Raw genomic sequence first — 72,089 nt, 5'->3', positions numbered from 1 at the left:
GGATCTCAATTCCCAAAAGACAGGGTTAGAGGTAAAGTGAAGCCAGTTTTTGGTAATTTTTAAGTTTCTTTTACTCCCTTTCTCTGAACTTTCCCCCCTTTTTGATGTGTGACTTTCCTAGCATCTTATCTTAGCTCCAAGTTATAATTTTCTTCAAATCTAAGACCTAGTAACCTGCCTGGATTAGAACTTTTTATCATCAAAGAATTAACATGTGGTGTGGATCCAGCCCTGCTGTGTCCAGACACGGTCTATTCTTTTTTAAGGCAGAGAAGAGGGTTCTTCTTTTTTAAAATTTTTTTTAATTTCTTTTCAGCGTAACAGAATTCATTGTTTATGCACCGCACCCAGTGCTCCATGCAGTATGTGCCCTCCATAATACCCACCACCTGGCTCCCCCAACCTCCCAACCCCTGCCCCTTCAAAACTGAAGAGGGTTTTTCTGATAACAAACCTTGGCCATCACACACATTGGCTCAAAAAAACACATTTGCCATTACAATTAGGCATTACTTTATACAAGGTAAGAGCTATCACATGCTCCTTTATTTATCTGTTTTTTTTTCAGTGTAACATTATTCATTATTATTTTTTGTTTTGTTCTTTTTAAATTTTATTTTATTATTATTTTTAAAATTAAATTTATTTATTTTCAGCATAACGGTATTCATTATTCATTATTTTTGCACCACACCCAGTGCTCCATGCAATTGTGCCCTCTCCAATACCCACCATCTGGTTCCCCCAACCTCCCACCCCCGCTCCTTCAAAACCCTCAGATTGTTTTTCAGAGTCCATAATCTCTCATGGTGCACCTCCCCTTCCAATTTCCCTCAACTCCCTTCTCCTATCCATCTCCCCTTGTCTTCCATGCTATTTGTTATGCTCCACAAATAATATCACATGCTCCTTTGTCATAAAATGGTTGATAGTTATAACAGATGTGTTTAGATATTTTTGTGTTCTATAACATGAGCTTGCATCTCACAGGGATTGTTTGATTTACTTTTATAAACATTTTATTCCCAAGGAAGTACATTTATGTCTTCCAATCTTAATTGTAAACATGGTGCTTGTTGCTAGCTCATGATCTGTCCACACTGAATATGTGACTATGTGGTGGGCCTTGAGTGTCATTCTGTCAGGTTGTTTCTAGTTCTCAAGCTCTGTCAGGTTGTTTCTAGTTCTCAAGCTCTGTGGCATTGGTTTCAGCCATAAAATAATTTGACCCTGGGGATGTCTGGTGATCTCTGAATGGATGCTGCTGAACACCTACTATCCAAAGGAAAGCACCCCAAAATATTATCCTACCACAAATGTCAACCATAACACATGAGAAATTCATCTAGACCGGCATCTCTCCAACTTCAATGTGCCTGTGAATTCACACAGGTCCCAATGTAAATGCAGAATCTGATCACAGGTCCTGGGTGGCCCAGAGATTCTACCTTTGTAGCACACTCTTGGATGGTGTTGATATGCAGGTCATGGTGTGTGGACAAGTCTTTGATTAGCAAAGCTGTGACCCTATGTTAGAGTTAGGTGTAGGGAGATTTAAGAGTTCTGTACCAAATATTGTCATAGCATGAAATTTTGAGGAAACCAGGTATTCACTCCTTCTTCAGGAGTGAATTTGTAAACTCTGTTTATTGCTTTCATAAATGACCAAAATAATGCACTTTTAAAAAAAATTTATTTTTTATTTATTTTCAGCATAACAGTATTCATTATTTTTGCACCACAGTGACTGAAAATAATGCACTTTTGAAAAAGACTTTGTAGTAGGCAGAATAAGACCTCCCAAATGTGTTCACATCTTCACCCCTAGTAACTTTATTTATTTATTCTTACATTTTATTTAAATTCAAGCCATTTAACATACAGTACATTATTAGCTTGAGGGGTAGTATTTAGTGATTTATTAGTTGTGTATAACACCCAGTGCTTATTACATGATATGTCCTCCTTAATGCCCATCACCCTGTTGCCCCATTTCCCCACCCACATCCCCTCTAGCAACCCTCAGTTCTCTATAGTCGAGTCTCTTATGTTTTGCCTTTCTTTCTGTTTTTATCTTATTTTATTTTTCTCTTCCTTCCCCTATGTTGATCAGTTTTGTTTCTTAGATTTTACATATAAATGAAATAATATGGTATTTGTTTTTTTCTGACTGACTTATTTCACTTACCGTAATACACTGTAGTCCCAAGCACATTGTCTCAAATGGCAAGATTTCATCCTTCTGATGGCTGAGTAATGCTCCATTGTATATATGTACCACATCTTCTTCATCCATTCATCAGTTAATGGACATTTGGGCTCTTCTATGTCTTGACTATTGTGGAAATTGCTGCAATAAATATTGAGGTTCATGTGCCCCTTCAAATCACTGTATTTGTATCCTTTGGATAAATCCTTAGTAGTGTGATTGCTGAGTTGTAGAATAGATGCATAAGCAACAATGAAATTGAATCAGTAATCAAAAGTCTCCCAACAAACAAGAGTCTAGGGCTGGATAGTTTCCAGGTAATTCTACCAAACATTTATTATTTATTTATTTGACAGACAGAGATCACAAGTAGGCAGAGAGGCAGGTGGGAGGGCGGGGAGAAGCAGGCTCCCCACTGAGCAGAGAGCCTGATGCAGGACTTGATCCCAGGACCCTGGGATCTTGATCTCAGCCGAAGGCAGCGGCTTAACTGACTGAGCCACCCAGGCGCCCCAAATACCAAACATTTAAAGAATTAATACCTACCTTCTGAAACTATTCCAAAAAGCAAAAATAGAAGAAAAACTTCTGAACTCATTTTATAAGGTCAGCATTACCATGATACTAAAATCAGACAAAGACCACAGTAAAAATGAGAATTGCATACCAATATCCCTGAGATGGATGTAAAAATTCTCAAGATACTAACCTTACACCAGTTAGAATGGCCAAAATTAACAAGACAGGAAACAACGTGTGTTTGGAGGGGATGTGGAGAAAGGGGAACCCTCTTCCACTGTTGGTGGGAATGCAAGTTGGTGCAGCTTCTTTGGAGAACAGTGTGGAGATTCCTTAAGAAATTAAAAATAGAGCTACCCTATGACCCTGCAATTGCACTACTGGGTATTTACCCTAAGGATACAGATGTAGTGAAAAGAAGAGCCATCTGTACCCCAATGTTTATAGCAACAATGGCCACAGTCGCCAAACTGTGGAAAGAACCAAGATGCCCTTCAACAGACGAATGGATAAGGAAGATGTGGTCCATATACACGATGGAGTATTATGCCTCCATCAGAAAGGATGAATACCCAACTTTTGTAGCAATATGGATGGGACTGGAAGAGATTATGCTGAATGAAATAAGTCAAGCAGAGAGAGTCAACTATCATATGGTTTCACTTATTTGCGGAGCATAACAAATAACATGGAGGACATGGGGAGATATAGAGGAGAAGGGAGTTGAGGGAAATTGGAGGGAGAGATGAACCGTAAGAGACTATGGACTCTGAAAAACAGCCTGAGTATTTTGAAAGGGCAGTGGGTGGGAGGTTGGGGGAGACAGGTGGTGGGTATTATGGGTGGCACGCATTGCAGGGACCACTGGGTGTGGTGGAAAAACAATGAATTCTGTTATGTTGAAAAGAAATAAAAAAAATACTGTAAAAAAAAGACAAAAAAAAGATACTAACTATTCAGATGCATCAGTACATTAAAATAGTTATTCACCATGACAAAGTGGAATTTATTTCTATGTTGCAAGGATAGTTGAAAATCTGCAAATCAATCAAAATGATTGATTAATAAAAGGAATGAAACATATGATCCCCTTAATTGATGCAGAAAAAGCATTTGATAACATATAATATCAATTCTTGATAAAAACTCACAAGACAGTAGGAATAGAAGGAACATACCTCAACATCAAAAAGGCCATGTAGGCATGAGTTGTGATGAGCCTTGGGTGTTATACATAACTAATGATTCATTGAACATTACATCAAAAGGTAATGATGTACTATACAGTAGTTAACTGAACATAATAACTCCTCCAAACCCAAAAAGGTCATGCAGGATACACCCACAGCTGATATCATCTGCAATGGGGAAAAATTGAATTTTTCCCCTAAGGTCAGGAACATGACAGGGATGTCCACTGTCATCACTGTTGTTCAAGATAGTACTGGAATTCCTAGCCTCAGCAATGAGACAACAAAAAGAATTAAAAGGCATTAAGATCAGCAAGGAATAAGTCAAAATACCACTCTCACAAATGGCCAATAGATACATGAATAAATGTTCAATATCCCTCATAATCAGGGAAATACAAATCAAAACCACAATCAGATACCACCTCACACTTGTCAGAGTGGCTAAAAGTAACAGCCCATGAAAAAAGAGGTGCTGGTAAGGTGTTGGTGAGGATGTGGGGAAAGGGAAACTCTCTAGGTTCGATGGTAGGAGTGCAAGTTGCTGCAGCACTCTGGAAAACAATATGGAGATTCCTCAAAAAGTTCAAAATAGAACTATCCCCTGTACACTTAAGGTGTTATTTTTAAATTTTTTAAATAAACATAAAATGTATTTTTAGCGCCAGGGGTACAGGTCTGTGAATCGTCAGGTTTACACACTTCACAGCACTCACCATATCACATACCCTCCCCAATGTTAAGGTGTTATTTTTTATAACAAAGAAGGATTAAGGTAGCAGATTGAGCAGGGTTGTTAATCAGTTTCCATTAAGATGAAAAGATTAGCTGTGGTTGTCCAGGTGGGACTAAGGTAATCACAGTGGTCCTCCAAATGTTGATGAAGGAGACAAAAGAGTTGGTGTCGGAGAGATTTTGAAAATGCTGCCATGCTGGTTCTGAAAGTGGGGGAAGAGCCATGAGCTAACAATGCAGGCAGCCAAAAATTGAGACTAGAATTGGAAAGAAAACAGATTCTCCCATGAGCATCTAGAAGGAACTCAACCCTACAGACATGTACTATTAGCCCGATAAAACTCCTCTCAAGCTTCTGCTTCCAGAACTATAAGAGCACGTATGTGTTTGTTTTAAGCAACTAGTGTGGGGATATTTTACAGCAACTGGAAGAAACTCATGGATATAGTCAATAAAATTATTTGAGAATATATTTAATCTTTCCAATTCATTCATAGTTTCCCTTGGATGAGGACAATTTACATTTAAAGGATCCACATTAATTAGAAAAAAAATTAACTCTGTTTGGAGACATTCTGCCCTATCAGCTGGTATGTGAATTCCTCATGGCATAAATGTGCTTGTGGTCTGATTCTGAGGCCTTTGAGGTGGTGACATAGGGAAGGAACTCAGGATAAAAATTAAGGTCACTCATTCACTCGTTGCAGTTTATGATTTTGTGTCTTTATATCTGCATCCTTTTATTTCATGTTGATTCAACTATTCATTCCCTTCAGTGTTGTCCTCTCCAACTCTCCCTCAAGTTCCCTTCCAACATAAAAGATGAAATAATAAATTGTCTGTGGTGTACACTTGTGGGGAGTGGGCTTATTTGAAAGAAAATTATGTACACACACACACACACAAGTTACAACCACTATACTGAAATGTTTCCTTAGGATTAAAAAATGAATTTTAATACCATTCATTATTTTCCTACAAGGTTCATTTAATGTTGTATTTAGTATTCCACATCACCTTGAGAAATAAGGAAAGAGGTTCAGGGAGTTTAAAATTTTAACAATTACTTAATAATTACTTAACTTAGGTAGGCAGTCAAAGCTTACCTAACAGTCTTACTATATGCAAATGGAAACGTGCAAATATGCAGTTTATTGTATGTCATTATACTCCAATAATTGAATTAAGTGGAAAATATCTATGGCTCACAGATAAGGGTAGGATCTAGAGCAGAGGTAGCAGATTCTCCATTGAAGGTTTGGGAGAGAGCTCTTCTAATAGAGAAGGAAAACAAGTGTTTTCTTTAAATATAGGAACAGTGGGATGAAATTCAAACAATTCACATAAGTTCCTTCAATTTCTAAATAGAGAATACCTTACATATAGAAATGAACTAATAAGGCCATAAATTGGCTGAGACAGAAGAGCATTACTGCCACATACAACATCATCGATGGACCTTAGAAACACAATTCAGGGATTCCTTCCTGATGACAGACACATGAGGAATCCAGCAGAGATCAGAAATGCTTCCCAGAATATAATGCCATTTGATTGTAAAGGTATTATTGATGAGGAGAAGAAAGACAAGAGAAATGTAGGTAAAAGTCAACCTCCTTACAATCTGCAGCCGCTGATGAATTCCTCAGACATTTACAGAGTGACACCACACCAGGAACTCATGGTTGACTTAATGTTGTTTCATTAGAGACTAACAGCAATCTTATATTGACAGTAGCCAGACCTCTAAGGTCTTATAAACCTCACGTTCAGCATACAGAAATTCTTTAGAAACTTACATTATCTCTACCCCCTGCCTCCTTCCACAAACTCAAACTATAGAATCAGTCACTTTTCACAATCCCAGTGCAGCTTTTCCTGCCCCCAGTTCTGTCCCCATGCTACAAATAAAACATCTCTTTGCAGCAAAACTGTCTCAAGTATTCTTTCTTGACCATTGCCTTTGGCCAACCCACATCCATATATGATATCCCATTTGACAAAGGCAGCCTGTTATACAGCAAGAGATGACTGACACAACGATCTAAGCAAAGAGACATGAGGCGAGTTAGAACACATGCTGCTTTTATTTGTGGCACCTAATCTGGCAGATGAGGGGACCAGTCATGATATTTCTGTTATTCAAGTTTATTTATGATGACTTTATGACCAGGTGACTATATGTGGGCTTCCTTCTAGGTCACTGGGAGAGTTTGAAGGACATGTACATTTCTGCAGAAGAACTGGTGACTCTGAAGCACCCGACCGGCAGGCCATCCAGTTCTCCCATTGAGTGATTACTCTGATCATGCAGGTGGAAGAGATTTCTGACCCGGAAGAGGTAAAAAATGGGTGATGTTCATACTGTTCATTTGCCATCCCTTAGCATTTGTGACAAAATTAGGAAAAGGAGGTTATTTTTTGTAGCAATAGAGAGAGTCATATTAGCAGGTAACATTGGATGTTTTCAAGTAGAAATAGGAAGATAATGGATGATAAAACATAAAAGACTTTAACCAACCCTTCACCTCAGTGAATAAACCTCCTCAGTTGTGGACATCAGTCTTCCATGCTTCAATAAATAGAAGCACAGCACGAACTGTGATGTTAAAAAAATGAAAGAAATATTTTGTGTTGTAACAAAATGAGTGTTTTGAAATTTTGCTTCATCATACTTATGGTCATCCTTATAAGTTTTAAAAACTTATAAAGTCAATCTATTTATTCAAATTTGTCTTTCCATGTAGACTGCACTAGGAGAGATATTCTTGCTAAACAGTGTTTGCCAATGTCTGTCGTAGGAATTCTAGATACTGATTTGAATCACAGTAAATATAAAATAAGATGAAAATTGAGAGGGAGGGGCGCCTGGGTGGCTCAGAGGGTTAAGCCTTTGCCTTTGGCTAGGGTCATGATCTCAGGGTCATGTCGGGATCGAGCCCCGCATCGGGGTCTCTGCTCAGCAAGGAGCCTGCTTCCCGCCCCCTCTCTGTCTGCCTCTCTGCCTAATTGTAATTTGCCTGTCAAATAAATAAATAAATAGAATCTTTAAAAAAAAAAGAAAATTGAGAGTGAGGCAAACCATAGAGATGCTGAACTCTAGGAAACAAACTGAGGGTTGCTGGAGGGCTGGTGGGTGGGGGGATGGAGTAACTGGGTGATGGGCATTAAGGAGGTCACATGATGGGATGAGCAAGGAGTTATATGCAACTACAAATCAGTAAATTCTACCACTGAAACAGAGGGGGTGGGGGGGAGAGAGAGAGAGAGAGAGAGAGAACCCAGGAGCATGTTTGTAAAGTGCTTGAAATTAAGTTTTTTATTTCTGAGACATGCAATCAAGGACAACCATGTTGAGTAAATATTTTGTCAATTGTGGGACACTATTACCGGATAAGCCCTCAGAGTGCCCCCAGCTGTGAAGTACCTCTTCATAAAGCCCTGGGTAGCCTTGACACTGACACATGAGGGACTCTGCTTTTCCCCTCCAGCACCCAAATTCTAATCACATGGGATTCCCCAATAAAGCATGAACTCACAAACCCCTAAATACTCTAGCGATGGACCCTAATAAAGACAAATCTTTCAGTGATGTTCCCTCTTTCTCCCTCTCAATGTCTCTCTCCACCTCTAAGACTTTCCAGAGTGGCTTTTGGGCATCCTATGTGCCCCCCAGGACTGTGAGGAATGAAACTTGGGTTTTTAGAGTTCTTTGATGGGTGTTGTTGAGGTGTGTCTTGCAATCACAATGAGAACCCAAGGGCAGGTGTAGCCACAGCAGAAGCTCGGGTCAGAGAAGCATCTGCGGGAATGTCCACAAGGGCATGGGTGCAGGGGAATGCCTGGGCTTTCCTAACCTAAGCTACACTGTCAGTAACATGAGACATAAAAGGAACAGTGTTAGAGACTCCACATTATCAGGAAGGTGATAAAGGTAGTGATGTGAAGAGTGACAGACTCTAGGTGAAATCTGGGGTTTGGTATTCTCCTCTATAATAAAGTTATATGAAAGTCTTACTGGCTAAAGTAGTATTATCCATATGGAGAATATAATTTATGACTATTCTTTTGGTAAATTTAGGGAAAATTTACTTGGCATTGTATAAGTCATTTGAAATGAAATTAGTTTGAAGAAATCCAACTTGCCCCTTGTAAGAAACTTCCAGACATTTGTGATCCATGATTTGGGAAACCATTAGGAATATATGAAGATGGATAAAGGGGAATCTGTCTATATATCAGATAGAGTAGAAGTTAATAAAGTGAGTTACTTAAATGTGTGGAAAAGTTGAATTCAAACAAATGGAAATTGTAGGAATTAAATGGAAGGAGCAGATTCTACTTCCACAGTCTGATCAAAGAACGTCAGTTCCTGACTCTGAGGCTGCGAACCTTGCAATCATGGGCACTTTTTCAACCCCAGGGGCATTGGCCCTTAAATCACTGGAACCCCAACAATTCTTTTCAGAGCACTCTTTATGTCTCTGTTCCTCAGGCTGTAGATGAAGGGGTTGAGCATGGGTGTGACCACCGTGTACATCACCGAGGCTACTGCACTTGAGTGGGAGCTCTGGGGAGAAGCAGAGCTAAGGTACACTCCTAAGCCTGTACAATAAAATAAGGAGACAACTGAAAGGTGAGATGCACAGGTGGAAAATGCTTTATACTTGCCTTGAATTGATGATATATGACATATGGAGGAAACGATCTTAGAATAAGAGTAAAGGATCCCAGGCAGAGGAGCAACACCCAGCAGCACAGTTGCAAAATACATCACCATGTCATTAAGAAACTTGTCAGGACAAGCTTGCCCAACAACCTTACTGAGTTCACAGAAAAAATGGGGGATTTCCATGCCTGTACAGAAGGACAACCGCAATGTCATTAAGCTCTGTAACAAGGAATTCTGAGCACTGATGATCCAGGACACCAGAACCAGCAGTCCACAGAGCCGGGGGTTCATGATGACGGTGTAGTGCAAAGGGTGACAGATGGCCACGAAACGGTCATAGGCCATCACAGTAAGGAGAAAATCATCCCACCCTGCGAAGAGTAGGACAAAGTATATCTGTGTGATGCAGCCTGCATATGTTATGACTTTGCTGTTATTCTGAATGTTCTGCAGCATCTTGGGGACAGTGGTGGAGATGAAGCAGATGTCTACAAAAGATAGATTCACAAGGAAGAAGTACATGGGGGTGTGGAGATGAGAGTCTGTGGTGACAGCCAGGATGATGAGCAGGTTTCCACAAACAGTGATCAGGTACATAGAGAGGAAAAGCCCAAAGATGAGGGGCTGCAGGTCTGGTTCCTCTGATAATCCCAGGAGAAGAAAGTCTGAAATTCCGGTATCATTGCTTGGTTCCATGTGGTGGTGGTGACTACAAGGAAAGAAAAGAAAATGAAATAATAATTTTTAAGCAAATGAGCTTCATTTATGTATTTATTATTCTTCATTTTTTATTTTTAAAGATTTTATTTAAGTCTAGTTAGTTAACTGACAGTGTAATATTCATTTTACAGTACAGTATGGTGACTTAACACTCCACACAACAAATGGTGATCATCACATGTCCCCCCCTTAATCCCCATCACTTATTTCTTCCATCCCCCCCACCACATCCCTTCTGGTAAACATCAGTGTGTTCTATGAAGTTAAGAGTCTGTTTCTTGGTTTGTCTCTCTCTCTCTCTCTTTTTTTTTTTCCATTTTGCTCATTTGTTTTGTTTCTTAAATTCCACATATGAGTGAAATCATATGGTATCTGTCTTTCTCTGACTGACTTATTTCACTTACCATAATACTCTCTAGCTCCATCATGTCATTGCAAATAGCAAGATTTTATTGTGAGGGGGCAAGGTGGTGGAGGGGTAAGGGACTCCATTTCAACTGTCCCCTGAATTTAGCTGGATATCTACAAAACTATTCTGGACACCCACAAAATCAGCCCGAGATGTAAGAAGATATATATCTGGATCTCTACAAGCAGAAAAACTCCACTGGTTACAAGCTATGAAGGATGGGGTAGTGATTCTGTGGGTAGATATTGGAAGATAAAGAGAAGGAGGAGGGAGCCGCCATAAGCTGGCTTCTGGAAAGTGGTATTACACCAGAGCGCAAAAGCATCCTGTGCCAGGGATAGTGATAGCTTACAGAGCAGTATCAGCCCACCAGGAAGGACCTGAAAACAGTGCTCAAACAAGATCCAGAAGCTGAGGGGGCATGTGGGCAGATGGTTTTAGAAGCACAAAGGGCAGAGACAAGCAGGGGCTTGAGTTGACTGCTTAGAGGGTTGCTAGGGATGTGAACTGCCCATGGGAAGCTGAGGTTTTCATCAGTGCCACAGAAATGGAGGGTGTGTATTCTGGAGGGTTCAGAAAAGAACAGAAAAGAACTGTAATTCTGTAATTTCTATGCCCTGGGGCAGAGGTCTGCTTGCAGACATTTTCCTTTGCTCTGACCTTCAGAAATGCCTGGAAAGCTGCCAGAAAACAAAAGCCCAAAAATCCAGTTTCCATGGAGCCCAGCCCACTGATAGGGGGCAGGACAAATCCACCCAAGTAGGGTGGCCTAAAAAAGTGTGGCCAGTTCCTCCCCGAGAAAACAAGCTGGAAGAACAAGAGGATGACAACTCTTGGCTCTCTATAAAACTGTAAAATCTGCAAACCAGGGGAAAATAGTATATTGAGCTCTAGATGCTGCTTCAGGGCTTGTGTATTTTTCAGATACAACTTTCTTTTTCATTTTTCTCATGTTTCTTCTCTGTTTTTTCTTTTTACCTCTTTCTCAACTAGATGTTGAGAAATCTAATGTAATAGATTTCATAGTAGCTTTTTTTTTTTTTTAAAGATTTTTTTTTGTTTTGTTTATTTGTCAGAGAGAGAGAGAGCGTGAACACAGGCAGACAGAATGGCAGGCAGAGGCAGAGGAGGAAGCAGACTCCCTGCCGAGCAAGGAGCCCGATGTGGGACTCGATCCCAGGACGCTGGGATCACGACCCGAGCCGAAGGCAGCTGCTCAACCAACTGAGCCACCCAGGCGTCCCTCATAGTAGCTTTTTAACTTGTACTTCTTCACACCTTTAAAAAAATATAGATATAAGATACAATGTAGTCCTTTTTTTGTGTTCAATATTACCTTTTATATGTACCAGTTATATTTTTCCTGTAACTCCGGGAAATAGTGTCCTCTAAAAAAGAGAACAAAATACATCCAGGAAGAACTGAAACACCTTACTTTGCCCACTTTGAGATATTATAGCCCCCACTCCCCACATTCCCCCCTTAATAAATTTTTTTAATCTTTAAGTTTAAAAAAATTTTAAATTTTATAAATTTTACTCTTGGGTTTTATTTTGGCTTTGTTTTCCTGGTGGTGACTTCAGACCCTCTGGATTTTCCCAGGGTGCATCATGCCTGGATTATGGTTGATATTTTGGACTCTGTATATCTCCTCAACCACCTTCAACAGAATGACTAGGAGGAGGAACTTCCATCAAAGAAAAGAACCAGAGACAATGGCCTCTCCTACAGATCTAATGGATATGGATATGAGCAAGATAGTTATACTCAAACAGTGAATCATGGAGCACTACATCAAAAACTAATGATGTATTGTATGGTACTAACATAACATAATTAAAAAATTATGTTAAAAAAGATATCAGAGAAACACTTCAGGGTAGAAATTATGAAGTCAATAGCTAGGCTTCAGAAAACCATTAGCGGCAATATGGAGTCTCTAAGGACAGAAATGAGACTGAATCTTGTCAAACTTAAAAATACTATGAATGAGATACAGACTAAACTGGATACTCTAACAGCTAGGGTAAATGAGGCAGAAGCATGAATTAATGATTTAGAAGATAAGCTGATACAAAGAAAGGAACAAGAGGAGGCCAGGAGGCCTGGGACAAAACAAAAATCCATGAGAACAGATGTAGAGAGATTAATGATGCCATGAAACGCTCCTATATCAGAATTATTGGGATCCCTACAAGGGTGGAGAGTAAGAGAGAGAGAGAGAGAGAGAGAGAGAGTTCGTTCTAGAATATATGCTGTAATCACACCTGAGAACTTCCTTAATCTGGGGAAGGGAAAAAACATTCTGTCCAAGAAACAGAGAGAACCCCTCCCAAAATCAATAATAAAAATAGATTGACATCCCACCATATAATAATGAAGTTTGCAAATCTTAAAGCCAAGGAAGACATTCTGAGAGCAGCTAGGCGGAAGAGATTTTTTTCCCCCATTTTTTAAAAATTTCTTTTCAGCGTAACAGTATTCATTGTTTTTGCACCACACCCAGTGCTCCATGCAATACATGCCCTCCCCAATACCCATCACCTGTTTCCCACAACCTCCCACCCCCGCCCCTTCAAAACCCTCAGGTTGTTTTTCAGGGTTCATAGTCTCTGATGGTTCACCTCCACTTCCAATTTCCCTCAGCTCCCTTCTCCTCTCCCTTTCTAGGGGGAAGAGATTTATTATGTATGGATGGAGGAGCATCAGAGTAACTTCAGACCTGTCCACAAAAACCTGGCAAGCCAGAAAGGGCTGGCAAGACATATTCAGGGTACTGAATGAGAGGACCATGCAGCCAAGAATACTTTATCCAGCAAAGGTGTCATTGAGAATAGAGAGACAAAGAGCTTCCAGGACTGGCAGAGACTGAAAAGAATATGTGACCACAAAGCTCAGCAAGAAAAATTAAGGAGGATTATATAAAAGGAGAAAGACCCCAAGAGTGATATAGAACAAAGATTTACAGAGACAATCTATAGAAACAGGAACTCTATAGACAATATTATGGCACTAGATACGTATCTTTCAGTAGCCACTCTCAGTGTGAATGGCTTAAATGTTCCCATGAAATGGCACACGGTTGCAGACTGGATACAAATATATGACCCATGCACGTGCTGTCTACAGGATACTCACTTTGAACCTAAAGACACCTCCTGATTGAAAGTGAGGGGATGATGAACCATTTTTCATGCTAACAGACATCAAAAGAAGGTGGGGTAGCAATTATTATATCAGACAAAATAGATTCTAATCTAAAGACTGTAGTAAGAGATGTAGAGGGACATTATATCATACTTAAAGGGTCTATCCAACAAGAAGATCTAGCAATTATAAATATCTATGCCCCCAACATGGGATCAGCCAACTACATTAACCAATTGTAATTGTAACCAAAATAATAAACCATATGGATAGTAATACATTAAGAGAAGGACATCTTAACACTCCACTCTTTTTTTAAATTTATTTTTTATTTTCAGCATAACAGTATTCATTATTTTTGCACCACACCCAGTGCTCCATGCAATCCGTGCCCTCTATTCTCAGCAATGGGCAGATCATCTAAGTAGAAGATCAACAAGGAGACAAGAACTTTGAATAACACATTGGACCAGATGGCCTTTGTAGACATATACACAGAATTATCTACCCTAAAACAACAGCATTTCCACTCTTTATGAGTGTACACAGAACCTTCTCCAGAACAGACTACATACTGGGTCACAATTCAGGTCTTAGTCAACACAAAAAGATTGAGATTATTCCTGCATTTTATCTGACCACAATTCTTTGAAACTGGAACTCAATCAGAAGAAAATACTGGAAGGAATTCAAACACTTGGAAGTTAAAGAGCCTCCCACTAAAGATTGATTGAGTCAACCAGGAAATTAAAGAAGAAAAACAATTCATGGAAAGTAATGAGAAGGAAAAAGCATCAATCCAAAACCTATGGGATACTGCAAAGGCGGTCCTAAGAGAGAAATACATAGTCTTCCAAGCCTCTCCCAAAAAAGTAGAAAAATCCCAAATGCACAAGCTAACCTTACCCCTAAAAGACCTGGAGAAAGAATAGCAAATAAACTCTAAACCAAGCAGGAGAAGAGAAATAATAAAATTAGAGAAGAGATCAATGAAATAGAAACCAGAAAAGCAGTAAAACAGATCAGTGAAACTAGAAGCTGGTTCTTTGAAAGAATTAATAAGATTGATGAACTATTGGCCAGAGTTATCCATAAGAAAAGAGAAAGGACCCAAAATAATAAAATCATGAATGAAAGGAGATAGATCATGACAACCCCAAGGAAAAAGAAAAAATTTTTTAGAAGTTATTACCAGCCTCTTTGTTTTATTGACTTTCCTTTGCTGTGCAGAACCTTTTGATCTTGATGAAGTCCCAAAAGTTCATTTTTGCTTTTGTTTCCTTTTCCTTTGGAGACATATCTTGAAAGAAGTTGCTGAGGCAACCCACAGAATGGGAGATGATATTTGCAAATGACAGTACAGACAAAGGGCTGATATCCAAAATCTATAAAGAACTCCTCAAACTCAACACACACAAAACAGATAATCACATCAAAAAATGGGTAGAAGACATGAACAACTTCTCCAAAGAAGACATACAAATGGCTAACAGACACATGAAAAAATGTTCATCATTACTAGCCATCAGGGAGATTCAAATTAAAACCACATTGAGATATCACCTTACACCAGTTAGAATGGCCAAAATTAACAAGACAGGAAACAACATGTGTTGGAGGGGATGTGGAGAAAGGGGAACCCTCTTCCCTTGTTGGTGGGAATGCAAGTTGGTGCAGCCTCTTTGGAGAACAGTGTGGAGATTCCTCAAGAAATTAAAAATAGAACTTCCCTATGACCCTGCAATTGCACTACTGGGTATTTACCCCAAAGATACAGATGGAGTGAAAAGAAGGGCCATCTGTACCCCAATGTTTATAGCAGCAATGGCCATGGTCGCCAAACTGTGGAAAGAACCAAGATGCCCTTCAATGGATGAAAGGATAAGGAAAATGTGGTCCATATACACTATGGAGTATTATGCCTCCATCAGAAAGGATGAATACCCAACTTTTGTAGCAACATGGACGGGACTGGAGGAGATTATGCTGAGTGAAATAGGTCAAGCAGAGAGAGTCAATTATCATATGGTTTCACTTATTTGTGGAGCATAACAAATAGCATGGTGGACATGGGAGTTAGGAGAAAGGAGTTGGGGTAAATTGGAAGGGGAGGTGAACCATGAGAGACCATGGACTCTGAAAAACAATCTGAGGGTTTTGAAGGGGTGGGGAGTGGGACGTTGGGGGAACCAGGTGGTGGGTATCGGAGAGGGCATGGATTGCATGGAGCACTGGGTGTAGTGCAAAAACAATGAATACTGTTACACTGAGAAAAAATAAATAAATTAAGAAAAAAGAATATTGAAGAACTAGCAAAGCAGGAAATGAAAACTTGGCTTTGGGCAAGTAATGTAGAGGGCAATCACCTAATAGTATTGCTTATTCTGAAATAGTTCACTAAGCATCACTGTGCAAAGCATAACACATGACACAATATGCAACTCAAGGATTTTTGCTGTAGTGAGAGTAGTTCTCAAACTCTGGTATACATGCAAGTCACCTGGGAGCTTATTAAAGTTCATATTCTTAGACCTCACCTCCAAAAATTCTAATTCAGTCGATTTGGAATGGAGTCTAGGAGTCAGAGAATCCGTGTTTTAAAAAAGTTTCCCCCAGGGCCCCTGGGTGGCTCAGTGGGTTGGGGCCTCTGTCTTCAGCTCAGGTCATGATCTCAGGGTCCTGGGATCGGGCCCCATATCAGGCTCTCTGCTCAGGGGGAGTCTGCTTTCTCCTCTCTCTCTGCCTGCCTCTCTGCCTGCTTGTGGTCTCTTCCTGTCAAATAAATAAATAAAAATCCTGAAAAAAATTTCCCCCAACCCCTGATCCTGACACAGGTGCTTCCTAGACCCAATTGGATAAATACTGCTGTAGGTTACCTCCCTTTGCTCTGGCTGCCCACGTGACGATTTTGATAAGGACTGGTTCTCTGTTGAGAACTGTGAAATTCCCAGAGAAAGAGGCATTTTGTGAATCACTCCTGCTGAAATCATATTTGCTTCTGCTTCTCCACCTTCTTGGCCTGTACCTTCTCTCCTCAACTTCTGAAGGAGTCTGATAGAGTGGCATCTGCTGTTGGGATCATCTTTTTTTTCAGCAGAGCTATCCGTATAGAAAACCATAGACCACATTTTATATGCAATTAACACCATTTAAGTCAAAGCAATTGTATGCAGTGAAAGATACACTGGTAAATTATCCTAAATTACAACAGTTTCTATCCACATTAATTTACTTTGTATATGCAAAGTGCAGTTGAAAGAGCAGAATGATGTCTGACAAGACATGAAAAATGGCACTTGCTGGAAGTAATTTAAATTGAGCATTATTATCATTTACATGATAATATATCATTGCATTATTCTGTTTAGATTCAATAAGAAGGAAATTCCTGAACGCTTTAAGCTGATGCTAATCACTTTTGGTTTGGTAACTTCTTACAGTTAAGTCGTATATTTTTCCCCCTGTATCACTCATTGGCAACTAAATATTTATATGATCTTTAAGTCTTTCAGAATTTCTCTCTTGTTTCCCCTCCTGTTCATCAGATTTAGCATCTATAAATTTGTCATGATAGAAAACTTTGGAAAGTGTTGATCATAGGCTCAAGGGGGGAAATGCAGCTAATAGAAACAGATCTCAAAAACAAAGTAAGGCTGATAACTAAGGTAAATTTATTTGCCATATTGACATCCTCTAATATCAACATAGATCTTAGAATGAATATTTGTCTTCGAAGGACACTTAAGGATCATCTGGTTCAATCTCCCCTTTTCAGATCAGAGAATTAAAGCCAATGAGGGAAGTGGCTTCCCCAGGTCCCAAAGATTGAAGCATTTCCTTTCTTCTTCCCCCTCTTCTTCCTTCTCACTGGTGTTCACTTGTCTTTGGACCAGCATGGATACTAAGGTTAGCCATTTAAATCACATTATGTCTAGAGCCCCAGGAGACCCAATCCATCTGACCTGCTTTGTCAGTCCTTAAAGCTGGGGAACCCACTTGTTTGCATTTACTGAATCATACTTGACTCATTCACTAGGATTTGCACCAACCTATTGCTTGATCTAGTAATTCTACTTCAGTAGTATTGTCCAAATTAAACCCATGCTTTCCTAATTCTTACAGCCAACAATCAAGTTCAGGTGCTCATCGGTTCTACCAGGAATTATTTTATTTATTTATTTATTTATTTATTTACTTAAGAGAGAGAGATAGAGAAAGAGAGGGAGTGCACAGGCAGGGAGAGGAGCAGAGAGAACAGCGGACTACTCACTGAGCAGGGAGCTCCTTGCAGGACCTGAACTCTGAGATCATGAGCCAAGCTGAGGGCAGTCACTTGACTGACTGAGCCACCCAGGTGTCCCTCTCCCCTGAATTATTGTCACAAGCCTCTTAACTCTTCCCCACTGCAATTTCTCTGCTCTGACCTCATCTCCACTCCAACCCCAGCTCCATTCCATACAGCTGGAAGGCTAACATTCCTAAAACCAGGTCATTTTATGGCATCTTCCGTTGAAACTTATCAATGGCTCCCTAGAACGAACAACATAAAGTCCCAACTCTTTGGTCTGGTATTCAAGGCTGTTAGAGTTGGTCTTTGCTTAATTATGCAATCTCTTCTACTTCCTTGCTGTTACCATATTCCCCAAACTAGACCACTAGACGTTTTCTAAATGTACTAATGTTTTCTCTTTTTCTCATACCTCACTATTAATAATACCCTCACTATTAATCTAAGGACCAGGTTAAGTGTTCCCCTGACACAGAACACACTAGAAAGTCTCTTTCATAACATTTGATTACAATATGCTTTTAGAATGAAATATTTGATTCTTACATCCTATCTACTCAAACTTCAAGCTTCTTGACAATGTGATACATCTGCTTTATCTCTGTTTCAAGCAAAAATCATGGTTTACCATGCAGCCACTGGAGCAGATCTGAGCAATGAAAATATGTGAACCACATATGTGATTTTTATTTCTCCAGGAGCTTTATTTACAAAGTAAAAAAAAGTAAAATTAATTTTAATCATATATTTTAATTCATATCAAAATATTAGCATTTCAACATGTGGCAATATAGACATATTATTGAGATATTTTATAACCTTCTTGAAATCAGGTGTGTGTTTTAAGTTTATAGGACCTCTTAATTTGGACTAGCTACATTTCAAGTGCTCTATAGCCCCATATGGTTAGTAACTATTACATTGAAGAGTGAAATTCAGTTGTCTTGTTGCCAGGGTTCAAATCCCAGCTCTGTAGCTTATAACTGTGTGATCTGAGCTAATTGCTTAACTTCTCTGTGCCTCAATGTAAGTATCTGTAAAATGGGAACAATAAAATTACCTACCAAAAAAAATGGGTAGAAGACATGAACAACTTCTCCAAAGAAGACATATAAATGGCTAACAGACACATGAAAAAATGTTCATCATCACTAGCCATCAGGGAGATTCAAATAAAAGCCACATTAAGATACCACCTTACACCATTTAGAATGGCCAAAATTGACAAGACAGGAAACAACATGTATTGGAGAGGATGAGGAGAAAGGGGAATCTTCTTCCACTGTTGGTGGGAATGCAAGTTGGTGCAGCCACTTTGGAGAACAGTGTGGAGATTCCTCAAGAAATTAAAAATCGAGCTTCCCTATGACCCTGCAATTGCACTCCTGGGTATTTACCCCAAAGATACAGATGGAGTGAAAAGAAGGGCCATCTCTACCCCAATGTTTATAGCAGCAATGGCCATGGTTGCCAAACCATGGAAAGAACCAAGATGCCCTTCAACAGATGAATGGATAAGGAAGATGTGGTCCATATACACGATGGAGTATTATGCCTCCATCAGAAAGGATGAATACCCAACTTTTGTAGCAACATGGACGGGACTGGAGGAGATTATGCTGAGTAAAATAAGTCAAGCAGAGAGAGTCAATTATCATATGGTTTCACTTATTTGTGGAGCATAACAAATAGCATGGAGGACATGGGGAGTTAGGAGAAGGGAGTTGGGGGAAATTGGAAGGGGAGGTGAACCATGAGAGACTATGGACTCTGAAAAACAATCTGAGGGTTTTGAAGGGGTGGGGAGTGGGACGTTGGGGGATCCAGGTGGTGGGTATTGGAGAGGGCATGGATTGCATGGAGCACTGGGTGTAGTGCAAAAACAATGAACACTGTTATGCTGAAAAAAAAATAAATTTAAAAAAATAGACCTTCCCTATGACCCTGCAATTGCACTACTGGGTATTTACCCCAGAGATACAGATGTAGTGTAAAGAAGGGCCATCTATACCCCAATGTTCATAGCAGCAATGGCCACAGTCGCCAAACTGTGGGAAGAACCAAGATGTCCTTCAATGAATGAATGGATAAAGAAAATATGGTCCATATATACTATGGAGTATTATGCCTCCATCAGAAAGGATGAATACCCAACTTTTGTATCAACATGGACGGGACTGGAAGAGATTATGCTGAGAGAAATAAGTCAAGCAGAGAAAGTCAATTATAATATGGTTTCACTTATTTGTGGAGCATAAGAATAACACAGAGGACATGGGAGATGGAGAGGAGAAGGGAGTTGGGGATAATTAGAGGGGGAGATGAACCATGAGAGACTGTGCACTCTGAGGAAATAACTGAGGGTTTTGGATGGGCAAAGGGTGGAAGGTTGGGTGAGCCCGGTCGTGGATATTGTAGAGGGCACATATTGCATGGTGCACTGGGTGTGGTGCATAAACAATGAATTCTGCAACAGTGAAAAAAATAAAAATAAAAAAAATTACTAGCAGCAACTATATACCAACATATTAAGCAACCTGGAAGAAATGGATGACTTCCTGGAAACCTGTAAACTTCCAAGACCAAAACAGGAATAAATAGACAATCTGAATAGACCAATAGCTAGTAATAAAATTGAAGGGGTGATCAAAAACCTCTCCCAAGGGACGCCTGGGTGGCTCAGTTGGTTAAGCGGCTGCCTTCGGCTCAGGTCATGATCCCAGCGTCCTGGGATCGAGTCCCACATCGGGCTCCTTGCTCGGCAGGGAGCCTGCTTCTCCCTCTGCCTCTAGCCTGCCACTCTGTCTGCCTGTGCTTGCGCTCTGTATGTCTCTCTCTCTCTCTCTCTAACAAATAAATAAAAATATTAAAAAAAAAAAAACCTCCCCCAAAACAGGAATCCAGGGCCAGGTGGCTTCCCAGGAGAATTCCACCAAACATGTAAAGAAGAAATCACACCTATTCTACTGAAGGTGTTCCAAAAAAATAGAAATAGAAGGAAAACTTCCAAACTTCCTGTGGATGTGAAAACATGGGCTCCATTTTCATATGATTACCCTGTGTTCTCTTTAAGTAAACACAACAGCGAGGTTCCAAAAACAGAGAGAGGAAAGAAATGGACACAAGAGGGAAAAGAAATCTAATAAGCTCAGGGATTCCCTGAAAGACTGATGAGCAGGAAGCTTCCCTGGTTCTGGCAGCATTCCAGCCCCAGTCCACATCCTCTTGTTGCCCAGACTAATTAACAAAGCAAGCAAAAATAATGTATCTAAACAAGAAAAGAGTGATATTTTTATGATGTCAAGACATATTACTAATTGACTATCCCTCTAGAAAAAAGTTCAAAGGGAATAAACTTGCAAATTGCAAGAGAAAATACACAGTTTATGAAAATAGAAGGGGATTTTAAAAGATGAAATAATAGAAGACTTTTTTTGAATGCTTTAAATGCAAAATTTTTGGAATCAGACAACCAGGTTTTGAATAGCTGATCAACCATATATATGTTTGAACTTAAGAGAAACAATGAATCTATTCCAAATGTGAATATCCTCTCTCAAATAGTAGGGATAGCAGTAGCCATCCTCCTCGGGGGGCAGACAATGATTGTCATTAAATGTAAGGTTACAATATAATTCCTTTGAGTAAATGAATGACTACACCGGTGAAGAGATTTGGCTGTTTTTTTCTTCTACCTCACAAATGTCTCCATTGTTTCTACACCTCTTGGTAATGAAGTATTACAAAGTAAAGCTAGTTAGCACACCACTTTTTGCATATGAAACACAATTTTTTATGTGAATACTCACCTTGAGAGAAAATGCAGAGAAATGTGTGTGTCAGGAACTGCTTTTGCAAGGGAATAGCTACCTGAATGGGTCTGGAGCTTTCTATAAATACAGAACACGTTCAAAACCACCATATCTTGGGGCGCCTGGGTGGCTCAGTGGGTTAAAGCCTTTGCCTTCGGCTCAGCTCATGATTAGGTTATGATCCCAGAGTCCTGGGATCGAGTCCCGCATCAGGCTCTCTGCTCAGCGAGAAGCTTGTTACCTCCTCTCTCTCTCTGCCTGCCTCTCTGCCCAACTGTGATCTCTGTTTGCCAAATAAACAAATAAAATCTTAAAAAAAACCAACCACCACATCTTAAAAAGTTTATTTCACACATCTCCAAGCTAATACTGTTTTCCTACTCTCCTTAGCTGCAAAACTCCATATGCTCCACAAATAAGTGAAACCATATGATACTTGACTCTCTCTGCTTGATTTATTTCACTCAGCATAATCTCTTCCAGTCCCGTCCATGTTGTTACAAAAGTTGGGTATTCATGGGGAGATAGAGAGGAGAAGAGAGTTGGGGGAAATTGGAAGGGGAGGTGTACCATGAGAGACTATGGACTCTGAAAAACAACCTGAGGGTTTTGAAGGGGTGGGGGGTGGGAAGTCGGGGTACCAGGTGGTGGGTATTAGAGAGGGCATGGATTGCATGGAGCACTGGGTGTGGTGCAAAATTAATGAATACTGTTATGCTGGAAATAAATAAAAAATAAATTAAAAAAAAACTAAAAAAACCCCCCAACTCCATATGTTGTCATTTTGCTGGAACCACTTTACGTCCTCCATTTCCTTCCTCTGTCTCATCCAACTGGACTTCCATTCCCACCATGTATTATTAACAATGAAACCTGTATTGGTGAGTCTAATGGACACTCTTCTTTTGAACACATTATATAAAATAATTATAAGTAAGTCTATGAAAAAAAAAATGAGTCTACGTATTCCAGATGACCTCAGGCAAAAGTTAACAGCTTCCATTCTATCTGATCCTTTCCTGAAATATCTGCTGAGCAATGAGACTCACCTGGGGGCGGGTCTATAAGATCAAAGTCTTCATGTGGAGGTCTGAATTCACCCCTAGATGGTTGGTGATGGGGACTGAAGCTCTGTTTCCAGACAGGACAGCAGGAAGGAGTGAAGCATGGGTCCCCCAGCAGACTTAGGGACAAAAATAACAACCATATCCTGGGCAATCCAAGGTTCCACAAGCTGAAGTTTAAAGTTCAGTGTATCTGCTCATTAAGCACTTTTTCCATTATTACTCCCACCTTGGAGCTCTCCATTCCCTGTGGGCCACTGGTCTGGACAGAAAGGAAAAATTTTCCACTGAGACTCTGCTCCTGGGAGACCAGATTAGAAGTCAGGTGAATCCAGTTTTGTATTCCTCATTCTAATGGATTTGCCTTCTTTCCAGAGGTATAACCTCCTTGTGCTTTCTCTTAACTTTGAGATGATACTGAATTTGTTTAGTTGAGGGTTAACTTTACCATTTATAGCTTTGAGATGATGTTAATAAAAAAGCCATGTTAAAAAAAAAAAAAGCTGGGGCGCCTGGGTGGCTCAGTGGTTAAATCCTCTGCCTTCAACTCAGGTTATGATCTCAGGATCCTGGGATCGAGCCCCGCATCGGGCTCTCTGCTCAGCGGGGGAACCTGCTTCCTCCTCTCTCTCTGCTTGCCTCTCTGCCTACTTGTGATTTCTGCCTGTCAAATAAATAAATAAAATCTTAAAAAAAAAAAAACACCACGCGATCCTCTTCGTGTGTGGGTTGGAGAGAAATGTCTAAGTGCTCAGCCTGGCATCTGGAATAAATTCTGTATTTGATTCTTCAAAGTGAGGACCCCTGGGTTGACATCAAATATACCCCTGAAAAAGACTTTTAGTAAACACAATAATGTCCTCAAAGTATTTCCACATCTTAATCTATAGAATCTCTGGATACCTCTTGTGTCATGGTGAGGTAGAATTAAGGTTGCAAATGGTATTAACATTGCTAGTCAGCTGACTCCAGAAAAAAGTTATTATGATTATCCAGGTGGTCTCAATAGATCACAAGGTCCTCTTATTGTGGAAGAGGGAGGCAGAAGACTTGAAGTCAGAGAGATATTTTGAGACGCTACATTGCTGGCTTTGAAGATAAAGGGAGGAAACATGAGCCAGGGAAGATAGGTGGCTGTACAAGTGGAATAGGCAAGACAACCTCTTCTCCTTAGACCTCTTGAATGAAGTCTTCTATGCAGACAGAGTGAATTTAGCCCAGAGAGAGCTATTTCAGGCTTCTGAATTCCAGAACTATCAGAAAATAAATGGATTTGTGTTAAGGCAGTAGCATGGTAATTTGTTGCAACTACAATAAAAATTGAATCCAGACATTTATCCAATAACACTTTGTTCAAGGGAAATGAATTCAGCCTTGGATATTATTCATTTATATTCTTTTGGATAAGGATATTCAGTATTGTAATCCTACTTGAGGTAGAAAAAGAAATCTGAAGTCACTTTGGAGTTGTTCAACCTCAATAGTTGGTCCAGAAAACCTCCCATGACGTCAGCCATACTGACTTTCAGGCACTAAGGTAGAAAGACTAGATAATTAAAGCTACTTGTTCTAATATATATATATATATATATATATATATATATATATATATTAAATTAAATTAAATTTATTTATTTTCAGCATAACAGTATTCATTTTTTTTTCACCACACCCAGTGCTCCATGCAATCTGTGCCCTCTATAATACCCACCACCTGGTACCCCAACCTCCCACCCCCCCGCCACTTCAAACCCCTCAGACTGTTTTTCAGAGTCCATAGTCTCTCATGATTCACCTCCCCTTCCAATTTCCCCCAAATCCTTTCTCCTCTCTAACACCACTTTTCCTCCATGCTATTTGTTATGCTCCACAAATAAGTGAAACCATATGATAGTTGACTCTCCCTGTTTGACTTATTTCACTCAGCATGATCTCTTCCAGTCTGGTCCATGTTGCTACAAAAGTTGGGTATTCATCCTTTCTGATGGAGGCATAATACTCCATAGTGTATATGGACCACATCTTCCTTATCCATTCATCTGTTGAAGGGCATCTTGATTCTTTCCATAGTTTGGCGACCGTGGCCATTGCTGCTATAAACATTGGGGTACAGATGGCCCTTCTTTTCACTCCATCTGTATCTTTGGGGTAAATACCCAGGAGTGCAATTGCAGAATCATAGGGAAGTTCTATTTTTAATTTCTTGAGGAATCTCCACACCGTTTTCCAAAGAGGCTGCACCAACTTGCATTCCCACCAACAGTGGAAGAGGGTTCCCCTTTCTCCACATCCTCTCCAACACATGTTGTTTCCTGTTTTGTTAATTTTGGCCATTCTAACTGGTGTAAAGTGATATCTCAATGTGGTTTTAATTTGAATCTCCCTGAGGGCTAGTGATGATGAACATTTTTACCCTGATTCCCAAACCAGGCAAAGACCCTACCAAAAAGGAGAATTTCAGACCAATATCACTGATGAATATGGATGCTAAGATTCTCAACAAGATCCTAGCCAACAGGATCCAACAGCACATTAAAAAGTTTATCCACCATGATCAGGTGGGATTCATCCCTGGGCTACAAGGATGGTTCAACATTTGCAAATCAATACTCCTGCAATTTAAAAAAAATATTTCATTTATATTTTGAGAAAGAAAGAGACAGACAGAGAATGAGCATGGGGAGGGGCAGTGAGAGAGGCAGACTCCTTGCTGAGTAGGAGCCCGAGTTCTGACTCATTCACAGGACCCTGGGATCAGGACCTGAACTGAAGGTAGATGCTTCACTGACTGAGTCACCCAGACATTGCTGCTCCCACAATTTTTATGGAATCACAAAGACTCCAAATAGTCAAAGCAAAGTTGAGAAAGAAGAACAGAACTAGGGCGTCATGCTACCTGATTTCAAACTATGTCAAAATGCTGTGGTACCTCAAACTGCATAATATGGGCATAAGAAACACAGGTAAAAGGAATGGACTAGAGAGCCCAGAAATAAACCCACAGATATGTAGTTAATTAGTTTATAGCAAAGGAAGCAAGAATGTACAATAAGGAAAGAACAGTCTCACCAAAAATGGTGTTTGGTAAACTGAACAGCCAAGTGAAAAATAATTCAGCTGGACCACTATCTTACACACACACAAATTTCCAGTTATAAGATGAGTAAATCATGCAGATGTCATGTCCAGCATGGTGACTCTAGATAAGGAAACTGTATTTTAGATTTGAAGTAGCTGGGAGAGGGTTCCTAAACATTGTCATCATGAAGAAATTTTGTAACTATATTGTGATGGGTGTTAAGTGAACTTATTCTGATCACTTTGCAATGTAAACAAATATTGAATCATTCCATCATGCACCTGAAATTAATGTAATGTGATGTCAGCTATATTTTAATATTAGCAACAATAATAAAAATAACAACAGGCAGTTCATCTGTAACATAGGCTCAGGGATGAGTCCCAAGTATGGTGGGTCCAGGTGAGTGTTGCAGGCATTCTTAGTTTATACCATCACTATACATAGGCTAAGGCTTAACAGGGACAATGATAAAGTCTATGTCATCTGAAAATACTTACGGGCTAAAAAGAAATCACAACTGAACCCATTGGTCCTTAGATGTCAATTCTAGTTTTATTCATATGAGTAATACAACTCAATACAACTCATGTCTAGGGAAATTTTACTTGTCAAGATATCTATTAGTTGAGAAAAAATTTTTTTAAGAAATCAAAGTGGTTCTGTAAAATATATGGAAATTTTCAATTTGGAAAAGAATTTGGGTTCAGAAGAACTGTGGGAACAAATGAAAACAGAGCAAGACAGAACTAGATTTTTATTATTATTACTCTACCAATTAGCCAACAGATAGTACATCATTAGTTTTTGATGTAGTGTTCAATGATTGCTTAGTTGCATATAACACAGAGCACCACTCCCCCCTTCTGTAACCCTCAGTTTATTTCCCAGAGTCCAGTCTCTCATGGTTTGTCTCCCTCTATGATTTCTTCCCACTCAGTTTCCCCTCCCTTCTCCTGTCGTTCTACTTCCTATTTTTTATCTTCTACATATAAGTGAAACCATATGATAATTGTCTTTCTCTGCTTGACTTATTTCCCTTAGCATAATCCCTTCCAGTCCATCCATATCGATGTAAATGGTGGTTATTCATCCTTTCTGATGGCTAATATTCCATTTTATATATTAACTATGTCTTTATCCATTCTTCTGTTGAAGAGCATCTCTTCTCTTTCCACAATTTTTCTATTGTGGACATTGCTGCTATGAACATTGGAGTGCAGGTGACCCTTCTTTTCACTAGGTCTGTATCTTTGGAGAAATACCTAGAAGTGCAATTCCTGGGTCATAGGGTAGCTCTATTTTTAACTTTTTGAGGAACCCCCACACTGTTTTCCAGAATGGCTGTATCAGCTTGCATTCTTACCAACAGTGTAAGAGAGTACACCTTTCTCCACATCCTCTCCATCACTTGTTTCCTGTCTTGTTAATTTTTGCTATACTAACCGGTGTAAGGTGGTATTTCATTGTGGTTTTGATTTATATCCCTGATGGCTAGTGATGATGAACGTTTTTTCACGTGTCTGTTAGTCATTTGTATGTCTTCATTGGAGAAGTGTCTGGTCATGTCTTCTGCCCATTTCTTGACATGATTATTTTTTGGGTGTTGAATTTGAGAAGTTTTTTATAGATTTTGGATGTCAGTCTTTTGTCTGTAGTGTCATTTGCGATTATCTTCTCCCATTCCATGGGTTGCCTCTTTGTTTTGTTGACTGTTTCCTTTGCTGTCAAAAGCTCTTACCATGGTATTCTTTCTCCAGGTCTTTTACGTGTAAGGTTAGCTTGTGCATTTGGGATTTTTCGACTTTTTTTTTTTTTTTTTGGAGAGGCTTGAATGGCTACTTATTTCCCCTCTTAGGACCACTTTTGCAGTATCCCATAGGTTTTGGACCAATGTGTTTTCATTCTCTTACTTTCCATGAATTGCATAAATTCTTTAATTTCCTGGTTGACCCAATCATTCTGGAGCAGGATGTTCTTTAACTTCCGAGTGTTTGAATTCCTTCCAATTTTTTTCTGTGATTGAGTTCCAGTTTCAAAGCATTGTGGTCAGATAATATGCAAGGAATCATTTCAATCATTTGGAATTGGCCGAGACCTGATTTGTGACCCAGTATGTGGTCTATTCTGGAGAAAGTTCCTTGTACACTTGAGGAGAATGAGTATTGTGCTGTTTTAGAATGGAATGTTCTGTATATACCTACAAAATCCATCTGATCCAATGTGTCATTCAAATGTCTGTTTCCTTGTTGATCTTTTGTTTAGATCTGTCCATTGTTGTGAATGTAGTCTTGAATTCTCCTGCTACTAGTGTATTATTATCAACATGTTTCTTTACTTTGGTTATTAATTGGTTTACATAACTTGCTGCTGCTATGTTGGGGCATAGATTTACAATTGTTGAATATTCTTGTTGGATAGACCCTTTAAGTATAATATAGTGTCTATTTATGTCTCTTATTATTGTCTTTGGTTTAAAAATCTAATTTGTCTGAAATGAAGATTGCTACTTCATCTTTTTTTTTTGGAGATCCATTAGCATGGTAGATGGTTCTCCTTCCCCTCACTTTCAATCTGGAGGTGTCTTTAGGTTCAAAATGAGTCTTGTAGACAGTAGATGTATGTGTCCTGATTTTTAATCCAATTTGAAACCCATTTATTTTTGTTTCTTTTTTTAAAATTTTTATTTATTTTTAAAATTTATTTTCAGTTTTCTAGCATTCATTGTTTATGCACCACACCCAGTGCTCCATGCAATACGTGCCCTCCATAATGCCCACCATCAGGTTCACCCAACCTTCCACACCCCACCCCTCCAAAACCCTCAGATTGTTTTTCAGAGTCCACAGTCTCTCATGGTTCGTCTTCCCCTCCAATTTCCCCCAACTCCCTTGTTTCCATCTCCCCATGTCCTCTGTGTTATTCCTTATGCTCCACAAATAAGCAAAACCATATGATAATGGACTCTCTTTGCTTGACTTATTTCACTCATTTCAGAGCATAATCTCTTCCAGTCCCTTCCATGTTGCTACAAAATTTGGGTATTCATCCTTTTTTTTTTTAAATGTTGGGTAAAATAAACTTTTCTTTTTTAATTTATTTTTTATTTTCAGCATAACAGTATTCATTATTTTTGCACCACACCCAGTGCTCCATGCAATCCGTGTCCTCTATAATACCCACCACCTGGTACCCCGACCTCCCACCCCCCCCGTCCCTTCAAAACTCTCAGATTGTTTTTCAGAGTCCATAGTCTCTCATGGTTCACCTCCCCTTCCAATTTCCCCCAACTCCCTTCTCCTCTCTAACACCACTTGTCCTCCATGCTATTTGTTATGCTCCACAAATAAGTAAAACCATATGATAATTGACTCTCTCTGCTTGACTGATTTCACTCAGCATAATCTCTTCCAGTCCTGTCCATGTTGCTACAAAAGTTGGGTATTCATCCTTTCTGATGGAGGCATAATATTCCATTGTATATATGGACCACATCTTCCTTATCCATTCATCCGTTGAAGGGCATCTTGGTTCTTTCCACGGTTTGGCGACTGTGGCCATTGCTGCTATAAACATTGGGGTACAGATGGCTCTTCTTTTCACTACATCTGTATCTCTGGGGTAAATACCCAGTAGTACAACTGCAGGGTCATAGGGAAGCTCTATTTTTAATTTCTTAAGGAATCTCCACACTGTTCTCCAAAGTGGCTGCACCAACTTGCATTCCCATCAACAGTGGAAGAGGGTTCCCCTTTCTCCACATCCTCTCCAACACACGTTGTTTCCTGTCTTGTTGATTTTGGTCATTCTAACTGGTGTAAGGTGGTATCTCAATGTGGTTTTGATTTGAATCTCCCTGATGGCTAGTGATGATGAACTTTTTTTCACAGGTCTGTTAGCCATTTGTATGTATTCATTGGAGCAATCCATTTCTTTTGATGGGAGTATTTAGCCAATGTACATTTAGAGCGACTATTGAAAGATATGAATTTAGTGCCATTGCATGGCTTGTAAAGTTCCTGTTTCTATAGTTTTTCTGTTTCTTTCTAGTCTATGTGACTCTTGGGGTTTCTCTTCATTTATAGAATCCCCCTTTAATATAGCTTTCAGGACTTAATATAACTTTTCTGGCTTAGTGGTTGCATATTCTTTCAGTTTCTGCCAGTTCTGAAAGCTCTTTATGTCTCCTTCCATTCTGAAAGAGAGTCTTGTTGGTTAAAGTATTCTTGGCAGCATGTTCTTCTCATTTAGTACTCTAAACTTGTCTTGCCAGCTTTTTCTGGCTTGTCAGATTTCTTTGGATAGGTCTGATATTACTCTGATGTTCCTCCCACCATAAGTAAGGAACTTCTTCTCCCTGGCAATTCTCAGGATTGTTTCCTTGGTTGTCCAGTTTGCAAGACTCACTATTATACATCAGATTGTTGATCTATTTTTATTGATTTTGGGAGGGGTCCTCTCTGCCTCTTGGACTTGAATGCTTGATTCCTTCCCCAGATTAGTGAACTTCTCAGCTATTAATTGCTCAAATATACCTTCTAGCCCTACCATCCCCTTTGGGATCCCAATAATTCTGACCTTAGAAAGTATCATGGCATCTTTAACCTCTGAAATCCCTTTTTTCATGTGCTACAGTAGCCTCTTTCTGTTTTCCTCAATTTTATTTCCATCATTTTTTCTTCAAGATCACCAATTCCCTATTCTGCTTCAATTACCCTGGTAGTTAGAGTGTCTAGTTTAGACTGCATCTCATTCAAAGCATTTTGAATTTCAGCCATATTATATCTCATTTCTGCTCTTAAAGATTGTATATTGTCATGAATGCATCTTTCAAGCCTGGCTATTCACTTCATGGTTTTTATTTTAAGGTAAATATTTTAAATATTTTATTTTTCTTAAATTTCTTTTCGGTGTTCCAGAATTCATTGTTTATGCACCACACCCTTCATGATTGTTATCCTGAATTCTATCTCTGACATTTTGCTTATTTCCATATCCATTGGTTCCATGGCAGATGACATTTTCTCTGTTTCTTTTCTTTGTTGAGAATTCCTCCTCCTAGTCATTCTGTTCAGGAATGGCCTTGTCCAAAACATATCACAACCAAAGGAATGTGCACCCTACTAACATCTGGAGGAGTCAGAAGCAACCACCAAAAAATAAGATAAAACAAAACACAAGAATAAAATTAAAATATTAAAGAATTTTAAAAAGTGGAGGATCAGATGGGGGGGCTATAATCTCTCAGTGGCAATAAAGCAGGATGTTTCAATTATTCCAGGGTGTATTTTGTCTCTGTGTTAGAGGGCAGTACATCCCAAAATTACAATGAATGTAAAATTTGTATTGTAATAAAGGTAAAATTGAATAGAGTAAAAAAAAATAACTAAAATAAAGATTATATCTATAAAAATATAGGTGTGAAGGAATATAAGTTAAAAAGCGATCATGGAATATAAATTGATATAATAAACAACTAGTTGAAATGAAGAAAAAAGAACAGAAGAAAAAAGTAAGAAAAAAAAAGGAGAAACTTATCTGAAAAACAAGCAAGTCATGCGGCCATACCTGGATCTCAATATACCATTTACCCTGGCATTGGAATAATACTGTCTTGTGGGAACTATAGGCTTGTTGTTCACCTGTTCTTCCACCCTGTCTTCTGGGTAGAAGCTGTTCTCTCTGTTGTTCTCTTTCTCAGGTAACCCTGCCTGGGTTGAGTTGCCCCAACCACTGTCAGGAAGGGTGCAGTTAGAACTGGTCCTTTTTTGGGCTTATGTTCCCTGAGGGCTTTCCACTCATCTTCAAATGATCAGAACAAAAATGGCCACAGTCAAACCTCTGGCCCAGAGCAGAAGAATTTGTCTGTTTAATAAACCCTCTTGGACAAATGGTCTCCACTTCTGTATATGCCAGAAACTGTAGCTTCCTATAGTGCATGCCCACAGCAATTGTCTCAGAGGTAGTGCCAGGGGTCCAGGAGTGTCACTGCCCTTTTTGATTCTAGAACCATGAGTGGCCATGGGCTCGTGTGTGACCCTGAAGCTCCTAGATCATGTCTGAGCACTGCTCTAAAGCCCCTTCCTGGTGTTACCACTCTGTTTTTGCTGGTTGCAGTTTCACGTATCAGATTTTTTTCAGGCTGCTCGAGAAAAGAGACATTGTCAACTGGCCAGGCTTGTGTTTTATGGCAATCCAACTGAGAGTCCCCTCTCACTGACCATGACTAGCTTCCTCACTCCACGTCTTGGGCCCTCTACCAGTTCAGGAAACCCTTTTGCTCTGTGGTTCCTCATATCCTGAAAGCATGATAAATTCTGTTTTTTTATTTACTTTCAGAGAGGGATGTCTTAGTAAGGGTCCCTTACTCTTCTTTTTATCATCTGATATTTCTCCACAGATCCAGGCCTTGCAAAAAGCAGTCTCTTTTCTGTTTGTAGAGATCCAGATATATATTCTTACATCTCAGGCTGATTTTGTAGGTGTTCCCAATTTTTTGATAGATATCCAGCTGAATTCAGGGGACCAGTTGAAATGGGGTCCCCTACTCCTCTGCTATCTTGCCTCCCTCTCTTAACTTCCTGGAATTTAAATAAGAAGTTAGAGGGGAAAAAAAGTCCTTACAATCTGATGATGGAGAAGGAATATATCAACTTTTAACCTGTATTAAGACAAAACAAAACAAATCCCCCCAAGTGCCCAAAATACTAATCAACTAAACTCCTAATTGATTGGCGAAAATAATTATGAATCAAAGGATTGTTTTTACCTATGATTTTATAGGAAAGGAACACAATTTTACTTGCTGGAGAAAGAAGAGCAATTTTCTGGAGCTATCAGGAGTTGTGCTCCCACCACAAGTCAATGTTTCGGAGCTCCAAGGGACATAGTCAAGACAAGTTCCTCAGTCTTAGATCTGGAAAAAAAACTTTCACTCAGAGTTGTAGAAAGCCTCAATGTTAAAGCTGTGGAAGCTAGGAAAGTTCATGAAGAAGTAATAAAGTCTGGATGCACCTGAATTCTAACCTGGTCTTTTGGGAACAGAGAATCTACAGGAAAAAGTTCCCATGGGGAGATGTGCTCATGGGTTGGAGTAATATTAGAAAAATTGTCTAATGAAGAAGGATAGGGAACAGAAACAGCAAACCTAAGGAGCTTTAAATATCTCCTCTGCTGCAGCCCCTGGGCATGTTCAACCTTGAGCTGAAGGAGACATGATTTTTGTGTTTGGATTCCTAAGTCTGCTGGGGGGCCCATGATTCACTCTTTCCTGCTGTCCTGTTTGGGAACAGAGCTTCAGTCTCCATCATTAACAATCCAGTGAGAAATTCAGACCTCCACGTGGAGACCTTTCTCTCAGAGACCCCATCCTGGTGAGTCTCAGAGCTCAGCAAGTATTTCAGGGAAGATTCAGAGAGAATGGAAGCAGAAAGCTCTTAATTGAGGCCTCCTGACAGCCTATCCATCCTATACCGGAGTCAAGTGATCATTGTGTTTGTTGGTGTCATGAATTCATTCATTTCTAGTCAATTTATTTAAAACGTTAAAAAAGGAAATGTCTCTGAACTTGACAATACAAAGATTACTGTAGATAACTAAGTGGTGAGAATAAAAGTACAGTTTTATGTGACTAAAAGAATGGAGGGTATTCTTTCTAGGAAACCGTGAATGCCTCCAGGGAGATTTGCAATAAGGGGGAATATGAAAATAGACTTTTAGGGATGGAATTGGGTGCAGAGCAGTGAGGGCATTTACAAAATATTTTCATGGGGTGTCTGGGTGGCTCAGTCAGTAAACATCTTTTTCTTTTTTTTAAAAGATTTTATTTATTTATTTGACAGAGAGAGAGACACACACACACACACACACAGAGGGAACACAAGCAGAGGGAGTGAGAGAGGGAGAAGGATGCTGCCTGTAGAGCAGGAAGCCTGAGGCAGGGCTCGATCCCAGGAGCCTGGGATCATGACCTGAGCGAAAAGGAAGATGCTTAACCAACTGAGACACCTAAGTGCCCTTCAGTCAGTAAACATCCTACTCTTGGTTTCAGATTAGGTCATGATCTCAAGGTTCCAGGAATCAAGTCCAGCACTGGTCCATGCTCAATGGGGAGTCTGCTTGAGATTCTCTGTCTAGCTATCCCTCCACAACCTCCCCCCACCCCGGCTTGCACATTTTCTCTCTCTAATAAAAAAATTGTTTAAAAAGTAAAAATAAAAAATATTTAGGATGGGGTATATTATACCAAATTTGTATTCATTAGAAAGATCTACATCGATGGAGGAAGACACTATCTTGCAACTGCTCTTCTTGAGATACACATTTCACAGAGTCCTCTCTCACTGTAGGTATTCACTTAAAAAGATTATTTAAAACACAAACAGGTTGGGGCGCCTGGGTGGCTCAATTGGTTAGGTGTCTGCCTTCAGCTCAGGTCATTGTCCCGGAATCCTGGGATAGAGCCCTGCATTGGCGGGGTGGGGGGGTGTCCCTGCTCAGCAGGGAGCCTCCTTCTCCCTTTCCTTCTGCCTTCAGCTCCCACTGCTTATGTGCTTTCTCTCTCTCTCTGTCAAATAAACAAATAAATAAAAATCTCAAAAAAGTAAAAAATATAAAACACAATCAGGCATATGCAAAAGGGCTTTATTTTGTACTTATTTCATTACCTGGAGGTGGAATATATTTTGGGTTTTATTAGCTATTTATTTCTCTATGGCAAATTGTCTGTGCAAGTTCTTTGTTCTATATACTGGGGTCTGAGCATTCTTATTCTTTGTGTGTTGTTCTTGCTGAATCGTTTTTTCCCTTCTTTTTGATTGCACTCTTCCAACCAAATAATTAGAAATGTTTAAGCCAAGTTTGTTATTTGCAGTTTAATTATTGTATGCATATAGAGATGTATTTGTTGGGTAGTGTGAGAGTTTATAAATTTTAAGCAGTCAAATCTATTATATATTTTGTACCCCCACACAATACTTTTATGTGCGTTGTCATAATAAATGGCTTTTTATATGCATTGCTGTCTAATTTCACATCTGTGCTTCCTTACTGCTACTTTTTAACTTTTATTAGATCTTTTTTTCTAAACTAGCAATCATCTGCTATCCTGCATTCAATTTATGTTTTTTCACAGGCATGTTTGATTTCACTTGTGTTTATATAGGATGACATTATAATTTTAGATACTGCTGTCTGCATATTTTTAACATCATTAATAATTATAACGTGTAAATTACATTTTTCTATTTTTTTTCCCAGCTTTGCCTATTCCATTTTGAGATAGAGACCTGTGTTAATGGGATTGCATTGAATGTGCATTCAAAATGCATTGCTCTGGGTAGCATAGACATTTTCACAATAGTTATTCCTCCAACCCATGAGTTGGAATATTTTTACACTTCTTTATGTCTTCCTAAATTTCTTTCATAAGTGTTCTGTGGTTTTGAGAGTACTGATATTTTACCTATTTGGTTAGGTTTATTCCTAGGTATCTTATGGTTTTTGGTGCTGTCTTAAATGGAATCAATTCCTTAACTTCTCTTTCTTCAGTCACATTGTTAGTGGTTAGAAATGCAACTGATCCCTGCGCACTGATTTTATATCTTGCCATGTTGCTGAATTGCTGTATGAGTTCTAGCAATTTTGGAGTGGGGTCTTTTGTGTTTTCTGCATAAAGTATCATGTCATCTGAGAAGAGTGAGAGTTTCACTTCTTTGCCAATTTGAATACATTTTATTTCTTTTTGTTGTCTGATTGCTGAGGCTAGAACTTCTCATACTATTTTGGACAATAGTGTTGAGAGTGGGTATCCCTATCTTGTTTCTGACTTAAAGGAAAAGCTTTCAGTCTTCCCCATTGAGAATAATATTTCCTGTGGGATTTTCATAGATGGCTTTTATGATATAAAGGTATGTTCCCTCCATCCCTACACTGTGAAGAGGTTTAATCAAGAAGGGATGTTATATTTTTTCAAATACATTTTCTTAATCAATTGCGAGAATCATGTTTCCATTCTTTCTTTTTTTTTTTCATTTTAAAGAGTTTTATTACATGATGTTAATATTCAGGACACTTCAGAGCACCTTAACTTCTACTCAGATTTTTGGTAACTGGTTTTAAAGTGTTACTTGAGTATTTTTCTCATACTGGTTTTTAGTCAAAAGTACTACTTAGTGATTGTTTAAGAAATGTTAATTTGATTAAACAGTTTATCCTTAATAACCTGAGATACCAATCCATGGATAGCTTCTATGGTAGTTTTGCAGCTGTCTCTTGTAGCTTTGGCAAGTTTGTCTTCTGACTTTCTGTGATGTGTTTCTAAACCCAACATGAAACTACCTCATCCCAGCTGGGCTTCTGACAGTTCTAATTTTTCAGACAAATCAAAGACCTGACCAGTGGTATAGTCTGCATAAGTAAGCAAACTAGAGGAACTCAGCATATTCACCCAGTATTTATTCCACAAAAGCTCAAGCAATTTGCAATCCAATGAGGATTTGAAATATGAGATTTCTAAGGCATAATATTGTTCGCAATGTACACCAAAGTCTTCAATTTTATTAAGTGGGATAGTCTGGTACTCAGAAGGTCCTTCATCAGGGGGTTTGTAGCCCTTTGGGTATGTCCTAAAGGCTCCAAGATTCACTTTCCCTGCAGATATTGTTCTTGTTGTGTCATTTACTACTGCTACAAATGGTTCCTGGAACTGCTGATTGAGCATCTGAGTACTAACATCAATCCCAGAAAGCCAGCAGCTACAGCCAGGATGGCTGTGATACCAGCCAATTGCATTTTCAAGGCGGCCAACCTGTTTGGCGTTTTCTATATATGCAGCCATGTACTCATATGCAGCAGCCTGAGCATTTACTCGGGTTTCAGTGCCCTCCACCGGCAAAGCAAAACTGTTCATAATGATCATGGTTTCACTGTCCACCTTTCACCCAAGCCCATGTCCACCGTCCCCCAAGGCCCATCACTTCTAATTTGCCTCCCGATCTGGCATACATCACCATTTTCAGTAGAGCCAATGCTGAGATTTTTGCAGTACTTAAAGTAATGGTGGTTCTTAGTCCAGGGCTTCGACGCCAGTATTTCTTGCTGTTGTTTCTTGTCGTATTTGTAGATTTCATCGATACTCTGGGCTTCCTGCATGTTGTTGGCCAATTCCCAGGTTTTCTGAACCATACCACTCCCGGACGCTGCCAGTGTCGAGGAATCGGAGAAGTTGTCACCTCCACAACCGAGCCACAACTTTACCTCACTAAGTTCTTGGGTGTGGGCTTCTGACCCTTCCCACCACAGGTACAAACTCGTACTAGTCTCTCGAGGCAGCCATGCCATTCTTTCTTTTATTAATGTGATGTATCATGTTGATTGATTTGGAAATGTTGAACCACCCTTGCAGTTCAGAAATAAATCAAACTTTTTTCCTGATGAATAATCCTTTTTACATACCATTGGATCCTACTGGCTAGTATCTTGTTAAGCATTTTGTCATCCATTGGTCTATAATTCTCCTTTACTATGAGGTCTTTGGTTTTGGGATCAAGGTAATGCTGGCCTCGTAGAACAAGTTTGGAAATTTTCCTTTCATTTCCATTTTTTGAAACAGCTTTAGAAGAATAGGTATCATTTATTCTTTAAATGTTTGGTAGAATTCCCTTGGGAAGCTATCTGGCCTTGATTTCATGTTTGCCATGAGATTTTTGATTATTGCTTCAATTTCCCTTCTGGTTATTGGGTCTGTTGAGGTTCTCTATTTCTTTGTGTTTTAGTTTAGGTAGTTTATAAGTCCTAGGAATGCATCCATTTCTTCCAGATTACCTGATTTATTGACATATAGTTGCCTATAATATTTTCTTAAAGTTGTTTGTATTTCCTTGGTGTTGGCTGTGATCCTTTCTCATTCATGATTTTGTTTGTTTGGGTCGTTTCTCTTCTTTTTGATAAGTATGGCTAGGGGTTTATCTATTTTATTGATTCTTTCATAGAACCATCTCTTAGTTTTATTGATCTGTTCTACTTTTTTTTTGTTTCTATTTAAGTGATTTCTGCTCTAATCATTATTTCTCTTCACCTCCTTGGTTTAGGCTTAATTATCTATTTTTTTTCCATCTCCTTTAGGTATATGGTGTGCTTGTGTATTTGAGACGTTTCTAATTTTTTTTTGAGAAAGGCTTGTATTGCATTGTATTTATTTCTTTTTAAAAAAATTTTTTAAATTTATTTTTTAAATTTCTTTTCAGTGTACCAGAATTCATTGTTTGTGTACGACACCCATTGTTCCATGCAATAGGTGCCCTCCATAATACCCACCACCAGGCTCACCCAAACTCCCACCCCCCTGCCCCTTCAAAACCCTCAGATGGCTTTTCAGAGTCCATAGTCTCTCATGATTCACCTCCCCTTCCAATTTCCCCCAGCTAGCTTCTCCTCTCCATCTCCCCATGTCCTCCGTGTTATTTCTTATGCTTCACAAATAAGTGAAACCATATAATTGACTCTCCCTGCTTGACTTATTTCACGCAGCATAATCTCTTCCAGTCCCGTCCATGTTGATACAAAAGTTGGGTATTCATCATTTCTGATGGAGGCATAATACTCCCTAGTGTGTGTGGAACACATCTTCCTTATCCATTCATCTGTTGAAGGGCATCTTGGTTTTTTCCACAGTTTGGCAACTGTGACCATTGCTGCTATGAACATTGGGGTACAGATGGTTCTCTTTTCAGTACATCTGTGCATTGTACTTCTTAGAACTGTCTCTGCTGTATTTCAAAGGTTTTGAACATTTGTTTTTATTTTCATTTACTTCCATGAATTTTTAAAAATTCTTTAATTTTCTGGTTGACCCATTTGTTCTTCATATTGGTCTTTAACCTCCAAATGTTTGAGTTCCTTCCACATTTCCTCTTGTGATTGATTTCTAGTTTCAAAGCATTGTCCTATGTGAATATGGAGGGAATAATATCAGTCTTTTGGTGTCAATTGAGATCCAATTCATGACCTAGCATGTGATCCATTCTGGAGAATATACCATGTGCATTTGAGAAGAATGTGTATTCTCTTGCTTTTGGATGGAATGTTCTGCATATATCTGTGAAATCCATCTGGTCCAGTGTGTCATTCAAAGCCCTAGTTTCCTTGTAAATCTTGTAAATAATCTTAGATTATTTCTCCATTACTGTGAATGGGGTGTTGAAGTCACCTACTATTCTTTTATTATTCTCAATGTGTTTCCTTTATTTGGTTATTAACTGGTTTGTATAATTTGCTGCTCCCAGTTTAGAAGCATAAATATTTATAATTGTTAGATCTTATTGTTGGATATGCCTTTCAAGTATGATATAGTGTCCCTATTCATTGCTTCATAGAGTCTCTGGTTTAAAATCCAATTTGTCTGATATGAGGATTGCTATCCCAGCTTTCTTTTGAGGTCAATTAACATGATAAATTGTTCTCCACCCCCTTGCTTTCAATATGGATGTGTCTTTAGGTCTCAAATGCTTCTCTTGTAGACAGCATATGGATGAGTCTTGCTTTTTTATCAAATCTGATACCATTTGATTGGAGCACTTAGCCCATTTACATTCAGAGTAATTATTGAAAGACAGGAAATAAGTGCCCTTGTGTTACCTGGAAAGGCTTTGTTTCTGTATACTGTCTCTGTTTCTTTCTTGTTTATGTCACTTTTGTGCTCTCCCTTCATTAACAGGATCTCCTTTAATATTTCTTTCAGGGTTCAATTAGTGGTCACATATTCTTCAAGATTCTGTCTGTCATTCTCTGAGAAAAAAACTGAGGGGTTAAAGGGGAGGGGAGTGAAGGGATGAATAAGTCTGGTCGTGGGTATTAAGGAGGGCATGTATTGCATGTAGTACTGGGTGAGGTATATAAACAATGAATTTTGGAATACTGGGAAAAAAAAGATTCTGTCTGTCCTGGAAGCTCTTTATCTCTCCTTGCATTCTGAATGACAGCCTTCCTGGAGAAAGAATTCATGGTTACATGTTTTTCTCATTTAATACCCTGAATATATCAGGCCAGACCTTTTTGGCCTTCCAGGTCTCTCTGGATAGGTCTGTTCCCAGTCTAATATTTCTACCCCTGTTGGTTAAGAACCTCTGTCTTGAGCTGCTTTCAGGATTTTCTCTTCATCTATGAAAATTGCAAGCTTCACTATTATATGTCAGGGTGTTGATCTTTTTTATTTATCATATTGGGAGGGGCCCTTTCTACCTCTTGGAATTGAATGCCTGTTTCCATCCTTAGATTAGCTAAGTTCTCAGCTATGATTTGCTCAAATATAACTTTTGTCACCATCTCTCCTTTTTCTTCTTCAGAGGCCCATTAACTCTAATATTGTTCCACTTCATGGTATTGCTGTATTCTCAAAGGCTCACCTCATGCTTCATTAGTTGTTTTTTTTCTCTTCCCCTCAGCCTCCTTCATTTCTATCTCATCATCTTTTTTATTTATTTCTTTTCAGCATAACAGTATTCATTGTTTTTGCACCACAAAGTGCTCTATGCAATACGTGCCCTTCCTAACACCCACCACCTGGTTCCCCCAAACTCCCACCCCCTGTCCCTTCAAAACCCTCAGATTGTTTTTCAGAGTCCATAGTCTCTCATGGTTCGCCTCCCCTTCCAATTTACCCTAACTCCCTTCTCCTCACCATTTTCCCTTGTCCTCCATGCTATTTGTTATGCTCCACAAATAAGTGAAACCATATCATAGTTGACTCTCTCTGCTTGACTTATTTCGCTCAGCATAATCTCTTCCAGTCCAGTCCATGTTGCTACAAAAGTTGGATATTTGTCCTTTCTGATGGAGGCATATTACTCCAGAGTGTATATGGACCACATCTTCCTTATCCATTCATCTGTTGAAGGGCATCTTGGTTCTTTCCACAGTTTGGCGACTGTGGCCATTGATGCTATAAACATTGGGGGTACAGATGGCCCTTCTTTTCACTACATCTGTATCTTTGGGGTAAGTACCCGGTAGTGCAATTTCAGGGTCATAGGGAAGCTCGATTTTTAATTTGTTGAGGAATCTCCACACTGTTCAACAAAGAGGCTGCACCAACTTGCATTCCCAAAAACAGTGTAAGAGGGTTCCCTTTTCTCCACATCCTCTCCAACACATGTTGTTTCCTGTCTTGCTAATTTTGGCCATTTCACACATTTCACACATTTCAATGTGTTTTTTTCTTAATCTTTTTTAAAATTAATTTATTTATTTTCAGCATAACAGTATTCATTATTTTTTCACCACACCCAGTGCTCCATACAATCCATGCCCTCTATAATACCCACCACTTGGTACCCCGACCTACCGCCCCCTGCCCCTTCAAAATCCTCGGATTGGTTTTCATGGTCCATAGTCTCTCATGGTTCACCTCCCTTTCCAATTTCCCCCAACTCCCTTCTCCTCTCTATCTCCCCATGTTCTCCATGCTATTTGTTATGCTCCACAAATAAGAGAAACCATATGATAATTGACTCTCTCTGCTTGACTTATTTCACTCAGCATAATCTCTTCCAGTCCTGTCCATGTTGCTACAAAAGTTGGGTATTCACCCTTTCTGATGGAAGCATAATACTCCATAGTGTATATGGACCACAGCTTCCTTATCCATTCATCCGTTGAAGGGCATCTTGGTTCTTTCCACAGTTTGGCGACCGTGGCCATTGCTACTATAAACATTGGGGGTACAGATGGCTCTTCTTTTTACTACATTTGTATCTTTGGGTTAAATACCCAGTAGTGCAATTGCAAGGTCATAGGGAAGTTCTATTTTTAATTTATTGAGGAAACTCCACACTGTTCTCCAAAGAGACTGCACCAACTTGCATTCCCACCAACAGTGTTAAGAGGGCTCCCCTTTCTGCACATCCTCTCTAACACGTTGTTTCCTGTTTTGTTAATTTTGGCCATTCTAACTGGTGTAAGGTGATATCTCAATGTGGTTTTAATTTGAATCTCCCTGAGGGCTAGTGATGATGAACACATTCTTATTCAGAGATGGCATGCAGGTTCCTGAGAGGAGATAGGTTCTACACCCCCCAAAAATGTATATGGATATTCACTTTTGAATGTAAAATAAAAATTGCATAATTTAAATGGTATTTGTAATGTTCATTATTGAGAAAATCAGTGTTGTTATTTTTTATTTCATGGTAGTCACCTCCACCACATGGAACCGGGAAATGATACACAAATTTCAGGATTTCTTCTTCTGGGCTTATCAGAAGATCCAGAACTGCAGCCTCTCATATTTGGACTTTTCCTTTCCATGTACATGATCACTGTGTTTGGAAACCTGCTCATCATCCTGGCTGTCAGGTCAGACTCCCACCTCCACACCCCCATGTACTTCTTCCTCACCAACCTGTCCTTTGTAGACATCTGTTTCACCTCCACTACAGTCCCTAAGATGCTGCAGAACATCCAGACTCAGAGCCAAGTCATAACCTATAGAGGCTGTGTCGCTCAGATATACTTTTTCCTACTCTTCACTGGATTGGATGATTTTCTCCTGACTGTGATGGCCTATGACCGGTTTGTGGCCATCTGTCACCCCCTGCACTACACAGTCATCATGAAACCCACCTACTGTGTACTGCTGGTTCTGGTGTCTTGGATGATGAGTGCCCTGAATTCCTTATTACAAAGTTTAATGGTGTTGTGGTTGTCTTTCTGCAGAGAGGTGGAAGTCTCCCACTTTTTCTGTGAGATCAATCAGGTAGTCCGAATTGCCTGTTCCAGCACCTTACTTAATGACATGATGATGTATTTTGCTGCTGTGCTGCTGGCTGGTGGTCCCCTTGCTGGGATTATTTACTCTTATTCTAAGATCATTTCCTCCATACTTCGTATCTCATCAGCTCAAGGCAAGTATAAAGCATTTTCCACCTGTGCATCTCACCTTTCAGTTGTTTCCTTATTTTATTGTACACTCTTAGGAGTGTACCTTAGTTCTACTTCTCCCCAGAGCTACAACTCAAGTGCAGTAGCCTCGGTGATGTACACAGTGGTCACACCCATGCTGAACCCCTTCATCTACAGCCTGAGAAACAAGGACATAAGGAGGGCTCTGAAAAGAATTTTGGGGGTTCCTGTGATGTAAGAACCAATCATCCTGGAGCTGAAGAAGTGCCCATGATTGCAAGGCTCACAGTCCCAGAGTGAGGACCTTCTATTCTTTGACCAGAGTGGAGAAATAGAATTGCTCCTTCTATTCATTTCTTGGAATTTCCATTAGTTTGAATTCAACTTTTTCACACATTTAAGTAACACACTTTATTAATCCTCTGCTTTATATGATTTTTTCATACATTCCAGTGGTGTTCCAACCTTGGATCACAAATGCCTAGAAATTTCTGCATCTTTCAAGGAGCAAGTTGGATTTCTTCAAACAAATTTCATTTCAAATGACTTATATCATGCCACATAAATTTTCTCTAGATTTCCCAAAAGAATAATCATGAGTTCTATTCCTCATATGGAAAACACTACTTTGGCCACTAAGTTCTTCACATGACTTTATTGTAGAGAAGAATATAAAACAACAGTTCTCCTTAGACTCTGTCAATCTTTTTATATATATGCCTTCACACCTCTTCCTGAGAATGTGGTCCCTAACATTGTTCTGTTTAAGTCTCAGGATCCCGACAGGGATGCTTAGGCTAGGAAAGCCCAGGCACTGCCCTGCATCCGTCTGCTTGTGGAAATTCCCACAAATGCATCCCTGACCAGAGTCTCTGCTGTAGCAACACCAGCCCTTGGGTTCTTAATGTGATTGTAATATGCACTTCAGCAAAACCCATTGGAGAAGTCTAAAAAAACCAGGTTTATTACAGCTCCTGGAGGGCAGAGGCAGAAAGGTCTGGGAGGCAGAGATTCATTGCAGGAGAAAGAAAGAAATTAGGGGGTCCATGAATGGCTAGAGATCCCTAGGTTTTCTCTTTTTTGACCAGTTTAAAACATAAGAGTGAAATTTTGGTACAGAAATGCAAAGGGGGATCACTCATGTTTCAGTTTCCAGGTTACCCAGGGCTTTCTGAAGAGGTACCTAATGGCTGAGGTAGTCTGAGTGCTTACCTGATGATAGTCACACACCTGACAATATGTTTATTCAACATGGTTGTTCTTGAAATGGATGGCTCAGAAATCAAAAGCTTAATATCAGGCACATCCTCTACAAACATGCTGCCATTCTTCTTCTTCTTCTTCTTTTTTTTTTTTAATTTCTTTTCAGTGTAACAGTATTCATTGTTTTTGCACCACACCCAGTGCTCCATGCAATCCATGCCCTCTTAAAACATACAACCTGGCTCCCCCAACCTCCCACCCCTGCAACTTCAAAACCCTCAGGTTGTTTTTCAGAGTCCATAGTCTCTCATGGCTCATCTCCACCTCCAATTTCCCCCAACTCCCTTCGCCTCTCCATCTCCCCATGTCTTCCATGTTATTTGTTATGCACCACAAATAAGTGAAACCATATGATAATTAACTCTCTCTGCTTGACTGATTTCACTCAGCATAATCTCTTCCAGTCCCGTCCATATTGCTACAAAAGTTGGGTATTCACCCTTTCTGATGGAGGCATAATATTCCATAGTGTATATGGACCACATCTTCTTTATCCATTCGTCCATTGAAGGGCATCTTGGTTCTTTCAACAGTTTGGCGACCGTGGCCATTGCTGCTATGAACATTGGGGAACAGATGGCTCTTCTTTTCACTTCATCTGTATCTTTGGGGTAAATACCCAGTAGTGCAATGGCAGGGTCATGGGGAAGCTCTGTTTTTAATTTCTTGAGGAATCTTCACACTATTCTCCCAAGTGGCTGCACCAACTTGCATTCCCACCAACAGTGTAAGAGGGTTCCCCCTTGTTCACATCCTCTCCAACACATGTTGTTTCCTGTCTTGCTAATTTTGGGCATTCTAACTGGTGTAAGGTGGTATCTCAATGTGTTTTTTTTAAATTTATTTTTTATTTATTTTCAGAATAACAGTATTCATTATTTTTGCACCACACCCAGTGCTCCATGCAATCTGTGCCCTCTATAATACCCAACACCTGGTACCCCGATCTCTCACCCCCACCCCTTCAAAACCCTCAGATTGTTTTTCAGAGTCCATAGTCTCTCATGCTTCACCTCCCCTTCCAATTTCCCGCAACTCCCTTCTCCTCTCAAACTCCCCAGTCCTCCATGCTATTTGTTATGCTCCACAAATGTGGTTTTAATTTGAATCTCCCTGATGGCTAGTGATGATGAACATGCTTTCATGTGTCTGAAGCCATTTGTATGTCTTTATTGGAGAAGTGTCTGTTCATGTCTTCTGCCCATTTTTTGATATGATTATCTGTTCTGTGTGTGTTGAGTTTGAGAAGTTCTCTATAGATCCTGGATATCAATCTTTTGTCTGTACTGTCATTTGCAAATATCTTCTCCCATTCTGTGGGTTGCCTCTTTGTTTTGTTGACTGTTTCCTTGGCTGTGCAGAAGCTTTTGATCTTGGTGAAGTTCCCAAAGTTCATTTTCACTTTTGTTTCCTTTGCCTTTGGAGACATATCTTGAAAGAAGTTGCTGTGGCTGATATCGAAGAGATTATTGCCTATGTTCTCCTCTAGGATTCTGATGGATTCCTGTCTCACATTGAGATCTTTTATCCATTTTGAGTTGATATTTGTGTATGGTGTAAGAGAATGGTCAAGTTTCATTCTTCTACATATAGCTGTCCAGTTTTCCCAGCACCATTTATTGAAGAGACTGTCTTTTTTCCCCATTGTATATTTTTTCCTGCTTTGTCGAAGATTATTTGACCATTGAGTTGAGGGTCGATATCTGGGCTCTCTACTCTGTTCCACTGGTCTATGTGTCTGTTTTTAGGCCAGTACCATGCTGTCTTGGTGATCACAGCTTTGTAGTAAAGCTTGAAATCAGGTAGCGTGATGCCCCCAGTTTTATTTTTGTTTTTCAACATTTCCTTAGTGATTCGGGGTCTATTCTGATTCCATACAAATTTTTGGATTATTTGCTCCAGATTTTTGAAAAATACCAGTGGAATTTTGATTGAAATGGCATTAAAAGTAAAGATGGCTCTAGGCAGTATAGACATTTTAACAATGTCTATTCTTCTGATCCAAGAGCTTGGAACGGTCTTCCATCTTTTTGTATCTTCTTCAATTTCTTTCATGAGTGTTCTGTAGTTCTTCGAGTACAGATCCTTTACCTCTATTTTTTTCTCAATTATTTATTTTCAGCATAACAGTATCATTAATTTTTCACCACACCCAGTGTCCATGCAATCTGTGCCCTCTATAATAACCACCACCTGGTACCCCAGCCTCCCAGCCCCCCGCCACTTCAAACCCCTCAGATTGTTTTTCAGAGTCCATAGTCTCTCATGATTCACCTCCCCTTCCAATTTATCCCAACCCCCTTCTCTCTAACTCCCCATGTCCTCTATGCTTTTTGTTATGCTCCACAAATAAGTGAAACCATATGATAATTGACTCTCTCTGCTTGACTTATTTCACTCAGCATAATCTCTTCCAGTCCCGTCCATGTTGCTTCAAAAATTGGGTATTCACCCTTTCTGAAGGAGGCATAATACTCCATAGTGTATATGGACCACATCTTCCTTATCCATTCGTCCATTGAAGGGCATCTTGGTTCTTTCAACAGTTTGGCGACCGTGGCCATTGCTGCTATAAACATTGGGATACAGATGGCCCTTCTTTTTACTCCATCTGTATTTTTGGGGTAAATACCCAGGAGTGCAATGGCAGGGTCATAGGGAAGCTCTATTTTTAATTTCTTGAGGAATCTCCACACTGTTCTCCAAAGAGGCTGCACCAACTTGCATTCCCACCAACAGTGGAAGAGGGTTCTCCTTTCTCCACATCCTCTCCAACACATGTTGTTTCCTCTTTTGTTAATTTTGGCCATTCTAACTGGTGTTAGATGATATCTCAGTGTGGTTTGAATTTGAATCTCCCTGAGGGCTAGTGATGATGAACATTTTTTCATGTGTCTGATAGCCATTTGTATGTCTTGATTGGAGAAGTGTCTGTTCATATCTTCTTCCCATTTTTTGATATGTTTGCCTGTTTCATGTGTGTTGAGTTTGAGGAGTTCATTTTAGATCCTGGATATCAACCTTTTGTCTGTACTGTCATTTGCAAATATCTTCTCCCATTCCGTGGGTTGCCTCTTTGGTTTTTTGACTGTTTCCTTTGCTGTGCAGAAGCTTTTGATTTTGATGAAGTCCCAAAAGTTCATCTTTGCTTTTGTTTCCTTTGCCTTTGGAGACATATCTTGAAAGAAGTTGCTGTGGCTGATTTCGAAGAGATTACTTCCTATGTTCTCCTCTAGGATTCTGATGGATTCCTGTCTCACGTTGAGGTCTTTTATCCATTTTGAGTTTATCTTTGTGTACGGTGTAAGAGAATGGTCGAGTACATTCTTTTTATTTATTTATTTGTCAGAGAGAGAGAGAGAGAGAGAGTGCGTGCACAAGCACAGGAAGACAGAGTGGCAGGCAGAGTCAGAGGAAGAAGCAGGCTCTCTCCAGAGCAAGGAGCCTGATGTGGGACTCGATCCCAGGATGCTGGGATCATGACCTGAGCTGAAGGCAGCTGCATAACCAACTGAGCCACCCAGGCGTCCCGCCTTTGAGTTTTGATGACTGTTTCCATTGCCCTGCAGAAGCTTTTTATCTTGATGAAATCCCAATAGGTCATTTTTGTTTTTGTCTCTCTTGCCTCCCACTACAAGTCTAATAAGACTTGCCACAGCTGAGGTCAAAGTGGTTGCTTTCTATATTCTCCTCTAGGATTTTGATGGATTCCTGTCTCACATCTAGCTCTTTTATCCATTTTGAGTTTATTTTCATGTATGGTGTCAGAAAGTGGTCCAGTTTCTTCTGCATGTGGCTGTCCAGTTTTCCAAACACCATTTTTTGAAGAGATTGTCTTTTTCCCAATTGGACACTCTTTCTTGCTCTGTCAAAGATAAGTTGAACATATATTCCAGGGTCTGTTTCTGGATCCTCTGTTCTATTTCATTGATCTATGTGTCTGTCTTTGTGCCAGTACCATATTGTCTGGATAATTACAACTTTGTAATACAGCTTGAAGTCCAGAAATGTGATGCTTCCAGCTTTGGTTCTTTTTTTGTTTGTTTGTTTAAATATTTGTGTATTTGCTTGAGAGAGAGTGTGTGTGCAAACAAGGGAAGAGGCATAGGGGAAAAGAGAGATAATCCCAAGTAGATGCCCCACTGAGCAAAAAGCCTGACACTGGACTTGATCCCAGGACCTGGACCATGACCTAAGCTGAAACCAAGAGTTGACTGATTAACCAAATGAGCCACCCAGATGCCTCTTCAAATTTTTTTCAACATTACTTGGCCTTTTTGGGGATTTTTCTGGTTCCATACAAATTTCAGAATTTTTTGTTCCAGCTGTGTGCACATCTTGATGGTATTTTGATAGGGATTTCATTGAATCTGTAGAATGCTCTAGGTAGCACGGGCATTTTAAAAATATTTGTTCTTTGAATCCATGAGCATGGAATCTTTTTCCATCTCTTTGTGTCTTCCTCAATGTCTTTCATAAGTGTTCTACAGTTTTCAGGGTACAGATTCTTTACCTCTCTGTTTATTTATTCTTAGGTATCTTATGATTTTTGGTGGAATTGTAAATAGGATCCTTCCTTGATTTCTGTCTCTGCTACCTCGTTATTGGTATATAGAAATGCAACAGACATCTGTGCATCGATTTTATGTCCTGAGACTTTTGCTAAATTCCTATGTGCATTCTACAAATTTTTTGGTGGAGTCTTTGTGTTTTCTACATAGAATATCATGTCTGCAGAGAGTGAATTTTGACTTCTTCCTTGCTGATCAGATGACTTGTATATATATATTTTTTTTCTGATTGCTGAGGTTAGGGCTTCCAGTACTATGTTAAACAACAGTGATGACGGTAGATATCCCTGTCACATTCTTGCCCTTAAGGAAAAAGCTTTCAATTTTCCCCCATTGAGAATGATATGAGCTGTGGGTCTAGCTTATATGGCCTTTTTGATGTTGAGGTATGTTTCTTCTGTTCCTACTGCCTTGAAGGTTTTTATCAAGGAAGGGTGCTGCATTTTGTCAAAACTTTTTTTTTCTGAATCTATTGAAGGGATAATATAGTTCTTATCTTTTCTTTTATTAATGTGGTGTATCATTTTGATTGATTTGGAGATTTTCAACCCCCTTGCAACATAGGAATAAATTCAACTTTGTCATGGTAAATAATTCTTTTTTTTTTTTTAATGTTCCAGTTTTTTTTTTTTTTTCTTTAATGATACCTCCTCATAAGTATGACAGTGAAGAGGTCAGAAGCAGAAGCTGGGTAATAGGCTAGGAGCTGAGTAAGGGAAATTGAAGAATTCATTCCCAACTTATTTTTTAAATTTCTTTTCAGCATAACAGAATTCATTGTTTATGCACCACACCCAGTGCTCCATGCAATACATGCCCTCCTTAACACCCGCCAACTAGCTACCCCAACATCCCACCTCCCTGCACCTTCAAAACCCTCAGATTGTTTTTTAGTGTCCATAGTCTCTCATGGTTCACCTCCCCTTCCAATTTCCCCCAACTACCTTCTCCTCTCCATCTCCCCATGTCCTCCATGTTATTTGTTATGCTCCACAAATAAGTGAAACCATATGATAATTGACTCTCTCTGCTTGACTTATTTCACTCAGCATAATCCCTTCTAGTCCCATCCATGTTGATACAAAAGTTGGGTATTCATCCTTTCTCCCATCCAAGTACTAACCAGGCCCGACCCTGCTTAGCTTCTGAGATCAGACGAGATCAGGCGCGTTCAGGGTGGTATGGCCGTAGATGGTAGTCATCCTTTCTGACGGAGGCATAATACTCCATAGTGTATATGGACCACAGCTTCCTTATCCATTCATCCGTTGAAGGGCATCTTGGTTCGTTCCACAGTTTGGCGATCGTGGCCATTGCTGCTATAAACATTGGGGTACAGATGGCCCTTCTTTTCATGACATCTGTATCTTTGGGGTAAATACCCAGTAGTGCAATGGCAGGGTCATAGGGAAGTTCTATTTCAATTTCTTGAGGAATCTCCACACTGTTCTCCAAAGAGGCTGCACCAACTTGCATTCCTACTAACAGTGTAAGAGGGTTCCCCTTTCTCCACATCCTCTCCAACACATGTTGTTTCCTGTCTTGCTAATTTTGGCCATTCTGACTGAGGTAAGGTGGTATTTCAATGTGGTTTTTTTTTTTTTCCCTTCATTTTTTTTTTTTTATTTCCAGCATAAACAGTATTCATTATTTTTGCACCACACCCCGTGCTCCATGCAATCCGTGCCCTCTATAATGCCCACCACCTGGTACCCCAACCTCCCACCCCCCGTCCCTTCAAAACCCTCAGATTGTTTTTCAGAGTCCATAGTCTCTCATGGTTCACCTCCCCTTCCAATTTCCCCCAACTCCCTTCTCCTCTCTAACACCACTTGTCCTCCATGCTATTTGTTATGCTCCACAAATAAGTAAAACCATATGATAATTGACTCTCTCTGCTTGACTGATTTCACTCAGCATAATCTCTTCCAGCACCGTTCATGTTGCTACAAAAGTTGGGTATTCATCCTTTCTGATGGAGGCATAATACTCTATCCCCAGGGGTACAGGTCTGTGAATCACCAGGTTTACACACTTCCCAGCACTCACCAAAGCACATACCCTCCCCAATGTCCATAATCCCACCCCCTTCTCCCAAACCCCCTCCCCCCAGCAACCCTCAGTTTGTTTTGTGAGATTAAAAGTCACTTATGGTTTGTCTCCCTCCCAATCCCATCTTGTTTCATTTATTCTTCTCCTACCCACTTAAGCCCCCATGTTGCATCACCACTTCCTCATATCAGGGAGATCATATGATAGTTGTCTTTCTCTGCTTGACTTATTTCGCTAAGCATGATACGCTCTAGTTCCATCCATGTTGTCGCAAATGGCAAGATTTCATTTCTTTTGATGGCTGCATAGTATTCCATTGTGTATATATACCACATCTTCTTGATCCATTCATCTGTTGATGGACATCTAGGTTCTTTCCATAGTTTGGCTATTGTGGACATTGCTGCTATAAACATTCGGGTGCATGTGCCCCTTTGGATCACTACGTTTGTATCCTTAGGGTAAATACCCAATAGTGCAATTGCTGGGTCATACGGCAGTTCTATTTTCAACATTTTGAGGAACCTCCATGATGTTTTCCAGAGTGGCTGCACCAGTTTGCATTCCCACCAACAGTGTAGGAGGGTTCCCCTTTCTCCGCATCCTCGCCAGCATCTGTCATTTCCTGACTTGTTGATTTTAGCCATTCTGACTGGTGTGAGGTGATATCTCATTGTGGTTTTGATTTGTATTTCCCTGATGGCGAGTGATATGGAGCACTTTTTCATGTGTCTGTTGGCCATCTGGATGTCTTCTTTGCAGAAATGTCTGTTCATGTCCTCTGCCCATTTCTTGATTGGATTATTTGTTCTTTGGGTGTTGAGTTTGCTAAGTTCTTTATAGATTCTGGACACTAGTCCTTTATCTGATATGTCGTTTGCAAATATCTTCTCCCATTTTGTCAGTTGTCTTTTGATTTTGCTAACTGTTTCCTTTGCTGGCAAAAGCTTTTGATCTTGATGAAATCCCAATAGTTCATTTTTGCCCTTGCTTCCCTTGCCTTTTGCGTTGTTCCTAGGAAGATGTTGCTGCGGCAGAGGTCAAAGAGGTTGCTGCCTGTGTTCTCCTCAAGGATTTTGATGGATTCCTTTCGCACATTGAGGTCCTTCATCCATTTTGAGTCTATTTTTGTGTGTGGTGTAAGGAAATGGTCCAATTTCATTTTTCTGCATGTGGCTGTCCAATTTTCCCAGCACCATTTATTGAAGAGGCCGTCTTTTTTCCATTGGACATTCTTTTTTGCTTTGTCGAAGATTAGTTGACCATAGAGTTGAGGGTCTATTTCTGGGCTCTCTATTCTGTTCCATTGATCTATGTGTCTGTTTTTGTGCCAGTACCATGCTGTCTTGATGATGACAGCTTTGTAATAGAGCTTGAAGTCAGGAATTGTGATGCCACCAACGTTGGCGTTCTTTTTCAATATCCCTTTGGCTATTCGAGGTCTTTTCTGGTTCCATATAAATTTTAGCATTATTTGTTCCATTTCTTTGAAAAAGATGGATGGTACTTTGATAGGAATTGCATTAAATGTGTAGATTGCTTTAGGTAGCATAGACATTTTCACAATATTTATTCTTCCAATCCAGGAGCATGGAACATTTTTCCATTTCTTTGTGTCTTCCTCAATTTCTTTCATGAGTACTTTATAGTTTTCTGAGTATAGATTCTGTGTCTCTTTGGTTAGGTTTATTCCTAGGTATCTTATGGTTTTGGGTGCAATTGTAAATGGGATGGACTCCTTAATTTCTCTTTCTTCTGTCTTGCTATTGGTGTAGAGAAATGCAACTGATTTCTGTGCATTGATTTTATATCCTGACACTTTACTGAATTCCTGTATAAGTTCTAGCAGTTTTGGAGTGGAGTCTTTTGGGTTTTCCACATATAGTATCATATCATCTGCGAAGAGTGATAATTTGACTTCTTCTTTGCCGATTTGGATGCCTTTAATTTCCTTTTGTTGTCTGATTGCTGAGGCTAGGACCTCTAGTACTATGTTGAATAGCAGTGGTGATAATGGACATCCCTGCCATGTTCCTGACCTTAGCGGAAAAGCTTTCAGTTTTTCTCCATTGAGAATGATATTTGCGGTGGGTTTTTCATAGATGGCTTTGATGATATTGAGGTATGTGCCCTCTATCCCTACACTTTGAAGAGTTTTGATCAGGAAGGGATGCTGTACTTTGTCAAATGCTTTTTCAGCATCTATTGAGAGTATCATATGGTTCTCGTTCTTTCTTTTATTGATGTGTTGTATCACATTGACTGATTTGCGGATGTTGAACCCACCTTGCAGCCCTGGAATAAATCCCACTTGGTCGTGGTGAATAATCTTTTTAATGTACTGTTGAATCCTATTGGCTAGTATTTTGTTGAGTATTTTCGCATCTGTGTTCATCAAGGATATCGGTCTATAGCTTTCTTTTTTGGTGGGATCCTTGTCTGGTTTTAGGATCAAGGTGATGCTGGCCTCATAAAATGAGTTTGGAAGTTTTCCTTCCATTTCTATTTTTTGGAACAGTTTCAGGAGAATAGGAATTAGTTCTTCTTTAAATGTTTGGTAGAATTCCCCCGGGAAGCCGTCTGGCCCTGGGCTTTTGTTTGTTTGGAGATTTTTAATGACTGTTTCAATCTCCTTACTGGTTATGGGTCTGTTCAGGCTTTCTATTTCTTCCTGGTTCAGTTGTGGTAGTTTATATGTTTCTAGGAATGCATCCATTTCTTCCAGATTGTCAAATTTATTGGCGTAGAGTTGCTCATAGTATGTTCTTATAATAGTTTGTATTTCTTTGGTGTTAGTTGTGATCTCTCCTCTTTCATTCATGATTTTATTTATTTGGGTCCTTTCTCTTTTCTTTTTGATAAGTCGGGCCAGGGGTTTATCAATTTTATTAATTCTTTCAAAGAACCAGCTCCTAGTTTCGTTGATTTGTTCTATTGTTTTTTTGGTTTCTATTTCATTGATTTCTGCTCTGATCTTTATGATTTCTCTTCTCCTGCTGGGCTTAGGGTTTCTTTCTTGTTCTTTCTCCAGCTCCTTTAGGTGTAGGGTTAGGTTGTGTACCTGAGACCTTTCTTGTTTCTTCAGAAAGGCTTGTACCGCTATATATTTTCCTCTCAGGACTGCCTTTGTTGTGTCCCACAGATTTTGAACCGTTGTATTTTCATTATCATTTGTTTCCATGATTTTTTTCAATTCTTCTTTAATTTCCCGGTTGACCCATTCATTCTTTAGAAGGATGCTGTTTAGTCTCCATGTATTTGGGTTCTTTCCAAACTTCCTTTTGTGGTTGAGTTCTAGCTTTAGAGCATTGTGGTCTGAAAATATGCAGGGAATGATCCCAATCTTTTGATACCGGTTGAGTCCTGATTTAGGACCGAGGATGTGATCTATTCTGGAGAATGTTCCATGTGCACTAGAGAAGAATGTGTATTCTGTTGCTTTGGGATGAAATATTCTGAATATATCTGTGATGTCCATCTGGTCCAGTGTGTCGTTTAAGGCCTTTATTTCCTTGCTGATCTTTTGCTTGGATGATCTGTCCATTTCAGTGAGGGGAGTGTTAAAGTCCCCTACTATTATTGTATTATTGTTGATGTGTTTCTTTGATTTTGTTATTAATTGGTTTATATAGTTGGCTGCTCCCACGTTGGGGGCATAGATATTTAAAATTGCTAGATCTTCTTGTTGGACAGACCCTTTGAGTATGATATAGTGTCCTTCCTCATCTCTTATTATAGTCTTTGGCTTAAAATCTAATTGATCTGATATAAGGATTGCCACTCCTGCTTTCTTCTGATGTCCATTAGCATGGTAAATTCTTTTCCACCCCCTCACTTTAAATCTGGAGGTGTCTTCGGGCTTAAAATGAGTTTCTTGGAGGCAACATATAGATGGGTTTTGTTTTTTTTATCCATTCTGATACCCTGTGTCTTTTGACAGGGGCATTTAGCCCATTCACATTCAGGGTAACTATTGAGAGATATGAATTTAGTGCCATTGTATTGCCTGTAAGGTGACTGTTACTGTATATGGTCTCTGTTCCTTACTGATCTACCATTTGTAGGCTCTCTCTTTGCTTAGAGGACCCCTTTCAATATTTCCTGTAGAGCTGGTTTGGTGTTTGCAAATTCTTTCAGTTTTTGTTTGTCCTGGAAGCTTTTAATCTCTCCTTCTATTTTCAATGATAGCCTAGCTGGATATAGTATTCTTGGCTGCATGTTTTTCTCATTTAGTGCTCTGAAAATATCATGCCAGCTCTTTCTGGCCTGCCAGGTCTCTGTGGATAAGTCAGCTGCCAATCTAATATTTTTACCATTGTATGTTACAGACTTCTTTTCCCGGGCTGCTTTCAGGATTTTCTCTTTGTCACTGAGACTTGTAAATTTTACTATTAGGTGACGGGGTGTGGGCCTATTCTTATTGATTTTGAGGGGCGTTCTCTGAACCTCCTGAATTTTGATGCTCGTTCCCTTTGCCATATTGGGGAAATTCTCCCCAATAATTCTCTCCAGTATACCTTCTGCTCCCCTCTCTCTTTCTTCTTCTTCTGGAATCCCAATTATTCTAATGTTGTTTCGTCTTATGGTGTCACTTATCTCTCGAATTCTCCCCTCGTGGTCCAGTAGCTGTTTGTCCCTCTTTTGCTCAGCTTCTTTATTCTCTGTCATTTGGTCTTCTATATCACTAATTCTTTCTTCTGCCTCATTTATCCTAGCAGTGAGAGCCTCCATTTTTGATTGCACTTCATTAATAGCTTTTTTTATTTCAACTTGGTTAGATTTTAGTTCTTTTATTTCTCCAGAAAGGGCTTTTATATCTCTCGAGAGGGTTTCTCTAATATCTTCCATGCCTTTTTCGAGCCCGGCTAGAACCTTGAGAATTGTCATTCTGAACTCTAGATCTGACATATTATCAATGTCTGTATTGATTAGGTCCCTAGCCTTCGGTACTGCCTCTTGTTCTTTTTTTTGTGTTGAATTTTTCCGTCTTGTCATTTTGTCCAGATAAGAGTATATGAAGGGGCAAGTAAAATACTAAAAGGGTGGCAACAACCCCAGGAAAAAATGCTTTAACCAAATTAGAAGAGATCCAAAATCGTGAGGGGGGAGAAAGGGGGAAAAAAGAGGTTCAAAAAGGAAGAAAGAAAAAAAAAGAAAAAAGAAAAAAAAAAAAGAAAAGAAAAGAATTTTAAAAAAAAGGAAAACACCTAAGAAAAATGTAAAAAAGAAAAAATATATATATGATAAACTAGTAAAAAATCGTTAAAATAGAAAAAGGTAACAGTTAAAAAAAAAAAATTTACCCGAAGGCGAGAAAAAAAAAACAAAAACTGAAAAATAAAAAAATTAAATTAACTGCAAGACTAAAAAAAAAATCACAGGGAAAAAGCCATGAGTTCCGTGCTTGGCTTTCTCCTCCCCTGGAATTCTGCTGCTCTCCTTGGTATTGAAACCGCACTCCTTGGTAGGTGAACTTGGTCACGGCTGGATTTCTTGTTGATCTTCTGGGGGAGGGGCCTGTTGTAGTGATTCTCAAGTGTCTTTGCCCCAGGCGGAATTACACCGCCCTTACCCGGGGCCGGGGTGAGTAATCCGCTCGGGTTTGCTTTCAGGAGCTTTTGTTCCCTGAGCGCTTTCCGTAGAGTTCTGGAGGACGGGAATACAAATGGCGGCCTCCTGGTCTCCGGCCCGGAGGAGCTGAGAGCCCAGGGCCGCACTCCTCAGTGCGCCCTCAGAGAACAGCGCCCAGTTACTCCCGTCTGCCTGACCTCCGGCCGCGCTCCGAGCTCACTGAGCCTGCAACCAGCTCAAGGTAACACCGAGCTGCGAGCTTACTGTTGGCTCTGTCTCTGTAGGCGGCTTTCCCGTTCCAATACCCGCAAGGTCTGCGACACTCAGACACCCCTGATCCTTCTGTGACCCTGCGGGACCTGAGGCCACGCTGAACCCACGTGGGCTTCGCCCCGGTTTAGCCTCTGGAGCGATGTCCCTCAGCGGAACAGACTTTTAAAAGTCCTGATTTTGTGCGCCGTTGCTCCGCCGCTTGCCGGGAGCCGGCCCCTCACCCCGGGGTCTATCTTCCCGTCGCTTTGGATTCACTTCTCCGCCGGTCCTACCTTTCAGAAAGTGGTTGTTTTTCTGTTTCCAGAATTGCTGTTCTTCTTCTCTTCGATCTGCCGATGGATTTTCAGGTGTTTGCAATCTTTAGATAAGCTATCTAGCTGATCTCCGGCTAGCTGAAGCACTCTCAGCCTGCTACTTCTCCGCCATCTTGACTCCTCCCCTTCAATGTGGTTTTAATTTGAATCTCCCTGATGGCTAGTGATGATGAACATTTTTCCATGTGTCTGATAGCCATTTGTATGTCTTCACTGGAGAAGTGTCGGTTCATGTCTTCTGCCCATTTTTGGACATGATTATCTCCTCTGTGTGTGTTGAGTTTGAGAAGTTCTTTATAGATCCTGGATATCAGTCTTTTGTCTGTAGTGCCATTCACAAATATCTTCTCCCATTCTGTGGATTGCCTCTTTGTTTTGTTGACTGTTTCCTTTGCTGTGCAGAAGCTTTTGATCTCTGGGGGTTTTGTTTGTTTGTTTGTTTCTCCTATTGGCAGCTTTTGGAAAGAACCAAGATGCCCTTCAACGGATGAATGGATAAGGAAGCTGTGGTCCATATACACTATGGAGTAATATGCCTCCATCAGAAAGGATGAATACCCAACTTTTGTAGCAACATGGGCGGGAATAGAAGGGATTATGCTGAGTGAAATAAGTCAGACTCTCTCTAGAGTCAATTATCATATGGTTTCACTTATTTGTGGAGCATAACAAATAACATGGAGGACATGGGGAGATGGAGAGGAGACGGTAGTTGGGGGAAATTGGAAGGGGAGGTGAACCATGAGAGACTATGGACAGTGAAAAACAATCTGAGCATTTTGAAGGTGTGGGGGGGTGAGAGTTTGGGGGAGCCAGGTGATGGGTATTAAGGAGGGCAAGTATTGCATGGAGCACTGGGTGTGGTGCATAAACAATGAATTCTGGTACACTGAAAAGAAATTTAAAAAATAACAAAAAAAGATGTGCACACACATTGGAGGGCCTTATTTTGTCTACTACAAAGTCTTTTCCATAAGTGTATTATTTCAGTCACTTATGAAAGCAATAAACAGAGTTTACAAAGCATGAGGAATGAGTTGAGTACCTGGTTTCCTCAAAATTCATGCCATGATAATATTTGGTGCCAAATTCTTAAATTTCCCTATACTTAACTCTAACACAGGATCACAGCTTTGCTAATCAAAGACTTGTCCACACACCAGGACCTACATATCAACATCACCTAAGAGTTTGCTACAAAGGCAGAATTTCTGGGCCACCCAGGACCTGTGATCAGATTCTGCATTTTTAGTGGGACCTGTGTGGATTCATAGGCACTGAAGTTGGAGAGATGCTAGTCTAGATGGATTTCTCATGTGTTATGGTTGACATTTGTGGCAGGATGATATATTGGGGATGCTTTCCTTTGGATTATAGGTGTTCAGAACAATCCCTTCAGACATCAACAGATATTCCCAGGGGCAAATTATTTTCTAGCTGAAACCAATGCCACAGAGCTTGAGAGACAGAAGCATCATGACAAAACGACACTCAAGGCCCACCACATAGTCACATATTCTATGTGTCCAGATCACTAGCTAGCACTAAGCACCGTGTCTACAATGAAGATTATAGTACATAAATGTACTTCCTCAGGGACAAGATGTTTATAAAATTAAATCAAATAATCCCTGTGAGATGCAAGCTCTTTTATAGTACATAAAATTATCTAAACACATTTGTTTTAGTTATCAACAATTTTATGACAAAGTCCTAAGTCACAGCTCTTAATTTGTATAAAGTAAGAAATTCCTAATTGTAGCAGCAAATGTGTTTGAAGCCAATGCGTGTAGTGGCCAAGGTTTATTAGCAGAAGAACACACTTCTTTGCCTTATTGAAAAGAGAGAAGGGGGTTGGGGTAAATTGGAAGGGGAGGTGAATCATGAGAGACTATGGACTCTGAAAAACAATCTGAGGGGTTTGAAGTGGTGGGGGGGTGGGAGGTCGGGGTACCAGGTGGTGGGTATTATAGAGGGCACGAATTGCATGGAGCACTGGGTGTGGTGAAAAAACAACGATACTGTTATGCTGAAAATAAATAAATGAAAAAAAAAGAAAAGAAAAGAAAAGAAGAATAGACCCTGTCTGGAGATACAAGCACTGGGTCCTCACCACACGTCAATGTTTTGAAGATAAAAAGACCTAATCCAGGCAGGTTATTAGGTCTTAGACTTGTAGAAAATGACAACTTGGAGCTGGAGATAAGAAGCCAGGAGATTCACACATCACGAAGGGGGTTAATTTAAAGGAAAGGGAATAAAAGTTTTTAAAAATTAGCAAAAACCGGATTCACTTGACCTCTAACCCTGTCTTTTAGGAACTGAGATTCAGTAAGAAAATATTCTTTCAGTCCAGAGAACTTTTTCACTTGGGAATCATATGTGTAGAGGCCCTTGTCACAAGAGGGAAGTGTGCCTAATGAGCAAATGCAGGGAGCTGTATATACCTCCTCATCTCCAGTCCATCAGCCTGGGCAGCCTTGGAAGGGAAGGACCATTCTTCATGTTTCATTGTTCCAAGTCCGAATTCTGGCTAGGAGCTGACACTTTAGTGCCTCCTGCTGTCTCCAATGAGGACAGAGCTTGACTCCCTCTCATCTGCTGTCCAGGGTGGAATTCAGATTTCTACAAGGTGAACTTCCTGTCAGACACCCCAGCCAGGTGAGTCCAACACCCCAGTCATAATCCTCTGAATTTCAGTAAGATCTGAGAAAGGGGACCTATTTCATATTCTTTCTAAAAGATATCCCTTTATGCCATCATTTATTTAGCAATTCAATCTTTTCCAATGAAATAGAAATACAATTTTGCCATGTGGGAAATGTTTTTATACATTGGGACCTAATTACTGACTCATTTAACAAATAAAAACTGAGGATCTGCCACAGACCAGAACATTCTAAGAACACTATATGATATATTCTTTCATATCTAGGCTTTTTCAAATTTAGTTATTAATCCACACTGATATAATTGACGATTAGTATTTTATATCCCATTCCAGTTCATTTTGGTTTTTCATACAAATTTGCCTGGGACAGTTGCTCTGAAACTACTCATTTTGCATTTTAATCTGGTTTTGTAATCACTTCATTCTTTTCATTCTCTAATTTTTGATATTCCTAGGTCTTTTTATATTAAGCACATATATTTATATAACTTGGTGGAAAAAAAAAACCAGAAACAAAGTGAACCAGAAAGGTGAAGTCCATGAACTTTTGTCTCTTAACAGTGAGGACAGCACAATGAAATAAATGTGTGTATGATATGATGCCCACAGACAGAATGATCTGAGGCAAGTTATTGAGTACAAGATAGAATTGTCATGGTGTGGTCTGGATAATAGGGTATGGTCTGTGGACCCCTTTGCATTTTGAATAAAACCCAGGTTGAGGATTAGAGTGGGGCCCTTGGGTTTGTCAAAAGAGATACCAATACCCAAAGCCCACGAATATCAATGAAAAAATGCCACGTAAGAGAAGGGAGAAATGATCTAACCTCCTTTTCCTTTGGACCACATAGAAAAGAATTGGCCAAAGCCCTCAGTCTGGTGGTGGGTATTAAGGAGGGCATGTATCATGAGAGACTATGGACTCTGAAAAACAATCTGAGGGGTTTGAAGTGGCGGGGGGGGTGGGAGGTTGGGGTACCAGGTGGTGGGCATTATAAAGGGCACGGATTGCATGGAGCACTGGGTGTGGTGAAAAAATAATGCATACTGTGATGCTGAAAATAAATTAAAAAAAAGGAGGGCGTGTATTGCATGGAGCACTGGATGTAGTGCATAAACAGTGAATCTTGTAACACTAAAAAATAAAAAAATAAAAAATATATGTTATATTTATAAATTAAAAAATAATTGGCCAAATAATAATCCAGAAGGTACAGGAAAAACAAGTCTTCTGTGCTTGACATAAAAATGGCCAACTTTTTTGTATTATGTACACTTCTTTTTATTAAGTGTGGTTTATCCCTTTGCTAATTTTGGGGGTGTACAATATAAATATATTACATACATATAGATGTATAGGTGTATATACATACATATCTATCTTATTATTTATATTTTTTTCCATAGGAGACTTAAGAATTGGCATCTTTGCATTTTGTAGGGGAAAGTCACTGATCTGGCCTATTTGCATTGGATCCATTCCTAGCATAATCAGCAGGTGAGGGCTGAGAAAGACAAGGGAATAACACAACCCAGGAGACCATGGTGTCCTGCATGTGTGACTTGTAGAGTGTGAGCAGTTCCCACAACAGGGTGCCAGTACTCAGAAATCCCAAAGTGACAAAATCCAGGGGCCAGAACTGAATCAAGAGAAGACCCTAAGAAAGGGATCTGGTTAAATTCATGGGCTGCCTTTGCAATATGATGGATACAGTGGGAGAGGCAGTGTGGACATGGATGTCCCCATGTCATAGGTAACAGAGAGGGCAATTCCGTCCTCGGTATGTCTGATGGTGTCTCTCCTCAGTCTCACTCCTGCTCATTCCCCTTGCAGGAGGAATCAACTTCTTTGACTTGAACATTGGAAACAAGTACCTTCCTCAGGAAATTTGCACTGGCCATTCCCTCTTCTGGGCACATAGTTCTTCCATAATCCTTTATCTACTCCTCTGTCATAGTTGAGGTCTGTGTTCCAATATCACCTTGTTTGCAGAATGCCCTAAATGCCCAAGAAAATAGCTATTCATTCAGTTTTTTTCCCCTGTTTTCTTTTTCTTCATACTACCTACCACCACCTGAAATGCTATTTAATTTTCTTATTTTTCAATGTATTCTTTCTCCATCATTGTATGACATGTACTTTTGTTCTTACCTCCCTATACTCCTTGTCTACACAATGCCTAAAACGTGACATATATAAAAGTAAATTTATAAGATACAAAATTTTAAAAGTGACATTTCAAAACTGAGAATAATACAAGTTTGTGTGAAAATTAGTCATGCTATTTTCTTCTGTCCTTAAAGTCACCTTCACCACATGGAACCAGGAAATGTTACACAAATTTCAGAGTTTTGCCTTCTGGGACTGTCAGAGGACCCAGAACTGCAACCCCTCATATTTGGGCTTTTCCTCTTCATGTACCTGATCACTGTGTTTGGAAACCTGCTCATCATCCTGGTCGTCAGTTCAGACTCCCACCTCCACACCCCCATGTACTTCTTCCTCAACAACCTGTCCTTTGTAGACATCTGTTTCACCTCCACCACCATCCCCAAGATGCTGTGGAACATCCAGATTCAAAGCAAAGTCATAACCTATGCAGGCTGCCTCACACAGATTTATTTTCTCATACTCTTTGCTGTGTCAGATGTCTTTCTCCTGGGCGTGATGGCCTATGACCGGTTTGTGGCTATCTGTCATCCCCTGCACTACACAGTCATCATGAACCCCCGGCTCTGTGGACTGCTGGTTCTGGTGTCCTGGATCATTTCTATCCTGAATTCTTTGTTACACAGTTTAATGATGTTGCAGTTGTCCTTCTGTACAAACTTCAAAATCCCACACTTTTTTTGTGAACTCAATCAGATGATCCAACTTGCCTGTTCTGATGCCTTACTTAATAACTTGGTGATGTATTTTGCAGCTGTTCTGCTGGGTGGGGGTCCTTTCTCTGGGATCCTTTACTCTTATTTTAAGATTGTTTCCTCCATACGTAGAATATCATCAGCTCTGGGTAGGTATAGAGCATTTTCCACCTGCGCATCTCACCTCTCAGTTGTCTCCTTATTTTATTGCACTATGCTTGGTGTGTACCTTAGCTCTGCTGCTACCCAGAGCTCCCACTCAGGTGCAATAGCCTCAGTGATGTACACGGTGGTCACGCCCATGCTGAACCCCTTCATCTACAGCTTAAGGAACAAAGACATAAAGAGGGCTCTGAAAAGAATCATTGGGGTTCCAGTGATGTAAGGGCCAATCATCCTGGGGCTAAAGCAGTGTCCATGATTGCACGGTTGACACTGTCAGAGGCAGGAACTGCCATCATTTGTTCCAACTGGGAAATAGAATCAGCTCCTTCTATTTATTTCCTGGAATTTCCATTTGTTTGAATTCAACTTCTCCATACATTTAAGATTCTGCCCTGATAAATGATTTTCCCCTTTGTCCATATCTTACTTTATTGAAGTTTTTTTCCAGCCCTGACCAAAAATATTTGGAAATTCCCATTTATGTCATGGGGTAACATGGATTTCTTAAGAATACTTAACTGAAATATTTATAAAGCTTTAAATATTTAGAAGCCTTTAAGAGCACAAAGAAATAAAATAATTCTTGCTTACATCTTTATTGTGTATTTCTACTCTAATACTCCCATAGAATTAAAGGTTTCCTTCAAACATAATACATGTAAAATTTTGCTTCATTTTTGTAAATTCTACTATTATTTTTTAAGTGTCAAAAACGTATAACTCAAATACCACTAAAATTCTACCTACTGTGAATATTTTTTACAACAAACGAGAAGATAGGAGTAGAAAAAAAAAAAGAGAATATTTCCTACTTGGAGTGCCTGGGTGGCTCAGCTACTTAACCATCTGCCTTCAGCTTGTGTCATGATCTCAGGGTCTGGGATCGAACCCCATGTAGAACCCCATGTCAGTCTTCCGGTTTCGTTTGAACCTGCTTTTCTCTCTCCTTTGCCACTCTCCCTACTGGTATGCAATCTATGTATCTATCTATCATTTCTCTATCTCATAAATAAATAAAAATAAATAAATAAAAAATATATTGTTATTTTTATTTACTTATTTATTTATACATTTTGTTATTTTTTCATTTTTATTTATTTTCAGAAAAACAGTATTCATTATTTTTGCACCACACCCAGTGCTCCATGCAATCCGTGCCCTCTATAATACCCACCACCTGGTACCCCAACCTCCCACCCCACGCCACTTCAAACCCCTCAGATTGTTTTTCAGAGTCCATAGTCTCTCATGTTTCACCTCCCCTTCCAATTTACCCCAACTCCCTTCTCTTCTCTAACACCCCTTGTCCTCCATGCTATTTGTTATGCTCCACAAATAAGTGAAACCATATGATAATTGACTCTCTTTGCTTGACTGATTTCACTCAGCATAATCTCTTCCAGTCCTGTCCATGTTGCTACAAAAGTTGGGTATTCATCCTTTCTAATGGAGGCATAATACTCCATAGTGTATATGGACCACATCTTCCTTATCCATTCATCCGTTGAAGGGCATCTTGGTTCTTTCCACAGTTTGGCGACCGTGGCCATTGCTGCTATAAACATTGGGGTACAGATGGCCCTTCTTTTCACGACATCTGTATCTTTGGGGTAAATACCCAGTAGTGCAATTGCAGGGTCATAGGGAAGTTCTATTTTTAATTTCGTGAGGAATCTCCACACTGTTCTCCAAAGAGGCTGCACCAATTTGCATTCCCACCAATAGTGGAAGAGGGTTCCTTTTTCTCCACATCCTCTCCAACACATGTTGTTTCCTGTCTTGCTAATTTTGGCCATTCTAAATGCTGTAAGGTGATATCTCAATGTGGTTTGAATTTGAATCTCCCTGAGGGCTAGTGATGATGAACATTTTTTCATGTGTCTGATAGCCATTTGTATGTCTTGATTGGAGAAGTGTCTGTTCATATCTTCTTCCCATTTTTTGATATGTTTGCCTGTTTCATGTGTGTTGAGTTTGAGGAGTTCATTTTAGATCCTGGATATCAACCTTTTGTCTGTACTGTCATTTGCAAATATCTTCTCCCATTCCGTGGGTTGTCTCTTTGGTTTTTGACTGTTTCCTTTGCTGTGCAGAAGCTTTTTGATTTATTTTTGCTTTAGTTTCCTTTGCCTTTGGAGACTTATCTTGAAAGAAGTTGCTGTGGCTGATATTGAAGAGATTACTGCCTATGTTCTCCTCTAGGAGTCTGATGGATTCCTGTCTCACGTTGAGGTCTTTTATCCATTTTGAGTTTTTCTTTGTGTACGGTGTAAGAGAATGGTTGAGTTTCATTCTTCTACATACAGCTGTCCAGATTTCCCAGCACCATTTATTGAAGAGACTGTCTTTTTTCCACTGTATATTTTTTTCTGTTTTGTCAAAGATTAATTGACCATAGAGTTGAGGGTCCATATCTGGGCTCTCTACTCTGTTCCACTGGTCTCTGTGTCTGTTTTTATGCCAGTACCATGCTGTCTTGGTGATCACAGCTTTGTAGTAAAGCTTGAAATCAGGTAACGTGATGCCCCCAGCTTTATTTTTGTTTTTCAACATTTCCTTAGTGATTCGGGGTCTCTTCTGATTCCATACAGATTTTAGGATTATTTGCTCCAGCTCTTTGAAGAATACCGGTGGAATTTTGATCGGAATGGTATTAAAAGTATAGATTGCTCTAGGCAGTAGAGACATTTTAACAATGTTTATTCTTCTGATCGAAGAGCATGGAATGGTCTTCCATCTTTTTGTGTCTTCTTCAATTTCTTTCATGAGTGTTCTGTAGTTCCTCGAGTACAGATCCTTTACCTCTTTGGTTAGGTTTATTCCCAGGTATCTTATGGTTCTTGGTGCTATAGTAAATGGAATCGATTCTCTAATTTCCCTTTCTGTATTTTCATTGTTAGTGTATAAGAAATCCACTGATTTCTGCACATTGACTTTGTATCCTGCCACGTTGCTGAATTTCTGTATGAGATCTAGTAATTTGGGGGTGGAGTCTTTTGGGTTTTCCATATAAATGATCATGTCATCTGCGAAGAGAGAGAGTTTGACTTCTTCATTACCAATTTGGATAGCTTTTATTTCTCTTTGTCGTCTGATTGCTGTTGCTAGGACTTCTAATACTATGTTGAACAAGAGTGGTGAAAGTGGGCATCCTTGTCTTGTTCCTGATCTCAACGGGAAGGCTGCAAGCTTTTTCCCATTGAGGATGATATTTGCTGTGGGTCTTTCATAGATAGATTTGATGAAGTTCAGGAATGTTCCCTCTATCCCTATACTTTGAAGTGTTTTGATCAGGAACGGATGCTGGATTTTGTCAAATGCTTTTTCTGCATCAATTGAGAGGACCATGTGGTTCTTCTCTCTTCTCATATTAATTTGTTGTATCACATTGATTGATTTCTGAATGTTGAACCATCCTTGTAGCCCAGGGATGAATCCCACCTGATCATGGTGGATAATCTTTTTAATGTGCTGTTGGATCCTGTTTGCTAGGATCTTGTTGAGAATATTAGCATCCATATTCATCAGTGATATTGGTCTGAAATTCTCCTTTTTGGTAGAGTCTTTGCCTGGTTTGAGGATCAGGGTAATGCTGGCTTCATAGAATGAGTCTGGAAGTTTTCCTTCTGCTTCAATTTTTTGATGCAGCTTCAAGAGAATGGGTGTATTTCTTCTTTGAAAGTTTGGTAGAATTCCCCAGGGAATATGTCAGGTCCTGACCTCTTGTTTTTTGGGATGTTTTTGATCACTGCTTCAATCTCGTTATTAGATATCGGTCTGTTCAGGTTGTCGATTTCTTCCTGGTTCAATTTTGGGAGTTTATAGTTTTCCAGGAATGCATCCATTTCATCTAGGTTGCTAAGCTTATTGGCATATAACTGTTGATAATAACTTCTGATGATTGTTTCTACTTCCTTGGTGTTAGTTGTGATCTCTCCCTTTTCATTCATAACTTTATGAAATTGGGCTTTGTCTCATTTCTTTTGGATTTGTGTGGCCAATTGTTTATCGATCTTATTGATTCTTTCAAAAACCAGCTTCTACTTTCATTGATATGTTCTACTGTATCTCTGGTTTCTACCTCATTCATCTCAGCTCTAATCTTGAGGATTTCCCTTCTTAAGTGTGGAGTTGGTTTGATTTGTTGTTGATTCTCCAGTTCTTTAAGGTGTAGAGACAGCTGCTGTGTTCTGGATTTTTCAATTTTTTTGAGGGAGGCTTGGATGGCTATGTGTTTCCCCCTTAGGACCGCCTTTGCTGTATCCCATAGGTTTTGGACCGAAGTGTCTCATTTTCATTGGTTTCCATGAATTGTTTCAGTTCTTCTTTGATCTCCTGGTTGATCCAAGCATTCTCAAGCAAGGTGGTCTTTAGCATCCAGGTGTTTGAGTTCCTTCTGAACTTTTCCTTGTGATTGAGCTCCCGTTTCAAAGCATTGTGATCTGAGAATATGCAGGGAATAATCTCAGTCTTTTGGTATCGGTTGAGTCCTGATTTGTGACCCAGTATGTGGTCTATTCTGGAGAAGGTTCCATGTGCACTTGAGAAGAATGAGCATTCTGTAGTTTTATGGTGGAATGTTCTATATATATCTATGAGGTCCATCTGGTCCAATGTGTCATTCAGTGCTCTTGTTTCTTTATTGATTTTCTGCTTTGATCATCTGTCTATTTCTGAGAGAAGCGTGTTAAGATCTCCTACAATTAGTGTATTCATATCAATATGACTCTTTATCTTGATTAACAGTTTTCTTAAGTAATTGGCTGCTCCCATACTGGGAGCATAGGTATTTACAATTATTAGATCATCTTGTTGGATTGTCCCTTTAACGGGTATGTAGTATCCTTCTGTATCTCTGACTACAGTCTTAAGTTTAAAGTCTAATTTATCCTATATGAGAATCGCTACCCCAGCCTCTCTACCCCAGTATCTCTGACTACAGTCTTAAGTTTAAAGTCTAATTTATCCTATATGAGAATCGCTACCCTCTAAAGATTAGAGGCCCATTGGCATGAAAGATGCTTCTCCATCCCTTCACTTTCAGTCTGGGTGTATCTTTAGGTTCAAAATGGGTCTCTTGTAGACTACTTATGGATGGGTCCTGTCGTTTTATCCAATCTGCAACCCTGTGCCGTTTTATGGTGCATTTAGGCCATTCACATTGAGAATGATTATTGATAGAAACGTTTTTATTGACTTCGAGTTACCTTTGAAGTCTTTCTTTCTGTAGACTGTCTCTATATTTCTTTTTTTTTTTAATTTTTTTTTTATTTGACAGAGAGAGATGACAAGCAGGCAGAGAGGCAGGCAGAGAGAGAGGAGGAAGCAGGCTCCTTGCTGAGCAGAGAGCCCAATGTGGGGCTCGATCCCAGGACCCTGAGATCATGACCCGAGCCGAAGGCAGCGGCTTAACCCACTGAGCCACCCAGGCGCCCCTGTCTCTATATTTCTGTTCAATGCTACTCTTAGGGTTTCTCCTATTTTATAGAACCCCCCCTTAATATTTCCTGGAGTTTCGGCTTGGTGGTTGTGTAGTTTTTTAAGCCTTGCCGGTCTTGAAAACTTTTTATCTCTCCATCCATTTTGAATGTCAGTCTTGCTGGATAAAGTATTCTTTGCTGCATGTTCTTCTCAATTAGTGCCCTGAATATATCTTGCCAGCCTCTTCTGGCTTGCTTGGTCTCCGTGGACAAGTCTGACGTTATTCTGATGGGCTTCCCTCTGTAAGTAAGGAGCCTCTTTGCCCTGGCGGCTTTCAAGAGATTATACCTACAATTATAATTCCTCAATTTGACTATCAGGTGTCGTGATGTTTTTTTGGAATGTATAATCTTGGGTGGAGATCGTTCAGCCTCTAGTACATGAACGCTGGTTCCATTCGCGAGATTGGGAAAATTTTCATGAAGGACTTGTTCCACTATATGTTCTAGACTTCTTTCTTTCTCCTCCCCTTCAGGGATTCCAATAATTCTGACATTGGAATGCTTCATGGCATCATTTATTTCCCTGATTCTGTTTTCGTGGGTTTAAAGCTGTTTGTCCCAGGCTTCCTCCTGATCCTTTCTCTCTATCTGTTTGTCTTCCAGATCACTAATTCTATCTTCTGTCTCAGTTACCCTAGCTTTGAGAGAGTTTAGATTAGATTGGAACTCATTGAGAGCATTGTGAAACTCCTCCCTGGTAGCTTTAAGCTCCGCCCTAACATTGTGAACATCCTGTCTGATCACTTTCAGTTCAGCCGTAATCAATTCCGTTTGGTCATCCATGGCTTTCTCCAACCTAGCTATTGCCTGGATAATTGTTAGCCTGAATTCTTTTTCCGACATATTGTCTATGTTGATAGCCATTAGCTCTGTTGCAGAAGGTCCATCCTCTGTATTTTTCTTCTGTTGGGCATTCCTCCTCCTAGTCATTTTGGTGGGAGATGACTGAACAGATGTAGCTGGAAGTATCAACTGTGGTGCAGTCAAGGTGAAACCTGGAACACTTCTGAGCAATCAGGATTCCCCACCCAAATGAGAGACAAAAGCAAAGAAAAAGAAAAGAAAAAATAAAAGAAAAGAAAAAAGAAAAGAAAAGAAAAGAGAAAAGAAAAGAAAAAAAAAAAGGGAGAGACAGAGAGACAGGAAAGAAAGGGAAGATGAAAGAGAAGGTTCAGCCCAGATGGGCCCCAAGGTAAGATTTATGAAGTAGACAAACAAAAAGAGAAAAAAAGGCTGATCCAAGTATATGACAAGAGAAAAAAAAATATATGCAAATAAAGAAAGAACCTCATCAAAAAGAACCCCAAGTGGGGGCGCCTGGGTGGCTCAGTGGGTTAAGCCGCTGCCTTCGGCTCAGGTCATGATCTCGGGGTCCTGGGATCGAGTCCCGCGTCGGGCTCTCTGCTCAGCAGGGAGTCTGCTTCTCTCTCTTTCTAGAAAAAAAAAAAAAAAGAACCCCAAGTGTAAGATTTATATGCTATCAGGACAAACACAAAAACACAGAAACACTGGTGGAAGAAGAAGATGGGAGAGTTCTTATAAATTCTCAGTCTGTGCAAGGAAGTTTGTTTTGATTCTTTCTGGTTGTATCTTGATATCTTTGTTAAAGGACTCAACTTTCCTAAGATAAAGGGATTAAAAATTGGTTTACCTATAGGGGTAGTATTGATTGGGGAAAGGGGATTACTTTGAAGTTTAACTCTATATGAATATTAGAGGATAAAAATAAAAAGGAATAAACTAGACTAAACTAAACTAAAATTAAAAAAAAAGAAATTGACAAAATAAAAATGCAAAAGAAAAACATAGGTGTATATATCAAAAAGTTCAGGTTAGAAAGGCATTACGGAATTTGATGTACTGTACAGCTCGCTGTGATGGTAAATAGGTTAAAAAAATTACCTATGTGTAAAAAAAAAAAATGAACCGGAATAGTGGGAACGAGTGAACAATACAAGTTTTCTTATGAAGTGGTGGTTGTTCTCTTGTAGTCCTTTTTTTTTCTCTCTTTTTAAAAAAATTTTCTTTCTTGGTTTGTTTTCTGGGGGAGGGGCCTGCCACGTCGGTTGTCAGTCAATGATGTTTCCTGAGTTAAGCCCTCCGCCCCCCTCAAGGGGGTGGGCTCTGAGAAAACTGGTTTTTTTAGGCTTTTGTTCTCTGGCGGTTTTTATGTTTGTTCACTTTTTTTTCTCTTACCCTGACCACCTTTGATGGTTTTTGTAGTTTTAGAGGAAAAGAAACCGCACCCTGATCTCCCTCTCAGAGAGAAGCCTCAGTCTGGGTGCAGAGCCTAAATAAGCTCCCCCTTGGCAGCTGGCAGAGCAGGTTCCAAGTTGCAGACCCTGGGGGTGCAGGATCTTTTGTTTGTACCCAAAGCCAAGGCAGTGGCGGCTGTCTGGGAGCTCCCGACTGCCATAGAGGTTCCAAGCAGCGATTGCACACTGAGATTTTGCCGCTGGCCTGGGCTGGGAGTACCTGGTCTTGCTGGGTCTAAGAGTGCCCGGCTTTCGCGCACCTCTTTCAGGGGCAGCAATGGGTCGCGCGCCCTTTTCAGGCACTGAGAACGGGGCGCAGGTCCGAGAGCACCGGGCTGGGCTTTTGCTCACCTCTGTCAGGGGAGAGTTTGGGGTGCATGGCTTAGGCTCTGAAACAGTGGCGCGGGTCAAAGAGCACCGGCCTGGCCTTTGTAACTCTCTCAGGGGAGCATGGGGGACGTGCCCGCGTATCTCAGTCTTTGTAGTAGGTCTTGCGCATTCAGCGGACCGACGTGGCTCCCATTCCCTCACAGGAGCCAGAATCCACGCATTCTCAGGTGCGCTGGTGGCTTAGGGACCAAGAGCTGGTTTCTTTGCCACACTCTCTCTGCCTTAGCGCAGGGGAGGCTGTCCTGGGACCTGTCCCTAGCCGCCCTGATTCCCACAATTTTCCCCTGAGATCCTTTGCTCTTTTGGAGTGCTTTCAACCAGTCTCCAAGTTAATGCTGGTCCCCAGACGCAGGGCACTCTCACTCGTATTGAGGTATTACTTTCCAACCGGTCGCCTCTGGTGGCTCCCTCTCCCTTTTGTTTATCTTCTGATCAGTCCGCCTTCCCACTCTGCTTTTCCTGCCCACTGGCGTCTTCTGCCCCTATAGAGATCCAGATGTGTATAATTCTGATCTCAGGCTGATTTCATGGGTGAATGGAGTTCTTTGGTAGGTAATCAGCTCACTTTGGGGTACTGGCTGAAAAGGCACCTCCTCCTACAGCCCCACCATCTTGTCCCCCAAAAAATATATTTTTAAAAGAATATTTTCTCCTCAAAGAACATATATGATCCCAAGTAATTTTCTCCTATTTCACAAAAGAATAGTCATGTAGAAAAAAATTACTTTGATAACTAAGGTCATTTATATAATTTTATAATAAAGGAAAGTATGAGATCCAAGGTTTTCTCTCTTGGATACATCAATACTTTTATATCACTGCCTTCCCTGCTCATACTGACAATGTAGACAAATGTATAGTTTGTCTTATATATAGTCACTGAGTTCCAGTCTCCTTATTGGGATCATGTTATCCCAACTAGCTGTGTCCACCATGCCTACCACAGTAATGGGCAAAATGATTACCAAGTACATGTTTCCAAGTGGAGTCTACACAGAAGCACATATTAGAATAAACAGATTAACTTCATTTGACCTTTAAGCCAGGGAAGATCTCTCTTTTTTTTTTTTTAACATATAATGTATTATTTGCCCCAGGGGTATAAGTCTGTGAATCATTAGTTTTACACAGTTCACAGAACTCACCATAGCACATACCCTCCACAATGTCCATAACCCAGCCACCCTATCTTTACCCCCACCCCTCAGCAAACCTCAGTTTGTTTTGTGAGATTAAGAGTCTTTTATGGTTTGTCTCCCTTCCAATCTCATTGTGTTTCATTTTTTCCTTCCCTTTCCCTCACAACCCCCTACCCTGCCTCTCAAATTCCTCATATCAGAGAGATCGAATGATACTTGTCTTTCTCTGATTGACTTATTTTGCTTAGCATAGTACCCTCTAGTTCCATCCATGTCATTGCAAATGACAAGATTTCATTTCTCTTGATGGCTGCATAGTATCCATCATCTATATATA

The 72,089-nt window shown here is 39.9% G+C and overlaps 3 protein-coding genes and 1 pseudogene across 3 annotated transcripts; 2 read left to right on the top strand and 2 right to left on the bottom strand.

Moving 5' to 3' along the window:
* Nucleotides 1-9,088: 9,088 nt before the first annotated feature.
* Nucleotides 9,089-10,021, bottom strand: LOC116568286 (olfactory receptor 7A17-like). The gene has a single exon (XM_032303841.1). It carries the CDS (start codon nucleotides 10,019-10,021, stop codon nucleotides 9,089-9,091), a length of 933 nt encoding a protein of 310 aa, XP_032159732.1.
* Nucleotides 10,022-36,000: 25,979 nt separating this feature from the next.
* LOC116568281 lies at nucleotides 36,001-37,184 on the bottom strand (annotated as a pseudogene).
* A 4,861-nt stretch (nucleotides 37,185-42,045) lies between these two features.
* On the top strand, nucleotides 42,046-42,978 carry LOC116568273 (olfactory receptor 7A17-like). The gene has a single exon (XM_032303819.1). The coding sequence runs from the start codon at nucleotides 42,046-42,048 to the stop codon at nucleotides 42,976-42,978; it is 933 nt and encodes a 310-aa protein (XP_032159710.1).
* An 18,893-nt stretch (nucleotides 42,979-61,871) lies between these two features.
* Nucleotides 61,872-62,705, top strand: LOC116568269 (olfactory receptor 7A10-like). Its single transcript, XM_032303806.1, has 2 exons — nucleotides 61,872-62,219; nucleotides 62,505-62,705. The coding sequence occupies exons 1-2, from the start codon at nucleotides 61,872-61,874 to the stop codon at nucleotides 62,703-62,705; spliced, it is 549 nt and encodes a 182-aa protein (XP_032159697.1).
* Nucleotides 62,706-72,089: the final 9,384 nt, after the last annotated feature.

Source organism: Mustela erminea, chromosome 1, assembly GCF_009829155.1.
Source record: "Mustela erminea isolate mMusErm1 chromosome 1, mMusErm1.Pri, whole genome shotgun sequence".
Classification (NCBI taxonomy): Eukaryota; Metazoa; Chordata; class Mammalia; order Carnivora; family Mustelidae; genus Mustela; species Mustela erminea.
This window is presented reverse-complemented; position numbering and strand designations above follow the sequence as displayed.

Excerpts from the sequence above, each read along its gene's own strand:
- LOC116568286 (XM_032303841.1), bottom strand. The coding sequence starts at position 10,021 with ATGGAACCAAGCAATGATACCGGAATTTCAGACTTTCTTCTCCTGGGA.
- LOC116568273 (XM_032303819.1), top strand. The coding sequence starts at position 42,046 with ATGGAACCGGGAAATGATACACAAATTTCAGGATTTCTTCTTCTGGGC.
- LOC116568269 (XM_032303806.1), top strand. The coding sequence starts at position 61,872 with ATGTACCTGATCACTGTGTTTGGAAACCTGCTCATCATCCTGGTCGTC. Across the intron at positions 62,220-62,504 it reads TGCTGGTTCTGGTGTCCTGG|CTCTCAGTTGTCTCCTTATT; the intron begins ATCATTTCTATC and ends TGCGCATCTCAC.